Source organism: Panthera uncia (assembly GCF_023721935.1).
Source record: "Panthera uncia isolate 11264 chromosome A1 unlocalized genomic scaffold, Puncia_PCG_1.0 HiC_scaffold_17, whole genome shotgun sequence".
In the NCBI taxonomy this organism is placed as follows: Eukaryota; Metazoa; Chordata; class Mammalia; order Carnivora; family Felidae; genus Panthera; species Panthera uncia.
The window spans coordinates 61,945,242-62,017,330 of NW_026057577.1; the positions used below are offsets into that span (position 1 = coordinate 61,945,242).

Below are 72,089 nucleotides of genomic sequence, written 5' to 3' on the forward strand. Positions count from 1 at the left end.
TAATGTGACTTATTTTCATTTCCATTCCTTCTTTTCATATGAATCATTTCTTTTTGTTTGTGTTTTCAAATGTAGGTAACTCAGTGGAATTTTCAAATCAACTTTGTTCTTTATATGGGTCACAAGTGTTAATTATGGACAAAATGATCAAAACAGGATTTCCTAACCCAGACTCCCATCTCATCCCTCTGATACTCTTGGAACCCTAGTCTGAGGAGTAATTTCTGAATTTGTCAGTGCTATGCTGACTTTCTGTTAGGAATTGTATTTGGATAACTTTTCTTTTTTAGAAATTCTTGATGAGATATCTTGGAGAATGAAGTAGGAAAATAGACATTGGTGGAAAACAGCAAAATAAGAACATTAAAAAAACCCTTACTCAGGTAGAAGTCCAAAGGGATAAGAGGATTCTGATCCTTGGAGGGAAGTCAGAAGATAAAAATTCTGCCCAGCAGTATTCATTCTGTTAAGGTTTTTTTTTTCTTTCTTTTTTTTCTTTTTTTACAAGCATGGAAAAATGGTGTGCAATCAGTATAGATTTTATTTAGCTAACAGTCACTCCAGAGATTTTGATCAGCACCAATTCCAATACTAGTAAGTATTCAAAAGTTAAGAAACACTACTATGCTTAATATTATAAAGGTAGAGTTCTGCAGCAATAACTGAAAATAATATATCTGCCTCAACAGAAATTTGTTCCCACTTGGATTTCCAATAAAATTCTTGTAATGTGGGTCATAATCATTCAAGTATGGGCTTCCTCCAATAAGCTAACCCCCGTATTGGAGGTGTTAAAGTTGTTATTTTGGAGATACCCCTCTTTAAATAATATATTCATCTTTTCCTAGACCGTTCAGGTATTTTTAATTTTGAAGTTTGAGTTCTAGTTATATCAGCAGTGTGTTTGAGTTGAACTTCACAATCTCTTTGGATTTATATTTTTGTACAATTTGCATATCCAACCTAATGTAAAAAGTGCATGCATACATTGTCCTCTTTAAATATTAAAGCATCGGGAATTTCCCAGATCTACTTCGACAAAAGAAATGGCCTACTTTTATTTACAATATTTTGTCTAAATAATGTATGGATATAATTATGGTTTCATGGACTTCCGATTGTTCTATACCTTCCACATATGTAACTCTACATTTATATAGAGTGAATTTATTAGAATTATTACAGAGCTTTAAATGCAACCACAATCAATTCAGGAAACAGATTTATTTACTCATGTTCACGGGAGGAAAATCTACATAAAAACATTCATGAAAGCATACCAGCTATGTCATACTTGGATTATTATACTAAATCCCATTTATTAGAACTCATTGTGAAACAATGGGAAACCATGAAATGTAATTTGAATACAAATATTGGTCCCTGCGGGGTCTCAACAGTCATAAAAATATAGGAAAACAGAGCTTTATTTAATATTGGAGCTGCTAATGTCTAAAGTTGTTTTTCTGAAGCTGGTCTTACCCTTTCATTTACAGCCTTGAAGATTTTAGTGTAAACTCTTTCTTTGCTGAGAGCTTCCACATTTCATTTGAGCCTAATGACGACCAGCAAGGAAAGTGATATCATTGACCACATTTTCTATATGGAGGAAGGTTTAGAACCACTTGTTCACTTTTTTCCTCCCACACAGGCACCAGTTGGGCTTTCTAGTAAACATACAAATAAGAATAGTAAGAATTTTGAATGTCGGGTCCGTATTTGTTTAGGCAAGTGTATAGTTATACATTATTTTGGTGATTTAAATTGTATTCATGTAAGGTAAATAAGGAAATATTAAATAGTTTAAAGTTATTTTTATAGGACAATAATATTTCATAGGCTAACATAAAATCAAGCTGCTAAATTTTACAATTTTTCTGTCCAGCAGTTTATCTATATAACTGCCCTGAGTAGATGCTAATGCTGCTTAGCAAACGGCCCTTAGAATTTAAATATAATTCAGTAAAGCTACTCAAAAGATAGAACCATTCTTCTCAGGCATGTGTGATTTTAATTAAAAGAAGATAGGAGTCTTTCACTGGTTAAATATTATCTGCTTATTTACGTTTCGTACTTCATATAAATGGGGTTATTAAGGAGTTTTAACTGTGCTTGTTAATATGCATTGGAGTCCATATGAATTTTTTTAAATTTTTATTTCTTGGTCAAAAGGCAGGATTTTTAAGAGTAAAACATTGTGTCTATTGCAGACTTGAAATAATATCTTTTAGAAAAGTGTAGATTGTCCCATGTGTAACTGAGTTTTGTGCAATCTCTCAGAATCTCAGTTTATGTAAAGAAGCCTGTATTTCAAATCTGTTGCTCTAATTTGCTGATTGTAGTACATTTCAAAATTGTACAAATGTGTAAAATTTGTGCTTGTGGGAGCTGCTGCTCTGAGTAGCCGTGCTTCCCTTAATTTAATCCTAGCAATTCTCAAGCTATCGCGTGCCCCATTCATGAAAGGATACTTCGCTGGGATGATGTAGCCGAAACAGTTTGGCTCTAAAGCCTCCTTGTGTAGCGCTTCCCTTAAAATTGTATTAATTTATAATATATACTGAGTGATAGCTTTACAAAAAAAACAAATTGATGAATTGGTCTTTATGAAAATGACTCTTTACAGTAAGTAAAAAAGGGTTATCACAGTTTTGGTAAAACTTGCATGAGTTCGTATTGAAAAAAAAAAAACACCTTTCACATGTTCTCAATGACCTTGACACTGGCGTGCTCTAGGGGCACCCTCAGTTGTATGCTCTGAAGCAGTAGACGCCATACAGCTTATGCTTTTTGTCTGGGAAACCCACAAAGCGCACGGCAGCCTCAGTAGGACTGCAGCGCCTTCTTGGCCTAGAGATGGGGTAGCGGACACTGCCATCCGCCAACCAGCCCGCATCACAGCGGTCGTATCCCAGAAGTTTCCAGGCAGCGAAGATCTGGCCCACTTTGGCAATCTGAGCACCATCGTTGAGACAAGCCTGCACCGCTTCATCATAGGTCAGCTTGGTGGGGTGGATCAGGTAGTAAAAACGGCCTGTGGAGGAGGAGAGAGAGAGCGCGCGTCAAAGGCCTGTCTGCGACTGCGCCGTACAGAGACGGAAGGAGCCCAAACGGAAGCGTTTCTCGAGGGAGGGGGATAGAGAGCAATGTCTATAAAGCTCTGGGAACATAGGATTGTCACTTTAATGTAGTGCCCCTCAGTCATTTGCTGTTAAATTAACTTATTCCTTGCCCCTTAGTATGTGTTCAGACATGCCCTTTTATAGCTTGAAAGCAGAAAAGGGAAATGACAGTTGCAGTTTCTGTTAGCTAATTAGTGACTCAAAGGGCCCTTCTGTAGCACTAGAGCGAGAATTCCATGTTAAAAGCAAGAGCTATTTAAATTCTAGCTGTAGCAAGACGGAGCCCCAGCACAAGTTTCTGGAGAGGCAAAATTTGAATGTGAAAAGATCAAAACACATTCCTGACATAAAAGTCCATTTAAAAAAACTCAAAAGCCCTCAAGTCCTTTTCATTACAGGTATCAATAAGACATTATTCTTATTCAGAGACTACAGTATGAAAATGCAAAAAATACAGGAAGTCACTTGCCATAAATAATACGGACTCAGAATGCGAATCCAGTCTGTTCACCTACTAGCAAAGAGAATGAATTTTTTTTTTCAACTTCTCTCCGTGGGAGCCCTGACACCTAACCATATCTTGATTTCACAAGAAAGAGCAAGTTAGTCTCCACCACTTACTGAGTAAAGTTCATTACTGAGATGCCTTCAATGTGTATTAAATATGCATACAATGTGTGAAGTATGACACCGACTGCGGTGAAACAATGAAGATTATCTTAGACTTTTAGTTTCAGGTAGCATACAGTCACACTCTTTTATCTGATTACCCTTTGCAATGTGATGTCTTCTTGCCCTCCATTACCTACAGATTATTGAAGAATAAATTAATGCTTGCCAATTCTTCCGTGACTAAAACAACGCGATTTGGAGGGAAGGTAGAGGCCACCGCAACATTAGCTACAAGGTTCGTTCTGTCATCCACACCAGAGGTCCCCAAACTGGAGCACAAGAGTCCACTGGAGTTTTGTTAGAACACAGCCACACCCATCCGTGTAGAATTGTCTATGGCTGTTCTGTGTTACAGTGTACAAAACCACATTGAGTGGTTGCAACAGAGACCCTGTGGCCCACAAAACCAAAAATATTTATTATCTGGCCCTTCACAGAAAGTTTGTTGATCCCTGATCCCTTGCTATTTTTCCTAAACCATGTCATCAGGGAACAAAAATATAAAATGATGGGGCCAGTGTTGGCTTTATGGATGTGTGACCTGTACAGTTACACAGGGCCTCATGCTTGCTTTAACCTACTGCTGTCACCATCTTAAAATTCTTAAATTTTTTTTTAACGTTTATTTTTGAGACAGAGAGAGACAGAGCATGGATGGGGGAGGGTCAGAGAGAGAGGGGGACACAGAACCGGAAGCAGGCTCCAGGCTCTGAGCCATCAGCCCAGAGCCCAACGTGGGGCTCGAACTCATGGACCGCGAGATCGTGACCTGAGCTGAAGTCGGACGCTTAACCGACTGAGCCACCCAGGTGCCCCAGATTCTTAATTTTTGTATGAGGAGCCCTCATTTTCATTTTGCACTGGGCCCCACAAATTACGTAGCTGGCTCTGGATGGAGCAAGACAGGGCTGGGGGTTACATGGAAGGCAATCAGCAACACCGAGGCAACCTGATCTCTCTTCTTCTGCTTTCACATCCAGTGTTACTGCTACTTAATTTTTCTTGCCAAGTTCTCTTTACTCTGAGCTCTCTCCTGATGGTGCGCTTTGCTGACCAACCCTGAACATAACTGGCTTTGTAATTTAGAGAAGGAGAGTATGACTCGGAAGCTACCTTCACTTCATTAAGAGCTCTGTATCCCAGGGCACGCATCTGTATTGCGCACAGGGGCAGCAGCATCTTTGTCAATAAGAAAGAGAACCCTTACAGTTTAAACTATTTTATGATAATCTGATGCAATAAAACCTAAGAATAGTGGCAATAAGCATTTTTGCTTGCCCTGGGTGGATATTTTAAAAAATTATGACAGTGAAGAACTTTACATGTTCAAACGGGAACAGTGTATCAAAACCATGTTCTTTTCTAATTGGTAAGATTAAAAGTTGAGCGTGGCGTTAGAGTATGCATTGGTCCCCAGGATAGGAAAGAAGGCAGTACAGTTAATAGCTTACCATTGAAGTTAGATGTAAAACAGAAAACATCGTATCTGCTTTTATCTTTGTCCCAAAACCCGTAGTTCCTGACACCGGGCACCGTGTTCTGGCCTCCACAGGGTTCCCTGGGCTTTGTGATGGGATATTGCACAGACCCGTCACTGAGCCAGCCGGCATTGCACCAATCCAGCCCGCCCCGCCAGGCGTCGTACAGCTGGTCAAAGGAGGCAATCACAGCATCCTGGTCCAGACAAGCCTGCTGTGCCTCGTGAAAATTGAGATTGTAGCGCCCCAGTCGTGGGAAGTAAGGGAACACCACACCTGTCCAAAGGAGAGGCCAAGGGATTAGTGGTACAAAAAGGAACAACTCTGAGCAAATGCCACTTGATTGGTGAAAACCTAACAGAATCTCCATCCAATGAAGTTGCAGTTTTTGGTCAACTTGAAATGGTTTCTCACGGTCCCTTTTCCTCATCAACAGTGTCTCAGCTCTGAGCATGTCATAGTCAGCTTTGCTTTTTCATAACTTCGGTGATTTTACCCTTTTGCTAAGAGCTCAATCCAAGCCTTAAAATTCTCTTTGCTGGAATGATTCATCCACAGGTTATGTTTTTCAAATAGCCTCCCTTGAGAATTTACCTTCTGCTACTAGTCACTAATCTTAAAAGGGATTTCTACTGAGTCCTTTTCAGCTGGGAAAAAGTCAATATTGAATACTAATAGTGGTAGAGGGTATAGAAACAGTGCTCAGAGAGAAGGTATTTTGTTTTTTCCATGTTTTTCTTAGTAATCTTTCTTATATAATTATTAATTTGTTTAATATAGCCTTTTAAATGTATGAACAAACACGGTAACAAATGATTCAAATGTAGGTATATACTTGCTTTTACATATGTTTCTAAAAACTTACAGAGAAGAAATTTTCATTTAGGAGGTTTCTTATTTGGAGAAACTCTAAAGTGAGTTTACATGTCTAGCAAAAACCTAATTAAGCACCCATACTTCATATTAATAAGATAATTCTTTCCAGTGTAGCACAACCTCCATAGAGAGTATCCTGACTTTATCCTTTTTTTTCTGTTTATTTATTTATTTATTTATTTTTTATTTAAAAAAAAAAAATTTTTAACGTTTATTTATTTTTGAGACAGAGAGAGACAGAGCATGAATGGGGGAGGGTCAGAGAGAGGGAGACACAGAATCGGAAACAGGCTCCAGGCTCTGAGCTGTCAGCACAGAGCCCGACGCGGGGCTCGAACTCACGGACTGCGAGATCATGACCTGAGCCGAAGTCGGCCGCTTAACCGACTGAGCCACCCAGGCGCCCCTTATTTATTTTTGAGAGAGAGAGAGAGAGAGAGAGAGAGAGCGTGGGGGAGGGGCAGAGATAGAGAGAGAGGCAGAATCTGAAGCAGGCTTCAGATTGTGAGTTGTCAGCACAGAGCCCGAACTGGGGCTCGAACTCTTGAACGGCGAAATCAGGACCTGAGCTGAAGTCAGACGCTCAACTATCTGAGCCACCCAGGCTTCCTGTGACTCTTATCCATTTCAACTTTTAGTGTAGCCCTTAATCTTATTTTAATTTTTCTGTCCTTGAATGGTGCAGCTAAAATGAAAGGTTTCATTTAAAAATATTTCTATTACTATTTTTCAGCTTTCATATTCGTATATTGAAATTTGAAACTAGCTTTTAAAAACATTCTTTATTGCAAATTGAAAAATAGAAAAACCTTCCCAAAACTTGTCCTATACAAGGTAGATACAGAATAAACATCTTTTGAGTTAATGCCAAAGAATTAAGTAAAATATTTGAGAATGCAAAAGCACTTAACAAATGTGAACAGTGTGACTTCGGCACTTGACTTTGCCTGGGAAGATGCAATTACTTTCCAAAAGCATTCTTTTTGGTCAGATCATCACTAGCGGTCATTGAACCCTCTCATAACTTTCTGTACAATTTCCTTAAAGGATAATAATTACATCACAAGGAAGCAAAGTTGTATCATTTGCCGGACTTTAAGAAAGACCACTGCATCAAAATGTCTCCCCATAAAAGACTGTTAATTTACAAACATTAAAAAAAGGGGGTACACCTGGGTGGCTCAGTCAGTCGAGCATTGGACTTTGGCTCAGGTCATGATCTCATGGTTCATGAGTTCAAGCCCCACATCAAGCTCATTGCTGTAAGCACAGAGCCCTCTGTCCCCCTCTCTCTGCCCCTTCCCCACTCATTCTCTCTCTCTTTCAAAAATAAACATTATAAATAAATAAATAAATAAATAAATAAATAAATGACTATTAATTTAGAGTGGTTATTCAAGGCCTTGCCTTGGATTTTTTACTATAATTAGAAATGATTAATACTTGAGCATGTGGAATATGAAAAATTGTCCCACTGACACAGTAATTGGTAGGTTATATCACAAGTGCTATTTTATGAGACCGCAGACCCTATTCAAGATGAATGTACAATTGACTAATAGTGTAACCAGGACACAGGAAATGTTTTCTTTTATAAGTTGTCCTGGAAGACTCTACAAGAAGAAATTTCAATAGCCTAAATCAAGTCCTGTCCACCCAGGGCCTCTGCAGGACACGTTTGTCCCTCTAGGGCAGTCCAGCTGGCACTCTTCACTGGAGGCAGAGATCCAGGAAGGCTTCCTGATCTCATCCTGCCTTCTCAGGTTCTTGGCTGAGGGATCTGTAAGCTGAATCAGAGCCAAAAGGAAGGAGGAAAAGACTCTGTCAGTTACCACTGCCCCCTGCAGTGATGGGGGTGGAGGGGAGCCTGAGATGGTTCTATCTAAGAAGACCTATTTCCAGGCATCCAGCTAAGAACCCCAGTTAGTGCTGGAAGGATCTGCTGTAGCCCTGCCTGTCCCCTCATGCCTTTCGTCCTCTTTGCTCAGAACTCCAGCAATGCCAATGAAAAGAGAAACAATTAATTTATCCAGTAGAGATTTCCTTGGCAGCTAGACCCCAAGTGAAAGGAAAATGTCAAAGTGTTTCAATCTGGAGAAAGAAACCATTTGGGTTGGATTTTGTTTCCCAGATGTCTCGAGATGGAAATAGTGGAGAATGTAGGATATTTTAATTTGTAATAATTTTAAAGACCTAGACAACCTTTCTGGTTTAAACTCACTGTGGTATATTTGGTGGACTATCATGGACATTAGGAAAAAATTTTCTTTAGTGGTTATTCTTGATGAACAATTGAACGTTACTGAAACACGATTGATTCAGTTCCAAATTTAGTGTACTGTATTTTTATTTAAGTTCTTTTCAAATTTAACATAACTTCATGCAACCCCTTCTTAAAATCAAAGTGAAACCCTATATGACAACTTTATTATTTTTTAATTGTAGGAATAAATGGTCAACTTATTGTTATACCAACTCAAAAGATTTACTTGAATTTTAATGTTTGATGATTATGGAAATAATACATTCCAGGCAAATCAGGGTCATTTTCTATGTCTTAGCCAAAGTTGTAGAAGTTTCACTGTATTGAGCACATTGGGTGGACACATTTCAATAATCTTGATTCTTACAAGCAGGGGCATTTCTGAAACTACATGTTTGTTAGCATTTTATTTATTTACTTGTTTTGCTTCCATAGAGTTAATATTTTAATATCTAAGACTATAATTGCAGAAACCTTGGCTCTGTGGAAAAATGTGTAATTCCTACAGCTGAATTATGGAGCAAATGGTTATTGCTTTCATCCAGCATTACAAAAATAAGAAAGGTTACACTTACACAGGTGACACCAAGGGTGTGTGATTATTTTCCACGTATGATTATTTTATAGTTATATGTCAAAATGTTATCAAAAACCATATCTTTTCCCATGAAGGGCTGGTATGTATCACGACAAAGGAGATTAATAAGAATGATATATTGTATGGAAAAGAATAATATCAAATGATGTGAGAAGTTCAGTTAGTTGAAGTATGTTTTGAAAACACATTCCTTAATATTTATAATTTCGCAGTCCAATTCACCCTAGTTGTTGGCAAATAACAATTTGTTAGACACATAAGATGTTCATACCATGGCCCATATGAAAGCTAATGTAAATTTCAGTAACTTTATAAAGTAAATATATTCAATAGCAAAAAGACAGAAATCATGGAGTATAATTTTACTGTCTTCAGTGCCTATCAGTTCTGTACACATCCTGTACACATATATATCTGAAATTATTTTTCTATTTGTAAAAGTTCTCATACTATATTTTTGTATATTTGGAGCTGTTGTCACCAGTGGAAAACCAATACGGTGGAATGTCGGAAGCACAAACATCAATGTCTTTTTCGTATCTTTATTTATATATGTGTTGATTGCTGAGATGATTTCTGCAGACCCAGTTATTCATTAATTTCTGGTGACATGAATTTCTTCATTATATTGACATGAGGCTATTCTCTTGTTGGGTGCTGTTTTGGGCACGGTGGGTAATCGGGAGTAATCAGAGGGCGTTACCCTACCCAAGATTCTATATGAAGAAATTGTTTGCACGGCTAACTCCAATTTACATGTAGTTCAGTCTCTCAAAAAAATGTATAATTTTTTTTTGTCAGTGTGATTCAAAAAGTTCCTAAGTCACAACTAAGAGCAAGGCACTGTACTCGGTTCTCTAGGATACAGGTTTGGGGTGTGCCTGTTACTGAAGACAGCTCATGATTTGATATGCAATTTGAATCCAAGACAGAATAAAATCTTGGAACATAAATACAAAGCATATAATTTGGACATCTTGAAGAAGAATGATTTTTTCCTAATTAGAAAAATTCTTTGGAGAACATAGCATTTAGTCTCTAATAAAGGCCCAATATAATTTAAGACATTGTTACAATTACAGTTGAAAAGGCAGCATAGTCATGACATTTAAAATGATATTAGTTTTTCGTGCTCTTATTTATGCACATGAGAACATTGACAAGGAGCTTGAGTGAAAGCTGCCTGATTGGTAGATGGTGACATTAAGAATGTAAATGATGAAAAAAAGTAAAAAACTGGGGTGGAGCTAGTAAGTGGTAACTGCAAGCTTGCTTTTGCACATGCAGTTTATTTGAGCCTTTAAAACACACCTTGCTCCTCTATCCCAGACTATGTGGAAACTATCAAGTCACTTTCAGGCAGCAAGCAAGCTCCTGAAATTTTATCCTCCAAGGGTTAGCTTAAATTTTTTGTGTGCAATTGCATTTTAAAATATGTGTCCTTATCTCTTCTTGCAGCGGGTGTAGATAAAATAATATGCTTTCTGAGTTTTTCTTGAAAAATATTCAGTAGAAATAGGGTTATATAAAGCAAAATAAAATGAGATGCCATCATCATAATTTCGGAAGCTGGACAATAGTATATGGGGGGTCAGTGTTTCTACTTTTCCAAATATTTGAAATTGGCTATAATAAAAATTTGTATCCCACCCTATTGCTGAGCTTAGAGCCCTAACCCAGTCCAGGTGGATGCTGACTGTCTATGGCATCTGGTGTTCACATGTTTACCTTTCAGGAGTTTCTCTCTCATGCCCACAATGCCCTCTCCCTTGCTTTTTCACACTCTCTACCCTTTGGAAGGACTCTTTCATCTTTCATGGTCCAAATCAAGTGTTGCTTCCTACTTTTCATGGCCCCTGCATGGCAGGCATATTTTGTTTTCTGTATTTAAAAGTTTAAACCCCTTTTATCTAACATTCAATCACTTGTAAACTATTTACTGAGCACTAATTTTATTCTTGGCACTTGACTGCCCTCAAGTAGATTGTAGTTAGCAAGTGGAGACAAGCAAGTTTACAAATATTTACAAGACAAAATGTGATGAGAGCTAAATGGAAAGCTGTGTAAGGTGCTGTGAAAACATCACAGCTTAGGAGAGGAGGCAGAAGGTACGAGATAGAACTCTGATCTTATTCTTTGAAGATTTGTATTTTCTTCACTTGTTTAGAAATGGATTCATGTATATGAGGCTAAATGTTAAAATGTTAGCTTTTTCAAGGCAGGTCCACTGGTTACTGATGGCTTCTACCCTTTCTGTAGCACACAAGAAAGATGGAAAAACACTACCTGCAGTGAGGGGAATTTTAACAGCTACCATGAGTACACCAATTAATGCAGTATGACCGAAAGATAGTTTGTCGGTTATCCCCCAAATAACTCTGGGACCTTTAGGAATCCTCTCAAGCGGGGAGCTGCCAAAGACTGCTGTCTTTTTGAAGCCTCTGGTCTTCTCTCCAACAGAGAATTTCTCCTTCCCGTGAATCCCTGGATCATAGTGGATAAAGGCATAGGCTTCTTCCAATGCCTTGGTATCAAATTCTAATTCTAGCTCTTACCACTGGCCATGTTACCTTAGAAAAGGAGTTTTCCCTAAGTCTCATCTGTCAAGTGGGATTACTGCAAGTGGGCAAAATACATAGTGAGCACAATTATAGCAACTGGTTTGTACCCACTTACTTTACCAAATTCTACCTGATTTCATTTATTTATTTTAATTGAAGTGTAGTTGACCTACGAAATTATAACTTCTGCCTTATTTTAAAATACTTACTTTGTAAAGTATATTAGGATCTTTAATGGCCTGTAAGACTTTTGAATTAAAAGAACCAAGGCTTGGAAATCTTTATATCTCCTGGCACCAAAACAGTCCTTGGAAAAATATTTATCAGTTAAATTGGTTTCTTGGACACATTTGCTTGGCTCGTATGCTTATGGGTTATATGGTATGGAAGTGTTCCAATAGGGCGGAAAGCATGATGATTTGGGATGGTGCAGGGCCTAGGCAGGAAAAAATTATTCTTCTTATAGTTCCTTTTCAGCACCTCTAATTATGTCTTGAGTACAGTCTCAGCTTGACCTTAGAGTGCCTCATCCTCTAACACATGAATCTCCTTTTCAAACAAAGGTAGAGCAGGTTTCATGCTCAAAGCTATTAGCATGCAGGTATCCAGGTGGAAGATAGAAGTATCTTATATTAGTTGTATTTATTTTTATGGTGTCCTTCTATTTCTGGTGAGTTATATGGGTTTCTATTCACTTAAAATTTCATTTTAAAATAAATGTGGAGAGACAGTAAATATGGTATGTGAATTACTTGGGTTTAGGAAATACATGGTATAGAAATAGAATTTTAGAAGAAAAAGTAACTCGATGGGTAGTAACAGTTCAACCTATTATTCGTAGAAAAGGAAGCCAGGTACAGTAAGTATAAATAACTTTCCCCAGTTATAAAACTCATACTGGCAGAGCTAGGACTAACCTAAGAGTCTTGGGACTACTAGCTCAAGGCTCCGTCCACTGTCTGATGCCCCTTTGATAAAGGAAATTGGCTGTCAATTCATATTTGATGGTTAACAGTCTTCTCTAAGCCAATCACTTCTTTTATCTTGAATAATGCTAATGTTTATGGATATTAATGTAAATCAATAAAAACTGAAAGTACAAGGTGACATATAATCAGGAGCCAAGAAGTACAACTAAAACACAAGAGAAGGTCACAAAGATGTACTTTATGATACTGTGCAATTTATTAGATACATAAAGCTAATAAATCTCCATACGTGTGATGGGATTCTATAGGATTCAGAAGGTCACATCTTCAGTGATGTGTTAATGAACCAACACACGTGTGGAAAAGGCACAAGTCTGTCCTAGATGTGAAAGGAGCTTCTAACAAACATATACCTATAGTTTATGTGCCTAAGGACGGAAAGTATTCCAACAATATAGCCATTAGTCATCCTTCAGTGTAAAGAAACACTGAAATTCGTGAATATGAGATATTTTGAGATATGAGAAACAGAGAGGAGTTTCCCTGTTAGTGGGGCATATAGACGATGGGCTTTGGGCAGAGGGGAGGTGGGATGGCGAGGGCACTTTTTATTGTTTAGCATTCTTCACATTTTGGTTTTTAAAACTACTGAAAAGATTGCCTATTTAAGAAATAAAATTCCTCCAGAATGCCTTGAATACGTGGTATTCGGTGTCTAAAAGAGTCTGGACCATTAAAAATGTTTACTTCTTTACTTATTTATTTAAGTAAATCTGGAGGGCACTTTTTTGTTAAATTAAGTTTTCAGTTAGTTGATAGAATACGATTACATGTATTTTAGCTAGCAGATGTCCTTCACAAAAGTTGGCATTATTTGAAACTGAGATAATTTTAGAAGCATAATAAAAATGCATTCAATCTGAATTTCTCAATAACTATGTAATGAGATTTAAATTTTGAATAGCATAAGGCAGTTTCCAAGTATTGTTAATTCAGTTCCACTGCACGTTTCTCCTACTTGCAAATAGCTTCACTTTTACGTATAACCATTGTGTGTACATTTCAAATATGAAAGCTGGAATCAGTGACAGACTGCAAAACACAAAAGAGCAGAAGCATTCCATTCATGGACTTTTGAGTTCTCACATTATCACTGTGGTAACCACTAGACATTACTCATCATGAAAAATGATTAATTATCATTTCCAAGCTTAATATGATTTATAGGTACCTACCTTGCAAATCTAATGATACCACAGCAGTATCATCTTCTAATCCTTCAATCACCTCACACTTATATCTCCCATAATCCTCCAGGGTGAGGTCTGCGATCACCAGAGAAGCATCATTATCACTGCCTCCCTTCAGAAACACTCTGCCCTGGTAGCCTGCATAGGCTTTCTTGTGATATCCCATGGAAACAAAAACGTCCACTTCCTTGAGGTAATCTGAAGTTAGCTTGGTCCACTTGATTCGGATTTTGTGGGTTCCTGAGCCAAATGCTGTAGGGTCTCGATAAAATTTACATGGCAGTGTAACATTGCCACCTCTATGTGAGAACACCTTGGTTTGTTCTGCTTCTACGAGTAGACGGGGGCCATTTTCTGCTATTAAAAAAAAAAAAAGAAAGAAAGAAAGAAAAGAAAAGAACCATTAAGATGCTTGTAGACTTTTTTAAAAAAATAAAATGAAATATGCTATCTATATATCTATACAGGGTATCTGACAAAGCTTCTCTGCATTCTTGAACACAATCTTTTTTGAAGCACATAGAAAGTTACCTCTAATACCTAGAGGGCATCTATAAGGGAGTCATGCATTTGAAACCACTGAAAAAAAGAAGCGTGTTAATTATATTAATTGAGAAGTATTGAGTAGAAAACTCCACAGTCATCAAAATTTGATAATTTAATAGCAAATTCCATTTACTTTTTTCTACATTTCAATATCGAAAATGTAGAAACAAGACCAAGAGAAATGGCATAGTTCCATGACTAATTTCATCAATATAAACCAAAACATCTCAAGATTTCAAACAAAACACCTAAGATTTCTAATATAATAAATCTCTATTTTATTTATGGGAAGAATATAAAACTACATGATCAGTTTTCATTGCACTGTTCTGGGCAAAGAACTTAGAATATCCTCACATATGGGGCTTTTATTCAAATATACACTTGTAATATGACATTCTGGAGCATTTCAAGCAGTATGTATATATTTTATTTTCATATGAAGACTAGACATCGGAAAGGTACTTTCAGCCAATGCTTTAAAGAGATTCAGGTTTTGAAATATATCCCTTAAAACTTGAATGTTGGGGCGCCTGGGTGGCGCAGTCGGTTAAGCGTCCGACTTCAGCCAGGTCACGATCTCACGGTCCGTGAGTTCGAGCCCCGCGTCAGGCTCTGGGCTGATGGCTCGGAGCCTGGAGCCTGTTTCCGATTCTGTGTCTCCCTCTCTCTCTGCCCCTCACCCGTTCATGCTCTGTCTCTCTCTGTCCCAAAAATAAAAATAAAAAACGTTGAAAACAAAACAAAACAAAAAAAAAAACAAAAAAACTTGAATGTTAAAAGTATATCCAAAGTTACATGTTATTTTCTGATTAACCAAAAAATTACTGGTTCTTTTGTACCCTTAAAATCTCCTTCTACTTCTTGTCTTTGCTTTCTGCTACATTTTGTTTTATAGTTTATCTTATCGCTCCCACCTTTCTTCTTCTTGCCCTTTGGTTTCCCTCCTCCCTCCCCCAAGAACAAGAGAGCCTTCCAGAGAGCACCGCAAGAGTCCAAGCCTGCCAAACCAGCAAGGCTCCTGTTCTCTAGGGAGCCAGCTGTTATTTTCACATCTTGGCTTTCTCTGGGGTTTCCCCTGGTTAGCTCATTGTGCTTTTGACCTTGACAAGGTCTCTTGAGGACGTGCAACATTTGAAAATGAGAAAGCAATTGAAAACCTCTAGGACACACACGCCTTCTCATCTCCACACAGCTTTCGAAGCTTGCCAAAAGCTACCTTTCACGAAGTTCTGCAACTCTTCCTGCCTGCGGCAGGCATGTAGTGAATAAACCTTGGCCATCAGTCATTTAACATATACAGGTCAGGAAGAGTACCCACTCACCTCTGGACAGATCCATGCCTTACTTATTTAATGGCATACATAGGATTCAGATTTTAAAATAAAAAGCATGAGGAATAGAGATGGTAGTTTTATTTTTATCATACAGCAATGAGTATTTTAAAATGAATATATTTCATTTAGGAGTCAGCCCAATGCTCAGAAACTGAAAAGTTTAAGCCATTAATGCCTCCACTTGGAATAGATAATAAAATAAGGATAATGGCTTAATTAAAATGAATCATAAATCCAGCTCATTAAGCATTTCCTTTAGATTTTATTCTTTATCTTTTTATTTAGGATCATAGAATCATAAGGGATGAATGGTAAATCTACCCAACTCTACCCTACGTATAATTTTTTTCCCCTACAACATTGAGTGCATCCAAGTATCTTCTTTCTGGGAGGAGGAAAGTGCTGCCGATTGCTCAGTAGAGCCTGAAGGGTGTAGGGAACATCTCCTACCTGGTTCCTGGAAGGACACCTGCTTCAGGAGGTTGCAGTCTCATGATTCTTTGAAGGCCTTCACTTTGAAGTTAAAACCAATGTCCAAATACACAGGGATAGGGGATATTATTAAGTATTCTTATACTTAGAATTATGTCTGACCAAAAGTAAGCGTGCACTCACTGCTGACTCTTCCTACTGCATAGATTTTGCACAGTATTTCTCAAATATGGTATTGCCTGATATTGAGCCTAATTTTGGCATATATTAACCTTCCACAGTTCTACTTATAAAGTTATGAACCATGTGGGGTGACAAATACATAAAATGCCACTTGTGTCATAAAGGAGATGTAGAAATTATTGTGTGGTTTTACATAATCATAAGGTGTTCCAGAATGAATACAAGGTCTGAGTGTTTCATAAATTAAAGAGTTCAAGCAAAGATCAAAACCCTTGTACAAGGGACTGAGACTTCTAATTTTTTTTTCCTGTGGTTACCTGCACATCATCTCGTAGTATTTTAGAATTACAGTATTTAGAATTACAGGTTTCTGATTTTTTTTTTTTAGGTACTATTTGCTTATAATCCAACATTGTGAGTAGGTGATGATTTATGTGGTAAAATATTGAGAATTGAACAGATACCAAAAATCCACTGATTTCCCACAAAATAATTTTTCTAACAAGGCTGTCAGAATGTATAAAATTCTACCATTCTTGTTTTTTGGGAAGGGAGGTTGGGGTGTTGTGGTAATCAATGCCACAAGTCTGTGGCTGAAATTCAAAGAACTCTAAGAAAGATGTGCAATATGTAACACATTGGGTGACTGAGGGCCATCAATGTTCATTAGCCTACACCCCCAGCCTGGCATTGAGAACAATGGTTTTTTGTTTGTTTGCTTGTTTTTAGAAGATTGACACTGCACATGATACAGCACTGAGGATCGTTGGTGAGAGTGATCTGTTGCAGAACAAGTGAAATGTAGGAAGGAGCACTGGCCAGTGAGTCAGGAGCTCGGGGTGTTTGACTGACTGGTCTGCCTCATGAGAACATTCAGTTTAAGATTCTTGCCAGGCTCCTCATGACAGGCAATCATGTTAGGGGTCAGCCAGGAAACATCAGCTAGAGAGGGGAGAAGGCAGATACAAAGAACAGAAAAGGGAATCAAGTGTGCGCATGACAAACTTTGCACCCATCTTGTCTAGGGTAAGTCTTGAATCTCATCATTGGATGCAAACACCTAAGTGCCTTGAAATTAATGTTTAAATCAGCCTGTTTGATAAGTAGGCAGTTGCAAAGCAAATAAAAAACAAGGGATAAAAATCAACTTTGATCATCAGAATGAGAATTGCTTGGTTTCCTTTTTTTTTTAAATAAAAAGTATGAAAGAATAAAACTAGGCAACATACATATGCTCATTTAGGAAGGACTGGATTTTTTTTTAAAGTTTAATTTGTAAGTAACAGAAATTTCCTATTTCTATTAGTGTCCAAGACAGTGACTTGACAGATTTGATGCCCTTCAAAGACCACAGTTGTCTCCAGGGGAAACAGCAGGCCCTCATTATTATTTTACAGATTCTGCTGTGAAATCTAGAGGACATCATTCAGTTTCACCAAATTATTAAAGCATCGGCATGACCAAACAACAGATCTTTGCATTGCTGTGTAATTTATATGAAGTCTTTTAAACAATAGGACAAAAGCAATTAGTTGCAGAGAAACAATTTAGAAATATGGTATTGGACTATTACCCATTGTTTTTCATTCCTTTAAAAGTGTCATTATTATTATTATTATTATTACTTAGCAGTTCATTGCCAAAGAAATGTATGTAACAGAAAAAAAGAGAAGGTGTTACAAATCGAAGTTTGCCTTGTAAAAAATTTTTTTTCATGTTGATTCATTTTTCAGAGACAGAGAGAACACAGCATGAGCTGGGGAGGGGCAGAGAGAGAGGGAGACACAGAATCCGAAGCAGGTTCCAGGCTCTGAGCTGTCAGCACAAAACCCGACGTGGGGCTCGAACTCACCCTGAGATCATGACCTAGGCCCAAGTTGCCTGCTTAATCTACTGAGCCCAGGCACCCCTTAAAGTTTGTCTTTTAAAAGTGAATTGCAGATTCTGCAAAATAACCAATGTTAGTATTGGTCACTTTCTCGATAGGGTACACAGGTGAAGTAGCCTCAAGACTTGATGATTTCTTAGATTAATAAAATGTAAAAAAAAAAATAAAACAATAAAACTGGGGAACATATTTAAGATGGCTAAACAAGGACATTAAAAATACTCTTCTCCCAAGAAAAAACTCCACCAACATCATTTGAATTCTTTTTATTGTGGTAAAATGTACATGAAATTTGCCACTTCAACCATTTTTAAGTATACATTTCATTGGCATCAATTACTTTCACAATGTTGTGTAACCACCACCACCACCAGTATTCCTAAAAATTTTTATCACTTCAAAGAAAAAGCTAATTCCTCCCTGGCATTCCAAACTGGGAGGCAAAAATTCAATTGTCAGCTCCACGCTGAGTCATTTGAGAAAATTGCACAGGTTTTAAAAATGGTTCCTTATTTTTGTGACATTTGTTACCACTTGGCTGGTTTGGATCTGTGAGACTAACACTGTGGAAGGTGTTAGTTTCCTTAGGGCACACAGACTGGTTCTAGGTAGTTTCACCATAAGCATCCTTGCTGCAAGTATTTTTGCTACAAATATTCAGCTGCATGAATAAATGGTAAAGGCAATTTTGCCATAAAAGATTAAAAAAAACACAACTGGTTGCACTTTTGGTTTGGTAATTTGTTGGTTTCATCAACTGGTTGACAGTTTGGTTTTATTTCTTCATTGATGCAGTATTCCCATTTTATGTTACATAAATTTTAGCCTTCGTACAGTGACACAGAGTTTGAACCCATGTTTCCCATAGAACTTTGGAATGTCTCAAAGGGACAGGTGACAATATGCCAAGGACAAACAACAACATAACAGGCTTTTCTATTGCGACACAAAGCTCAGTTACAGATGTGAATCCTCATATTTGGAAACTGTTAAGTCTCTTAATGAAGGAAAAGATTGTAGAGAAGAAAGAAGAAGCGAGCTGAACAACGAGTTGAATCAACAGGGAAAAAAAAAGTCCTATTACTATGAATGAAAGACTTTGAAGACAAGTGCTTAGGAACCATCCACAAAACAAAATCAATTCTTTGCTTGTATTGCCATGACTGTGCACACATTTTAAATGTATTCAAGTATTTTGTATTTCATAATAAAGTCTTTTTAATTTTGCTATTCCTATTTCATATTTAATTATGCCCCTTTTTTAAAGTTTATTTTTTTTTATTTTGAGAGAGAGAGAGAGAGAGAGAGCGAGCACACGCAGGGTAGGAACAGAGAGAATCCCAAGCAGACTCCACACTGGCAGCTCAGAACCTGATGTGGGGCTCGAACTCACCAACCATGAGATCATGACCTGACCTGAAATCAAGAGTTGGATGCTTAACCACCTGAGCTACCCAGGCACCCCTCATTATGCCCTTTTAAATGAATGTGCCTTTTAAAAAAAAATTTGTAGTTTTTTATGGCACAGTGGTCTTACTGCCAGTTAGTTAGGCCATGAAAATATCTGCAGCAAAAATGCTTGTGGTGAAGAGGCTTATGGTGAAAATACCATATATAAGCCAAACCTGTTGGAGAATGAGCACCTGAGATGGGTTTCTGTCTTCATGGCTGTGCTTAGCATAATCTGCTGCAAATGACCACTCTGTCTCTCTAGGCCATGCCTTGTTAACATTGTTCCTCCAGCATCAGGTAGGGCCTGGCGGCAACAAGGGTCTAGGACTGCCACGGTCTGGTGCTGCCTAGCGCCTCAGCCGGCTATGGCAGTGAGACGTGGGTATGACGGGGTTTGCCTTATATCCTGATGTAGTTCCAAGATAAACACATTTTATAGACACAATTAAAGATACCTGTTAAGAGCCCAATATTTAAGCAGAATATATAATTGAGATCTTGGTTTCTCACTGTACCTCACACATTACATTTGAGTAGGATGCATAATTTCGGAAAAAAGTAAGGAGCATCTTACTCATTTAGCTGAGAATATTTTGTTTCCTTCAAACTGGAATGACTCTAGTTTTTTCCTGAAGTTGCTCACCAGGAGTCAGAGCCTCCCATTGTTTGGCTATGATTCTGTTGTGTCTAGTCAGCTGTGCATCAAAAACTTTTATGAGGGCCCTTTCTGCTGTCTTGGCTGCCCCCCTCGGTCCCCAGACAGCCTTCAGTGTCCTTTCCGAGGGATGGTTGCTTTTAATTTGTCAGAGACAGAGCTTCAGTTTCTTCACTAGCTATTCCTAAATGCAAAGGGTGCTGAGCCTCTCCTCCGGGACTCAGCATTTCAGGAAAAGCCAACCTGAAAAGGCCAGAGGACAGGCTCTAATGATCCATTCTTGCCCTGTCCTCATCCAGCCGATCTGGGTTTGAGACCTTCTTGGATTTGTCTGTAGCCCATCTTTGCTTTCATCTGGAGTTTAAAGTCTGACCTGGGGCACCTGGCTGGCTCAGTTGGTTAAGTGTCTGACTTCAGCTCAGGTCATGATCTCATGGTTTGTGGGTTTGAGCCCCGCGACGGGTTCTGTGCTCACAGCTCAGGGCCTGGAGCCTGCTTTGTATTCTGTGTCTCCCTCTTTCTCTGTCCCTCCCCTGCTCTCTCTCTCTCTCTCTCTCAAAAATAAATAAGCATTAAAAAAAAATAAAGTCTGACCTGAAGATACATAAAGGTATGTGTGTTTCTTGCCATTTACTTAAATTCAAAAGAAATAGTTCTATTTGCTTAAACTGTATCTGAAAGGATTTATAAGAAACACAAGCAGCTAATAACTTTGGTAGCCTGTGGGAAGGTAAGGTGGATATTTGGGAGAGAAACCTTGAGAGATTTTCATTGTGTACACTTATATATATTTCAAAAATTTGGAACTGTGCAAATATATAACCTATGCCCACACTAAATAGAATGATACAAAAATAAACAAAACAGTCGGGGAAATTTAACTGACAAGTAAACGCCAAGCTTTGCCAAAATTATCTCTGGAGAGATGACCAAGAAGATGGTAGCCACAACTACAGTATATTGTGTGATTGCAGGAGTATATTTTTGTAGACCTATGCGTCTGTTAATAAAAATGTTATCTTTAAATATGTCTTCAAAGCATGAACGTTTTACTTCGTTTTCCCTATTCCCAAGCCATTGACAGAGGTCCTGATTGTTGTCTAGTTTTGACTATAAAGGGTAAGTCCAATGCGAGAAATCTGGGAAGTGAGGTCTACTCTTTGCTGTAAAGTGACTATAGCTGTTTGTGACCATCTGTGACCCTGCCATTTGGACTCACACACTATAAGAATACACTTCTCCCCACATTGGCCCTGACCTCCTGCCAGGGCCCACTTTGTTTCCAACTACTGTATAGTCGGTGCCCTGCTAGCTCCTATCAATCTGCAGCTGAACCAAATTACCTAGAACTGTGGCTTCCCTATGTTCTTAAACGGCACGTGTCCTTTCTGTCAAGACCTGCATTATCTGATGTGATGTGCTATGGAGCATTCTCTTAGATATTGACCATATCCATCTTCCTTCCTTGCCTTAGAGCTAAATGGATTCTGTAATGGGAAACTGCCCACACCAAAATATAGTATTGTTTTGAGTGATGTTTATCATGAATGTGCACTGTGTTATTGTCTTATCCAAGTTTCATAGTAAAAAATAAGGATAAATGTTATCATTGTTTTAGAGCCTAGAGGTTGATCTATGGCAATATTTGATTAAAAAAAAAAAAAAAACAACCTTTTTTTTTTCCCTTGGGACAGTGGAACTTTTTCTTCCCATAGGATATATTAGACAAACCTTTGCCACATATATCTGATAAAAGGTGAGCTTCTTTGCTTGAAATAGGTATTAGGAGCCTCCAAGTAGCTCTAAGGGATCCATCCATTGAACACAGTGTAAAAATCTTTGTTCTCAGAGGTAAACCTGAAACTGTGTTAATATCCTGAAAAATACTCTGTCTCTTCTCTGTTTTTCTAGCAGGAAGAAGTAAGTTGTGATGAGAGTGTTTAGCTCTGTCTGCTAAGTTCTTTGTGGGCTTTGTTTTTCCATGTTCATGATTTGTTCATGTATGTTTTTGGTAGTTATAATTCTTCGATTAAACATACGGGCTCTTGTATTGTGTTACTTAACATTTCCGTGATTCTGTTTCCTCCTGAGTAAAATGGAGTCAAGCCACCTTCTTCCTAGATTCTTGTGTGAGTGAGATGAGGTCATTCGCTTAGAACTTAGCCTTGTGCCTCGCACACCGTAAGTGCCCAGTGACTCTTACTAACCAACATTTGCTGAGATCCAAATTGTGCCAGGTATGCAAACCAGCTTCTCTCTTCCACATTGGCTTCTTTCCTGTGCTCTTTCAGAAGACAGTTCCTAGAAAGTATTGCTTCCTGAGAAATTGACATCTCATCAACTTTCTTTGATTCTTCTAATCTAGTAGTTCTTAGCAGGACAGGAGTACATCCGGGACCACCACCTTGAAGCCTTTTCAGAAAAACCCAAATCTATCTACATCTATAGAATCTAACTTCTTCCTGCCTCCTTGTCAATTTCCCTGGGGGTTCCAGACAGTCTTCACTTGGGGACAGGGATGGCATGTATTCATTGGCAGCTGTCCCCTGCTCCACCCCGCTCCTCTAACTCCTCTTAAGAATCACTATGGTAGCAGGATTTCTCCAAGAAATAGGAATAGTTCATAAGAATAGTTTCTTCAGGGTCCAAGACCAAATGTTTTTTTGTAGTGATTTGATTTCTTCTGAAACATCGTTGTATCGACGGAATACAATAAAATGAGAGCCATTCTCACCTATTAATTCACTCAACAGTCTTCAAGAGTCGATTCCCCTTTGGGTTAGGAACATGAGGATTAACCTGCCTGAGTCTGAATCTCAGCTTCCCCCTTAATAACCATATGACCAGGGGCAAGCTTTGAACCTTTCTCAACTTCAGTGAGGATAACCACCTTCATTCAGTGCTGTGGTGAGTCCTAAACGAGATGACTGCGGTAGTGCATTTTCTGTTGCGGATCACACATAGTTAGTGGTTTTCAATGTTAATATTAGCTTATATTATTGCCATTGCTTCATCCAATATAACTGGCCCCAGGACTAGAGATAACCTTACTACCGTTGTCAACTCAGCGTTATCTACTCTGGTTAACAATTTTCAGATTTTAAATTTATGTTATCAAAGACTTTTATGCATAATGAACTAGTATTTAATTACTGTTATTTTAAACCAAATCATAGTGATAGAGAGATTAGGGAATACATTACAGGAAAATAAAATAAAAAATAAAATTTGAATATTTCACTAATAGGGTGAATGACATTCCTAATAAAAATATACTTTTCAGGGTTTTAAATGTCCTACAGGTTTCTTTCAAAGGGTATGGGGAAACCAGAACATTAGCATGAGTCATTTATCTTCATTAGGCTGTAATTAACCACACACTCTTTAATTAGTGGAAATGTGGCTTTATGTGGTAAAGGGGTAGAGATCAAATCTACTTGTCTCTGCTCAGACCACTTCCACTTTGTGGTGAAATGTAAGGTCAAATTATCCGTAATTTGAAGAAAAGACATTGTTGGTTTTATACACTAGTATGGTTAAAGTCTTCACTTAGTATGCAGGACATCAAGATAATACTGTCACAGAGTCAGCCCTGGAGGCACAAGGGATCTTTTGCTTCTTTAGTTAATAAACAATCATAAATTGATAGTCTAGAATGTGTCAAGTATTAAGTTGAGTGCTGAAACAAATGAAAGGTAAGTTGAACACAAATGCCCAGGTGGGCAAGGCTGAGGGAAGTGATGGGAACACCAAGGTGCTGAGAACAACAGGGAGTGGAACGGACCATGCCATTGCGGTGAGCGCATGCTCCATTCTGAAGGGGAGCAGGATACCGATTCCTGCTGATGTTGTCCAACGGGAATGCAGGTTGAAAAACAGCAGGTCTTTGGAATTTTCAGCAGATGCTAGAAATGAAGATTTTCATGCAAATATCTCCAATTTTAAAATGTTTGCAATTAATTTAGATTTTTAAAAAAGTTACATGAAAAAAAAATACCGCATTTCAGTGAGCAGGATTCAGACTCTGGGAAGCAAATATGTGGTATCTGCATCCTCCTTCCCCCTACCTGTTGGTATTGAGCACCTCTGAAGCTCAGACCGGAGCTGTCTCCTTATCTCTACCTGCATTTCCTCCTTCTCTAGGTGTTCTCAGCTGATCCATGGCTATAAATAGCACTGTGTGCTGATGATTCCAAAACTTTCTAGCAGTGTAATTTTCCCTGAGCACCAAATGAATAAATCCAACTCTCTGCTGGGCATGTACTGGATGCCGAATAGACAACTATTCGGGGAATAGAGGGAAGAGCTTCCCCTGCCCAAACCTGTTCTTCCCCCAATTTTCCTCCATTTATTTATGCCTCTACCATCCGTCCATTTGTTCGAGGCAAAATCTCGAAGTTGAGCTTGATGTGCCTCTTTCCCTTCATCTCTATATCTATCTCTACTCCTTTTGTTTTCTAATTGGTTCATCTCCACCACCATAGTTTCTCATCTAAAGTACAAGACCTTCTTAAATATCTTACCTTTCCACTTGGCACGTCATAATTCAGTATTAATGTGGACTTTTGTATTTGTAAACCATTTGACATTACTCTCTTGCTCAAAACCTTGTAACCACTTTCAAATGCTTTTAGAATAAAGTCTGAACTCTAGACCAAATACAAAGCAATGTGGTCTCACTCCTGCCTACTCTTCCAACTCATCTTAAGTCACACCCTCTTCACTGTGAGGCTGCAGTGCCTCCAGCTTCTTTCCAGCCTAAAGACACCATGTTAGTCCTATCACAGAGAATTTTATGATTTCTCACTCTTTCTACCTGGAGTGCTCTGTCCCTGGCTTTTGATGTGACTGGTTCCTGCTTACTATTCAGATCTCAGCTCACAGAACCCTGCTTGACTCTCCTCTACAGCAATTCATCCCATGCCCGCCTGGAGGCCCCCCTCACAATCTTAGTACACTGTAGGCAGTTTACAAAAACCCATTACTTTATTCATCTTTTAAAATAAGGTATTCTGTTTCCTTGAAAACATTTCAGGGAAGTACAGTATTAAGCATCTAATCAGCTTTTCATTATTTTACGCTACAAGACTCCTTGTTAATGATTGTGTGATAAAAGAAAAAGCAAAGTGAGAATTAAAAATAATTATATGCAGATTTTGGAGATTTAAAACCTATCAGTATAACTTATGATACTTTTCAAAAGAAAGTAATAATTATTCATAACCCACATTACACTAGGGAAGAAAACTTTAAAATTTACCCATCTATTCTTAAAAAAACAAAACAGGAAAAATAAACTTGTGTGAAGATGTTAATTATTTTTTCTTACCAACATAATTAGCCACAGATAATCAAAAATCCATAGTGAAAAAATAGAGTCCTGTAACTAAGAACATAAGAAATTTACATAATGCCTATCGTGACTTATAAGGAAACCTACCTATCTTCAACCTCCACATCTCTTGTTCACCTGTGCTTTCACTATAATTCAGTGAATAACTCTGTAACTCTGAGCCAAATACACAGACATCATTTCCAATGCTTTCCAGGAATAAGGCAAAAGCAAGCATGATTACAAATAGAATCATCTAGAAGTGGGAATCTCCATACTTCAAGGATAGATTTTCAGTGGTGTTCTTATTTAAAGTTTATGATCCCTCTTTAGAAACAAGGTAGGATACTCCTTTTTTTCCTTCTTCACCTAACTGACCCACTTGACTATAGTGAATGCTCCCTGTTCTAACATTCCTTGTTAATTTCATATGTGATGGACTGTAGACTTTATGTGTTTTTATCTTTAATGTCCCTGACCCTTCTGAGTGGGCAGGGTTGGAAAAGGTAGTTCTGGAGAATTCTTGTTTAACTTCAGTTGTTCAATATACTTCACAGAATAATCCATAAGTGTGTGAGAACATACTACTCAGAGCTCATACATGTGGTAACTAGTCACTGAGTAAGCATAAAAGTCAAGTAACCAACATATGTAATTTAAATAAGATTAAAACACCTACTCTTTGTATTGACTACATTTTTGAGGGCACATATGTTTAGTGCTACTACAATATACACAAAATATTTCTGAAGATTTATAGAAATTTTACATTTCTTGTTCTTTCATTGTCTTCATTTTGAAATAAAAATATTTCCATAACGAAGATTTATCCCCACTGGATATTATCAGTTTGATAACCCCTAATTGAATATTTTAACTTTTTACCATTTTGGTAGATTTTTCTATTCCAAAAGACTCTCCTAAAACAGTAATTTTCTACTTCACATTTAAAATAAAGCGCCAAATCAACAAAGAAATCTAAATCTATTTTTTCTTGATATCTAGTAAAGTCAAAGAAACATAGCATGTTGAAATTACTTTAACATTAAGCCATTAAGCTATAGGTCAGTGCTTTAGCTGAGTCAACATTGGTTCTTGCAAAACTGCAACCAGAGGGAAAGGTTTCTGTATTAAATGGATTTTCTCACTATTTGGGAAAGTTTCCAAATAATTATTGGTTTCCTGCATGATTTGCGCATATCAGCACCCAGAATGGAACAGAGAAAGCAATGGCTGTTGGTGTGAACTTGTTGCTACCTGAAGAGATTTAAAAACATTTTTTTATGTTTATTTATTTTTGAGACAGAGAGAACTGGGGAGGGGCAGAGTGAGAGGGAGACACTGAATCTGAAGCAGGCTCCAGGCTCTGAGCTGTCAGCCCAAAGCCTGGACATGGGGCTCAAACCCACGAACTGTGAGATCACATCCTGAGCCAAAGTCAGGCACTTAACCGACTGAGCCATCCAGGCGGGCCCAAGAGATTTTTAAATGTAGGTTTTTATACCTGGAAATATTATAAAATGTGTTGCTTTAATGTGCTTTATAGAATAACATAGAATCAGCATTCTAGGTTACTCAGTAACAAGTTTAGAAATATTCTTAAGATGTATTTTATGAGTTTAAATCTACTAAGTGATAAAAACTTTAGTGAGTATGGATACAAAGTTCTAAACAATAAGAGTTTTTTGTTTAGTAGCTGTTTACTCTTTTCTCCATGTTTCCACCTCTGTTTAACACTTACTTTGTTCTTTTTTTGTTACTTTTTGTTGCCATAATTTTGTTGGTAATCTCACTGAGGACATGGTCTGTCCTTCCTCAGAGAATAACCCAGTGCTTTGCTTGAAAGAGGCCAATGTTCATCAAGTGCCTGACTGCAGATTTTCTCAAAAGGACACACAAATGCAGGGAACGCTTGGGCACGGGCTAGCAGATGCAAAGTTGGTATGAAAATATACATATTTCTGAATCAAGATTAAGGAATTTATAGAAATTATATTTATATATATGTTTATAGAAATTAATCTATAATCTATAATCTATAATCTATAATTATAATCTATAATCTATAATCACTTAATCCCTTGCCTTTTCTATTCATGACCATTGAGTATGTATGTATATACGTATAATTATACAATGTGTGTGTATCCAGGACTATATAGTTGAAGAAAGGTGTTGCCATGTTTGACTTTTATTTCTAATTTAAAGAAACTGCTTTTTTGAATGCTTCTGTTTAAATAAAAGAAATAGTAGGTAATGGTGTTCTCTCTGTAGCATTCCATAATTTTTCGATCAGTTATCATAGTCCTTAGTTCTATATTCATAGTAATGTCTGTTTCATCCTCTTACTGGATGAAAAGCTGCATGAAGACAAAGACTGTGTGTTCTGTTCATCATTGTGTCCCCAATGCCTGTAAGAGTAGGTGCTTGCCACAGACAGAATGTCTGTATGCTCTCAAAATTCCTATGTTAAGGAGAGCTGGGTGCCTCAGTCAGTAAGCATCTGACTCTTGATTTTGGCTCAGGTCATGATCTCACAGTTTATGAGTTCGAGCTCTGCATCAAGCTCCACACTGATAGTGTGGAGCCTGCTTGGGATTCTCTCTCTTTCCCCCTCTCTCTGCCCCTCCCCACTCATACTTTCTCTCTCTCAAAATAAATAAACTTAAAAATTTTTTTTTCATATGTTGAACACTGATCCCCAAGTAATGATTTGTAGAGGTAGAACCTTTAGTATGTGATTAGGTCATGAGTATGAGTCCTCATGAATGGGATTAGTGCCCTTATAGAAAAGAGCCAGGAGGGCTACCTTGTTCTTTTCTACCTTGTTCTATGAATCCTGAAGCTAGCTCTCATCAGACACCAAATATTCCAGTGCTATGATTTTGGACTTCTCAGCCTCCAGAACTGTGAGAAATAAGTTTCTGTTATTTATAAGCCACCCGATTTATGATATTCCCTTATAGCAGCCCCACTAAGTGCATGTACGTTTGTGTGCAGTACATGATTATTTTCCTTCTTTTGATGGCTCATTTATTATATTCATATTCTTAGTTTGACCAAATGATAGGCCTGTGTTTAATGTAGTTGGTTCTTATTATCGTATTTGGCTTTATGTCCTATCGTAAACTAATAGATTTTAGAAAGTTCGTTCAATACTCATGATGTTGCTAAGTTTTATAATTTTATGGTTAACTTTGTTGATATTTTATAGCTAGTAGTTTCTAGATAGAATTATCAATAGTATATATATTTCTGTAAGTGCGACTTGGAAAATACACTTAATCTTTGTGGATTTTAAATTTGTGCCAAATAGCATTATTCTGCCTCAAAACTACAAAAATGAATTAATTTAACTTTTCAAGACAGACTCAGAGTCCAAATGAGTTTTAAGTGGAAGAGAGAAAATTAAGCTGGAATAACACTTATCTCGTTCTCACATTAAACTTTGGCTCTGCAGACGGTTTGTGATCATACATTACTAAATTCATTCCACCCACTGTGATCCACTCTGCACCACCAGATCCCAACTCTGCAGATATTACATAAGGAACAGGATAGCACTGCAGTGACCAAACATAAATCGAACACTCTTCAAAGCTGCCTACACACATCAGGAAGATTGCTGCCTCCTGCCTCTGGTGGACTCTCATGGAGCGTAACATGCTGTGTGCAGTATGGGAGCCATGCATACGAGCAAACAAAATTTGCTACCACACTCCCAATCCTCCTCCTCCTCGACTGCCTGTCATTCCACGAACTAGAAAGACACCTCATGGCTTTGGTAACACTGAATAGGGCTGGATTAGAAAAAGTACCTGGATGCTGGTCTTGCATTTATTCAACAAACATGTATTGATCACCTACTATGTGCCAGGTAGTGGTTTAGGTGACTGGATATATCAGACGAAGATCCCTGTCTACCCTTGTGGAGTGGATGGACACATGAAGCAGAGATGGATACAATTACATAAAAATAAGTAGAGTGAGGGGTGCCTGCATGGCTCAGTCATTTAAGCACCTGACTTCGACTCAGGGCATCATGTCCTGCTTCATGGTTCGAGCTCCGCACTGGGCTCTGTGCTGACAGCTCAGAGCCTGGAGCCTTCTTCAGATTCTCTGTCTCTCTCTCTCACTCTGCCCCTCCCCTGCTCATGTTGTGTGTATCAAAAATAAATGAATAAACGTTAAAAACAATAAGTAGGGTAGATAATCAGCGCTACAGAGAAAAGGAAGAGAAGGTGTGAGAGAGATCGGGGTGTCCGAGGAGGGGCAGAATGCTGCTGAGAGAGAAATTTCATTAAGAAAGTGAGAAATGAGCCCAGATTTGAAGAAAGGGAGGGCATTAGCTGAGAGTCAATTCCCTCATCAGCCATGCAACCTGGGACAAGCAACTAAAGGCTGTGAGTCTTGATTTCCTCATTTGTACAATGGACTATTGATCTAGATGATCTACACTAGTTCTTTTGAATTCTCAAATTCTATAAACTATGATTTAACTTATGCCAACATTACAGAATGGAAGCAATCCTCTAGTGTAAAGTGTCACATATGCTAAATGCTGTGAATGACACAGGACTTAAATGTTCATTGTGATAGCAATAATTTGGAAGTATCTCATTACACTCGCTCGTTTTTCAACAAACGTATGTTAAGCACCTACTAGGTGCCAAGCACTACTATACAGTTGGGGTATTACAAAGCTCACGGTCTGATGAGGCAAGGGAGGCACGTTAGTTAGCAAAAAGGAACGCACATTAAACTGGAACAGAGGAGTCATTTGGGACACACAGCGAATGGAAGGACCAACCGCAATGAGTGGGAATGTCCATTTCTGTCAGGGGTTCCTGGTACACATTATCTTTTCCTTTTAATATTCTTTCAAAAAATTTAAAGTAGTTTATCTGTGTTTACCTAGTAAGTATGTTAAGGGAAATACTACTTATGTTTGGAAAGCTTCAGTTTCCATAGGAAAGTAAAAATTATAAGATGATGTTTAACAATGTTGAACAAATCTTAAATTGTGAAATTAAGGAGGACAAAGAGGCAACTTATAAAATGTTTACTCCCTTAGACCTAAGGTAATGATATGGTTCTGTTAACAAATGAATTTGAAAAGATAACCACTGGTTTTCCACTGGTATTTGTGCTCCTTTTTCTATCTATCTATCTATCTATCTATTTATTTATTTAATTTTTTTTTTAACGCTTATTCATTTTTGAGAGACAGAGCATGAGCGGGGAAGAGAGAGGGAGACACAGAATCTGAAGCAGTCTCCAGGCTCCAAGCCGTCAGCACAGAGCCTGACGTGGGGCTCGATGACCCAAGCCGAAGTCGGATGCTCAACCAACTGAGCCACCCAGGCGCCCCTCCTTTTTCTATTTATTTTTTTTTTTAATTTTTTTTTTTCAACGTTTTTAATTTATTTTTGGGACAGAGAAAGAGCATGAACGGGGGAGGGGCAGAGAGAGAGGGAGACACAGAATCGGAAACAGGCTCCAGGCTCCGAGCCATCAGCCCAGAGCCTGACGCGGGGCTCGAACTCATGAGCCATCAGCCCAGAGCCTGACGCGGGGCTCGAACTCACAGACCGCGAGATCGTGACCTGGCTGAAGTCGGACGCTTAACCGACTGCGCCACCCAGGCGCCCCTCCTTTTTCTATTTAAAAGTCAGGGTTTTGTTGTTGTTGTTGCTGCTGCTGTTATTATTTTTATTATTTTTTTCACAACTATTTATTTATTTATTTTAAATGTTTGTTTATTTTTGAGAGACAGTGAGAGACAAAGCACAAGCTGGGGAAGGACAGATACAGGGAGACACAGAATTCAAAGCAGGCTCCAGGCTCTGAGCTGTCAGCATAGAGCCTGATGCGGGGCTCACACTCACGAACTGCAAGATCATGGCATGAGCTGAAGTCAGGCGCTTAACTGAGTGAGCGCCATCCAGGCGGCCCTCAACTTTTTATTTAAATTCCAGCTAATTATCATACATTGCAATATTAGTTTCAGGTATAGAATTTAATGATTCAACACTTCCATACAACACCTTATGTTCATCACAAGTGCCTTCCTTAATCCCCATCACCCATTTAGCCCATCCCCTCCACCCATAAAAACCAGTTTTCCATGATGGTTAGGAAGTAATAACCACAACGACAACAACTATTATCTAGCGGGAGCTTATTGTGTGCCAGGTTCAGTACTAAGCACTTTTCCATGTATTACCTAATTTAATTCTCACAAAACTTTTTGGAATCAGTGATCATGCCCAGTTTCCTAGATGTGATAACTGAGACTTGAAGAGATCAATTGTCCAAGTGCTAAAGCCAGTAAGTGGCATAATGGGTAAAACTCTTGAACTTGCCATCAGACCTTCTCTTGAACACCAGAGGCAGGAAGTGCTGGCTCTCTGACCTGGATAAGGTCAAACAGTTACATGTTCAGGATAACTGTACCTGCTTTGCTTTTCACATTGGTCAATGGGAAAAGGACCACAACATTTCTCTTTTGTCTTAAGACTTGTACTTTAAAAAGCATATTCATCATCTCTGAACTTCTACTAGTAATTGAAAGCCTACACAAAGAGTTTTTGGGCCTGACCCAAATATTTAAAAAATTGTACTTCTGTGTAATTTGGATTTCCATACAAAATCCTTCCCAAAGATCTCAAGTTTCAAAGGATTTGGAAGTTGTTTGACTAGGCACATTATGAAATGAGGAATATAATCCATTAGTTGAGAGGGTTATGGAGAAGGCATTAACGAGAACTGTCTCTTCCTGTACAAGTACTTGAGAAAATGGCCCTCTCCTATATTGAGAGCAGTGTATGACAGCCAATGTAATATCTTGACTGCTCATTTTTAGCAGACTTTATGGACAAGTGACATTTGCTTTCTTGTGTAACCAAATTGATTCAAGAAAAAAAAAAGAATAAATTAGTATGCGTGCAATTTTATTTAAAGCTGTGTTTCCCCCCATGGGAATCTGGGAGACTTTTCATCACCAGAAAATTCTTTTCACTAGAAACACTTTGGACAGGGACCTACCCTTGCTGTTTTTTTTTTTTCCTGGTAATCTGACTTTTTTTTTTTTTAAACCCAGATTAAGTTTTTTTGTGCCTATATCTCCAAAGAACCTTCTAAAACAAAATTGGCAGGAAGCCTTCAGAAAATTAATTAGGTAACTCTTATGCATGAGATTCAAGGATGTATTAAAGTGTTGAACATCTTTACCATTGCAGCCAAGGAGAATTTGAGGGTGATGAGCATTATTCCTCTGGGTGTTATTTAGGCCTGGAGAACTTAGAATACAAAAATCGATATATAATGAAAAATGGGAGATAGAAGAAGTATTTTTGCAGTAACATGAATCTTGAGCAATTTTCTATCCCTGAGAGAAGCATATACTGCTCTTCAGTCCAGTTCAGGAATCTGAGATTTAGATTCCTAATTTAATCATCTGACTGCAAAATTCATAGAAAATTCACAAGGATTTCAGCTCCCTTGAATCCTTTCTGGGCCAAGTTTGATTAATAACAGTTCCAAATGTGAAAAAATAATGTAGTATTTCAGCAAATAATGAAGGTTGCCTACTTCAGTGATTATCTACTTTGCTGTCTGCTTTACTTTTGTATTGTAAAAGACAACGGAAATTGTGGCAGACCACTGGAAGTGTTTCTCTGAAGGATTGAAGAATATGAAAGTTCCATCTGAGTACAATCATAAAGGAAAAAGAAAACTTTTTATTAAACAAAAGTAACGATGATGAATATTTAGAGCAATTTTAAAATAAATTCTGACTTATGGACCTAGCATCCCAATACTGTCCCAAATCACCTTTCAGTAACAACTTCCATAAGCAAAGTATAGGCCTATGAGTGTTATTACTTGAAAGCTGTGAGTAACTTTCTAAGAATAGGAATTTACAATTAAAATGAGGTGGACTACCAGGTCACTTAAAAAAGTTGGGTAGTGTATGCAAATGATCTGGATAATTCTGATCCCTGTGTAAGAAATTCCTTTGCACTAAATTTCAGCAGAATATATGGGTTGGAAAGGCAGGAGCCAACGAAGTTTTCCTTGCTGAGATAACTTGAGTCTTAGAGACTCCCCAGAGTAATTTTTAACATGTTAACACGTTTTAAAAACAATATTTGCATACTCTGGGTGCACTTTAGACTAAATGGTTTGTACATAGTTCATAATGTCACAGGAATTTAATAATTACTTGAAACCACAGCTAGAATTTATTTTATAGAGCGCTTCAAACTGCTATTGTTAATGACTAGGTATTCCTATTTTGGCTGCATTTAATTCTGTGATTAGATGTTAAAGGATGTTATCCCTCATTAGAAAATCTCTATGTGTAAACACCGTATAGTCTTTGGGAGACAGCCTGGATTCTACTATACACATTCAAGGAAACAGCTGAGTCAGCAGCTTGCATAGTAAAATTTATGATTATATAATTCCTTTTCATGGTCCAACATTGGAAAACTTAAAGCTGCGGGAAGCAAAGAGAACTGAAAGAGAGATGTCTAAAATAGCTAGACGTCATCAAATTCAGAATTCGATTTGTGTGGTCATAATATACATACAGGAAAATACTTCTAGCCAGACTAGCATTTGACCTTCGCCAACCATACTTTCCAACAGTGGATGCGGTTTTTGGAGGCTACGCTTTCGACCTTGAAGATGTAACTTAATGTTTTATGTCTCTTAGCAAACTTACAATACCTCTGGTCCTCAAACCGAGCTCATCTAAAATTAATATCTTGGAAAAAAAAATAAAAAAAAATAAAATTAATATCTTGGTGTGTTTGAACTGTTAAAGTCTATAATTCTTATTTTAATTATTCAGCCTACAAGGGCAAAGAGAGAAGCTGCAAACTATCTTTTTCTTATTGCATAAGTCTGTCGGCTTTCTTAGTGCAGGATGTCCCTTGTCTGAAGCTGGGACTGAGGAAACAGCTGCATTCTACTGCAGCCTTAAATCCTGCTACAGCTCTCAAGCTTAGGATTCAGCTGAGCTGCAAAATATGCAGGGGCAACACATTGGTCTATGGGAACTAAAGCTTTGCCAGAGGAGATTGTCGTAAAGTGAGTTACTCTTTCCTGAACCTTAGCTTGTCCCACTTTCATTTTCACACGGTTTTTCTTAATGATTACTCGAACAGAATGACCTTCCATCATGAGTTTTACTTCCTATTTCTCCCTCCTTTCGCTTACATTTAAATAAACTTTATGCCCTTCATTCTACTTGGAAGACACCAACTGTAGTAAAAAGCCCTGAACAAATTGCATCAGCCCCTTGCGGTTGGACATTCCTAAGCCATTCTGCTTTAATTGTCCTCAATTCTTTACTATAATGCAATAGCATTCAAAAACCAGAAAAGCATGTTCACCAGTTAACAGAAAGGAAAAGAAAAAGCCAATGCAGCAGAGCTAAAATTAAGAAACACCAACCAAGCACCCCAACTCCAAGTAACTTGAAATTAATTTGACTTTCATATGAGAACCTGCGTTTTCTTACCTTGGATGTGAATAACTCTGTCATGATCTAGAGTATAGTTGTCTGAATGATGATCAGCCCAGCAGATTGAAATCAGCACCAGGAGAAGTAGACTCTTCATCATCTTTATAACCCAAAGAATCTTCTTCACTGTGAGAGCATCACATACAAAGAGGCTTGTGAGATTTGGAACCCTTTGGAGTGTTGCACTGCACAACTTATTACCGCCTTATCATCATAGAATGGGTCTGTAAAAATATTTAACCCAATCTGTTCAGAAAGTTACTGTAGCTGTCTTTGGGAGCTGAAGACTGCAGCTTTGAACAATTCCAGTTTCCCTTATGCAGCCAGAGTCCAAATAGTGTTTAACTCTATCTTTGCAGAATTGTAAATCTAGAGATGTAAATCAGTATTGTTTTGATATAGAGAGTTACAGTTAGTTACAAAAAGATATGGCAAGGATATAAAAAGACTTAAAAAATTATTTTGATCTCTGAATTTGAAGTATTACTTAACAAAACCACCATCTGACATAGCTGCCCTGCACGTGAGTATCACCGGGTCTAATTAGAAACTGAATCTTAAACCGGAGCGAATGAAAAATATTTGCATGAAACTTGACATCGTCATTCATTTTACATGTGGATTCCTAAGCAAGTTGGATTTGCTTGTTCTAAAGAAGAAGAAGAAGAAGAAGAAGAAGAAGAAGAAGAAGAAGAAGAAACAAACAAACAAAAATCCCTGATTAAGTAAAAGCAGCACATTTATTACAGATTCACTTACCATCTTAAACACTGCTTGGGTCGATGGTGAAGAGTTGAAGATTATGGACAAACTAGGTTAGAGTTGTGCATGGTACCACTGCAGTCATCCTGATTGATTTTTCATTCATTCCTCCCTAAAATGCTGACGCACCAACTTAGAGTGCCAGGTGGGGTCTCTGCAGTCAGCAGAGGCACGGCTGCAGGGAGCGTCCCTGCTAGCCTCCCAGGGCAATTATGCAAATGAAGGGCTGAGACGACAGCTAAGCACAGCCCTGGTCCTAAGTGAAAGAGGCAGAGCCCTCACTTGGCTGTTCTTTACTGCGAGACCAATTTGATCAAAGGGGACACAATGCCCCCAAACGTTGTCATTGGAAGGGCCAAAAAGTGACTCCAAGTGATACAAACCTTATGACCTTGGCAATAGCTGCCAGGGAAGAATTTGAGTGTAGCTCCTCTGTTTCCATGTGAAAGCCGAGGCAGATATTAACAAGGGCTTCCTTTTTTTTCCCATGCACATCGCAGCCTTAACAACACTTGGCTATTTTTAAAACTGAAATTGCACAGCACTGGCTTCTCACACTAATTTGTTTCTTCCAGGAAAGCCTGATTCCCTGGAATACTCATTACAGAGCGCTGAGTCTGTTCCTGGAGGTCCTTGCAGGCCTGCCTTGACTCCAGAGCCTGAAGACACACGAGACACAGGCATCCCCGTCTCTCCTGGGACAGAAATCCCTCTGCGTTCTCCTAACACTGGGCATTGCTGTGGTGCCTGTGGCTTCAGTCTTTCATGTTAGCTTGAACCCTTTTCTTTCTCTTCCTTATGACACAGAAAGAAGACAGTGGATGAGCAAATGAAGAAACTTACTTTTCCAGGACACTGAGGGTATCACTTTTAAAATGTTATTTGATTTGCTCATCTTATTTTCTGAAGTTCACTTGACTGTGTCTCTGAGGGTTTTTTGGAAATGCTTGTTGTTTTTTTTAATTTTAAAAATATTAATTTTTGAGAGAGCGAGACACACACAGAGCATGCGTGGGGCAGGGGTAGAGACAGAGGGAGACTGAATCTGAAGCAGGCTCCAGGCTCTGAGCTGTCGGCACAGAGCCCGATGTGGGGCACGAACCCATTAACTGTGAGATCATGACCTGAGCCAAAGTCGGACACTTAACCAACTGAGCCACCCAGATGCCCCAGAAATGATTACGTTTTTGAAGATACTGACTTTTGTCCATAGGAATATTATTAATAAATATTACCTCTTTTCAGCCCACACTGTACTTTGGGTGAATACACATAATAAAAGTGATCTTTTCGAATTTGGAATATAATGGGGACAATTCCATACTCAAGCATAAGACAGTGGGGAAACCAACACAAGAGGTATCATGGGCTCTCTGCCTGCTACAGGAATCAAAGGAGAGGGAAATGTGGGGCCACCTGGGTGGCTCAGGTGGTTAAGCATCAACTTTGGTTCAGGTCATGATCTCAAGGTTCGAGAGTTCGAGCCCCGCGTTAGGCTCCGTGCTGACAGCTCAGAGCCTGGAGCCTGCTTCACATGCTGTGTCTCCCTCTCTCTCTGCCCCTCCCCCTCACTCACACTCTGTCTCTCTCCTTCAAAAATAAACAAACATTTAAAAAGTTTTTTTTTTTTAAAGGAGAGGGAAATGTTGAAGAGGGAGTGGGAGGAAAGCATATATAATTTCATCACTTAAAGAGCGGAAAAATTCTGAGGGATCAGATGAGCAGAAGCAGAGAATTTGCTATGTTAATTTCCACATTTGCGTGGTCATTTACAGCAGAATTTATGCACACACACACACACACACACACACACACATACACATGCACACTCTTACAGTTGTACATCCTAGACCTACAGTCATCCTCATTTCTATTCACTTCTACTTAAAGCATATTCCACACAAATTTGTGCATCTCCTTTAATTCCATACCAGAGAATTAGAAATTGTATCACTGGAGGTTCTTTCCATTGAATTAACATATTCATTGTCCAACAGCTCAATTTTAAAATGCAAACATCCCAGGTGGGGTGAGGGGTATAAATAATAATAACAATAATAATAATAACAACAGCAGTTCCTTTTACTTGAATGTCTACTATTTGCCAAGTGCTATGCTAAGCACGGTACCTACAATGCCTTGAGACTGTGAGACCAAAATTTCCATTTTTCCTGACACGGACAGTTACCTTGCTGAAGGTCACACATCTAGTAAGTTGTATTTGCTTTCAAGCAAAAGCAACCCCTACCCTGAGCTACGCTTGTTGCTCTGAAAGTGAAACTTGTTATTTGTTTTATTGCCTTTTTTATTTAGCCTCTTTAACTTGAACCTACCAAGCTCTTAAAACCTTAATCTGTGTTATATGTGAATATAAACTTTTTTTTCACAGCTTATAGATGAGAAGTCAGATGGCAGTTTTTGTAATATGACTGTGCCCTGCCTCACTTGTGATACCAACCTAGGGCCACAAACACTGCCTTGGTGCTCACGTGTGTACATACACACACACACACACACACACACACACTGACACACACACCATCTTCATTTTAACAAGGATATGGCACATCATCAGTGATTTGTGATTCAAATAGAAGTGTGGGTCGGTGCACACTTTCAAGCACCCTCACTGGCGTTAACGCACTCCAGGCAGGATAGCGTGGGACTATGACATGCTAAGCTCCCCTAGAACAAACTTTAGGGCCACAGTGTTCAGGTGTCGAAGCCAACTGCACTGCGACGTGAGGTCCTAGGGTGCGGTCCTAGAGCACAAGGGCTGTGCCAGAGGCCTGCGTGCTGGTGCTCAGTGGAGAAGGATGCCTCGGAGGTAGCAGGCGGTCATGTGAGGGAATGAATTGAATCCTGCTTATTTGCATTTTGTAACAACATTTTCTCTGAATATCCAGGTGTGTTAGGTAAAAAGTTTCAGTTTTTGATATGAGTAAAATTTAGGAAATCTAGGGAACCTTTATACCACCACCTATTTACCAACCTTGAATTAGCACTCAGTTCACCTGCAGCGCACACCATTGACGTCTCTTTTTATAGCCGACCAAGCCTGGCTGCCTGATGCTGCAGCCATCTTCAAGATGTGTTCAAACAGAAATGCCTGTGTTCTTCGTCAAAGACATAGGATAGGGCTGTAATTTTCCAGTGCTGCTTTGGTGATAATTAAACCGCTATTCGGAAGCAAGATAGTGTGGTCAACATAGAAGTCTAGTAGTTTGATACAAGTATAGATATACCAATACCAGTAGTCTAATAGCGAAGTGGCCAATTGCTATTTCTTTTTTTAATTTTTTTGTTTTTGAGACAGAGAGAGACAGAGCATGAACGGGGGAGGGTCAGAGAGAGAGGGAGACACAGAATCGGAAGCAGGCTCCGGGCTCTGAGCTGTCAGCAGAGAGCCCGACGCGGGGCTCGAACTCACGGAGCGTGAGATCATGACCTGAGCCGAAGTCGGATGCCCAACCGACTGAGCCACCCAGGCGCCCCGCCAATTGCTATTTCTTAAACACTGCTAAAATTTGTGTTACGATGGTGGCTACACTGTGACACAAGGTAACATATAGGCTTGTCAAATCACTCTGGTACACCTGAAGCTAATGTAACACTGTGTGTCAACTTTACTTCAGTTTAAGAAAATAACAAAAAATAAAATTACTGTATGAGGTAGTAGGTTAATAAAACTCAATGGAAGGCGTGGGTGCTGTTTTCTGTGCCTAGAGGCCTATGCCACACATTTCCTGAACCCATTTAATTATTACTTCTCAAAACAATGCAATTGAAGAATTGTGTTATTATACACATTTTACAGTTACAGAACCAGAGTCGGAGTGGTGGAGTCCCAAGCACATAAAACGAGAAACTGGGGATCTGGGCAGTCTGACCCAACCCCCCCCCCCCCCCCCAGCTCTGGCTTGCACTCTCCAGCACCACTCACGGCGTCTGTCCTTTGTGCCTTGAGAAAGACCTTCAACTCTCCCAGTCAGGTCTCCCAGATCTCTTACAGTTCACACAGGTTGGAATGCTGTCTTTCATCCCTTTCTCACTGGGTTATAGGAGCACTTAATCACAGCCCTGTTTGCACAAGACATGTTTGAGTGCACAGTATGAATGCTTTTCTCACTGCACACCCAGCACCCAGAACCTCCCTGTGCCAAGAGGAAGAATGAATGGAAAATTGAATCTGGGAGAAACAGCTATGAGGACTAAAGCAGCTGAGACTGAGGAGAGTTTAATACTGTGTAAAGAGTTACACTTATTATTATATGAAGAATGGTAAAAGTTACTTCTTCTCCACTGAGAACTTAATGAAGTAAACCAGGTTTCAGGTTAGTACTTGAAACTTAGTTTAGAAATTACAAGAATCAATACAAAGGTTGCTAAAGATTGACTAAGAATCTCCTTTGACAGAATTACTTCGAAATAGACGGAATCTTTTCCTCTTTGGTATCTTTTAAGTCTGATCTAGTTACAGGCAGAAGAGGGTTTATGATCAGTGTTTCTTCAAACTTGGTCAGTGGTAAAACTTGGGCAATGAAAAAAAAAAAAAGAAAGAAAAACAAAAGAGAAGGGACTCCAAAAGTGTAATTTTTCATTAGGTAACGTTAATCCATTAAAAAATTAGTTCTTTTTTGAAGTAACCTTTTTTTTTTTCTTTTACCCTTTTGCTATTAGAATGGCCTTTATTTCATGGAATTAAGAGTTGTAGACTTCTCAAATTGTATATTTTTTGTGTGTTGAGCAATTTTTTTTTTAAATAAACTTATGTCAGTTTCTCTGTTGTTTTACTGTTGTTGGTTGGCCTTGTTTTCTGCTTTTTAAAAATTTTTTTAATGTTTATTTATTTTTGACAGACAGAGAGACACAGAGTATGAGTGGGAGAGGGGCAGAGAGAGAGAGAGAGAGAGAGAGAGAGTGTGTGAAACAGGCCCCAGGCTCTGAGCTGTCAGCACAGAGCCTGACACAGGGCTCAAACTCACAAAACCATGAGATCATGACCTGAGCCGAAGTCAGATGCCTAACCGACTGAGCCACCCAGGCGCCCTTGTTTTCTGTTTTGACTCTACACATAGGTGCAATCCAGTAGTCAGACCTTTGACCCAGATGATGGCTAATGAATTGACCCTAATGATGCGTTCGATTTGTTCAGTGTGCAGAGGGACACTTGGATTTTTACCTAAGCCCTGAGATTCATTGCACACATGGGGGTAGTAGAATGCAGAACTGCTTGGAATATACCCATTGCTCAAGAGAAAAGCCATAATTGAAAAAAAAAAAAGAAATCTTTGTTCAATGATACAACTCCCCTCAGGGAGTGAGTCTATATAAACTTCAAGTGAACGTGGCATTTTCGCCTGTCATCTTGCATTGTTATATGAAAGCACAAGCTGTTGCAGAAGCTAAAGAGCATTTATGATGCCCTGAATTAGACGGCCAGCCATGGTCACTTTCTAATCTGGTGGTGGTCGGTCTGTTGCTTCCTAGGATCCTCATGACTCTCAGAATAACTTGCGTCTTAAAATGTATTAGTTACTTCTTTTTCTTCCTCTGTAGTTTGAAATCACCTACTTTATTTCCAATTTTTCTCTACATTTTCCATCATTGTTTTATCTCTTCTTGTTTTTCCTCTCTACTTCTATTTCTCTATTCATTGAATATAAATCTTACCCTACCTCTCCACTCTTCTCTTCTTCCTATATTTTATTATATTTATCATATTATTCAATATTTGACACAATCATCTGATTTATCATACAAACCAGGGCATAGAATGTACAGGAAAACTATAATTACATGGAAAAACAGTAGCGTGTAAATTGGAGCTCTTCTAGGCAGATGGGGAGATAGGGTAGAAGGGTAAAAAAGGGAAGGCAGAATTTAGTTTCATTCCTTGCTTTGCCACTATCTAGTTATGTGACCCTGAGAGAAGTCATGCTTTGAAGGGGTCAAGTTTTTTACCCATCAATTGGAACAGCTGATGACAAATGTCAATGCTCTATGCACATTTTTATTATTGTTTTTATGTAATTTTTTTCCTACTGGAGAGATCAGGCCCTCCTCCAATCTACTTATATTGCATTTTAGGACTGTCCTCCTCAGCAAACAAATTCATGGATTTTTAAAGGGATGATATCAATAATACTTGTTTAAATAGCCAATTCAATTCACTTACTGCTTTTGGCTGGTTATTCTTTGCCAGCTCTCTCTGAGAGAATATTGATGGAGTTTGGGACAAACTCAGCATCCCTTCACTTAATCAAAGTGCATTTGCTCAAGCTGTTCATTGACCCACCTGAAACTGCTTTAAATAATTCTTGAGGTAAGAGTTAGACTTCCCCCAAACCATTTTTATGAAAGAGTTCTACAGTGGTTTTGTTTGCTGATAGGTTTTCCCAAATAAATTGAAACAAGGCGTGCATGAATAAAAGTAGGAACTGTATTTGATGTTTATAGTGTTCAATTCTGCAAGCTTTTGTTGAATATCTAGGGGGTGTGGAGGAAGCAGTGCATACACATATTAATAAGTTTAAGAACTTGTTTCTGAGTAACAGTCTGGCATTGCTGGATGAATAAATGAATGAAGCACATGTAGCAGGATTCTGATATGTCTAGGTCATAAACTATGTAAAACCCTAAACTGAAAGTAATACTTAAAAGTTGCAAACATGTCATTCAAAGTTTATTGGCATGCAATACCTTCCTTTGGAATTGTGTTATCTATCCCAGCTCATATTGAGGTTGGAGATGGATTTATAGATATAATATAGTATATTATATTTATTTTACATCTTATTTGACTCATTTTTCTTCTATGAAAAGAGTAAGCAGAGTAAACTATGGGTCTCCAATGTTGTAGTGTGTCCTCTTCACCCAAGAATCTCTCGAAGTGGGTTAATACCACAGGACAGGTAGTTGTCAAAGTTCACTCACGTGACAGGAAGGAAAGAATGTACATTGTAACTATAGTAAAAGATGACTTTCTCGTGATCGTATGTTCTTAGTGACTTTTGCATGTGTAGCCACATCATATGGGTGGGATGGCATGTGGACACAGACACACCTATTCATTCTGAAATTACATACTTAAAAATGTGTTTCTCTGCACATTTATATGGACAGTCAGTAAGACCCTCCTTTCTGGTCATTCAAAGGAAATCACAGACATGCTGTCAATATATTCCAATATTCTGGTTCTACTGTTAGCATATAATTCACAGTTTGTTGGAGAAAAATAGGTGGACAAGAAGACTTATGGTTTCAAAGCCCTACAGTGTAGAAGAAATTGCACAGTAGCTTTAGTGTATTTTTGCCAGCTCTGGCTACATACTATCTGCAGGTGTTCTCACTGTCTACTCAAAAGCTTTCCTTTACATGAGGTTTCTAAGTTTTCAGGTTCAGGCAGGAACATGTCTTCTATAATTAATAGTTTGTTTCTTAACCAGACAGTTCTTAGTAGAGGAAGTCAATAAGTACATTGTTAACATATTAACAAAAATACATTTTGATGATGGCGATGCTAAAAGAAAATCTCTTATCTTCCCTTCTATTTATCTTTGGCGAATGGATCCTACTTTTGCTGCCCTGAAAACCATAATTTTACCATAGAACATTAAAAATCAGAGTATATTTGATATGAATATTATATTGCTTGTTCTTAAAAGTGCATCCTTCATGGAATACAGAGGAAAATATTCATTTCCTATCATTACACATAAAGAAAATGGTCAAAAATCAAATCACATCATGAAGAATTCTTAAAAGATAATTCAATTTGTTAGAATATAAATTAATGTTGCTGCCACTTCTCAGGCCATCTTATAGTTTCTTTATTGTTTACTAGGCTAAATGCTGCATTATATTGACATTATAGTAATGATTATATTACAGAAATAGTAAGTCCACATGCTAAATTTTGACTAAAATAAAAATTTCACTAAAATTTTCTTCATTTCTAGCCTAGAGTAATTTCTTCAAAAACCAAACAATAAAGCATGTACCTATGTTAGCATCGTTCTGGGGGAAAGAAAAAAAAAAAGCTTTCTCTGTAGAGTGAATAAGCATGCTCTAAAGAGTATTCTTGCTAGGCACACTTGTGCAAGAAAGACTTCATTTTATAATTCATTCCTCTTTGATTCCATGATCAAAAATCTCAGTAGCATCAACAACTTACGTTGAGTAATAGAAAATTAGACTTCAAAAATATTTTTTTCTTAATGTGTAAAATCAAATGACTTATTGTCATTATCAGTAACAGTAAATGATTTTTGAACATGGAACTAGGAATTTGGCACTAAATTAAGAACTCTACAAAGGTAGACATATTCCCTAGTGAACGGCAATTCAAATAGAACTTAATTAAACACAGCATTTAAAAGAGATTGAAACGAGCCCTTTAACCAACAATGTAGACATATAAACACTATTAAACATTATAAAAGAATCAATATATATATAAGATTAAGAATTTAGATTGCTACCTCATTTTGTCCTAACAAATAACAAATCCAAAAACAGACAATAGCAAATAAAATAAAACCACTTCCATTTTTTATTACCCATTTACATCATTTTAAAACCATGGAAAGTAACTCCCTTTTTAATATTTTAATGTGCAAATATGAATAAAATTGAGAAATGCTAGAACTGCTTTTAAGTGTAGGTTACATAAAAATGAGTTTAGAATCTAGCTCATATGAATACTAGTAATTGGATGCAAACGTCCACAGGCCTTAGAATTTGAAAGAAAAATTTTTAAATAAAATATTTAGAAGCAGAGTTTATATGGGTAAAAAACTCATCATAACATCACTTTCAATTAAACTATCTTTGAAAGTATGTCTAATTGAGCTAGCAAAACAATATTTTAGGACTCCGTTTCATTTAAAATCTTAGCATTTCTTTAAAAGCTCAAAAATTTCAACATCTCTCAGTTAAACATTATATTAACACTGGATCTAAAAATACAACTGCACATCATCTACAAGACAGCTTTGGTGTTATCACAGATGTAACAGTCACAAGTTTTCTACACAATGCAAAACCCAACTCTTAACTCACCACGGCATCCCACATCTAATTCTAAAATAGTTGACAAACAACAAGAATGAGGCAACTCACATATATTTTTTACGGTGATCAGACTCTGAGAAGGTGTAGAAAGATTTTAAATGTATGTCAATTCTGATTTTTTACTAAATACAAGGAAGAACTTTATGATCGATGATTTACTGAGGTATCTGATTGTACTAAGTCATGATAAAAACAAAAAAATCCATTAACGATCGTTTGCAGCAGAAACTTCTGTCTCCTTCTTGCTTGGTGCAGTCCCCACCTCTTTTGGCTGCCACTTTTAAGGTCTCTTCCAAGACCCTGAGGCAGGTTTAGTATTGGTTCACATCCTACGTCAAAGCACAATTCTCATCAGAATTCAGTTCATTGGCTTATGAGTAACAAAGCTTGTTCCAGCCCAAAAGGCTGTGTCTACACTGCACAAAAAGGGAGAATACGATATTCTTGAATTAACTTGGCAAATATCGACAGTTAAGCTCATTAAATTAAGTTTCCAAATTGATTTTATGATGCAAAATACAGCCCAAGAATTCACCTTGATAGGTTTTTAAGTTATAGTAATCTTTGAAAGTATTTTTTAAGCTTTTAAAACAAAATTATCCTCATTTACATCTTCTTTAGCTGAGGAATTTGTTCATTCTGAAAGCAGCTAAAATCATTTAAATAATCTTCTTTATAGGCACTGAAGCACTGACTTAGTCACTTAGAACTGACTACTCTAGACTCTAAAGATATCTACATAATTTATAACTTTCTTTTATAAATAACAATATCAGTTAAAACTTTTGTAGTATGTATTAGGCTTGCCTTTGACTTAGAACCAAATAATCATCTATGAGTATAAAACATAAAAGTGAGTTGTATTCTCGCAAGAAGTAAGGAAAACATGTACACCTGAATCTCAAAGGTTTTCAGTGTCCTTGAACACCATAAAATTACCACCCCCACCCCTTCCACAGACTCTTCCTTTCAACCTGGCTCCAAATTCCCACCACTAGAGTTACCAATGCTAAGTTTCTCAGGGTCTTTTCCATTTCAAATGTGACCGTGGCTTTGTAAATGTTAATAGAGGGTCTCAAGTCCCTGCAAGTGAGAGCCTAGGAGAGGTGCCTTTGTTCCTGGGTGGGTTTTGCCAAAGTTCAGAGGAAAGGAACAACTATAAAAACTATGTTTTTTACTCTTCCATAATTTTCATAGAAAGCAGCATTCATTCCACAAACATAAAAGTCCCAAATTCTCATCAATGTTGAGCAAATGACAGTTGAGAATTATTTGTGTACTAAGGACCTATGAGTAATCTCTTTTACCTTGTTAATTTTAGCAGGTATGCAGATGTATTTATACCTAGGTGATGAAATGTGATCCTGAGAATACACAGTACCTAGAAAGCAAGAGAAATGGTAACATTTGCACAACTCTTCAAAAAAGAAACTGCTGTCCAAAAATAGCACATACACACCTCACATACACAGCTCTCAGTCACTGTGCTCAGATGTTGGTAATAACTGCACACCTGAAAATAATCTGTAGTGCATGCTACAGAGCAAATACCGAGAGGACCACTAAAGCTACAAATGTCATGGGCAATAAAATGTCCATGGCTGATTCAGAGATTGGGTTCTAGAAAAGTGTGCTTTTGTAAGCAGTCGTTTAAAGTGCCAAAGCCCCTATCAATGAGAAGCCTACGAAAAGAACAGGAGAAGAGAAGAGAACAGAAGAGAAGAGAAGCAAGAGGGGAATGGGGAACTGGGGAGATGAGAGAGAGAAGAAGGAGAAGAGGAGGAAGAGAAAGAGGAGGGGGGAGGAGGAGGAGAAGGAGAGGAAAAACCCAGCCGCTGGAAGAGAAGGAGCAGTGCTCCTTAGTGCTAATGGACACCTGAAAAAGGCGGCCGGCAGCAACAGCCCCTGGAAATGGGAGAATGACTTGAAGTACAGAAATCACAACCAAGAAAAACCCACCAGATAGGCTAAGTCAACAATCTGAGCAGATCCAGAGAGGGAAAACCCAGCTTTACATAGCTTAAGGGCCCCTAAATTATGTACTGTGCCATACGAAGCCACAATTCACGTAATTATCCACTAAGCACCACTTTATGCCAGGCAAGTAGAAATAAGGCTTCAGATCCCAAAGTCACCCTTCAGGGAGGCTGCAAAGAAGTAGCACGGAGCAGAATGCTAAGTGCATAGAGACGACTCGGGATGCTGTTGGAGAAAGAGGAAGGGCTCCCCAGAATGCAATGGGATGGGCACCCTCTGGAGTTGTAGGATGCAGCAGCCTTGGCAGGCACCTAAGCCAGCCTGGGAGGGGACAGGGGTGGTTTCACAAAGAGGATGATGGCACAGCTGGATCTGCAAGACAAGGAGATAGAGAAGGGGGCAGAGGATGTTGCTGTCTGTCAGAATAGCACGCACAAAGGAAATGAGCTGGGAGAGGCCTTGGGGCGCTGAACGGTTGCACGAGGCCCCGCGTGACTGCAGAGTAGGATAATCAGAATAGCGATGTGGATAAGCTGGAGCGTGGTTGGACAGGCATCCAGGGCACGGGCAAGAAGGCCTTGCACGGCACGCTAATTTGCATTTTTCTTGATGCCAGCCGGTTTTCTAACCAAATCTTCACCACCACTGCAAGTGGCTTAGTTTATCTTTACATACCTCAAATTAATACCCTAAACATATAACTGCTAGAGCGCATCACAAACAGGGATTTTCTTACACGTGTCGTGTTCTATTGACTAAGGAAGATGCATCCGTAACACACTTTCCAAAGATTTCTAGTGTTTTACAAAAGTATGATGTAAACATTTCAAAGCCTATTAGGCTAACTTTTAGTATTGGGTTTCACTTACTGTTCCGAAATGCCAGATTCACACAGATGTTACTGTACGTTCAACATCAGTGTAGTCACAGAGCACACCACAAATTTTATACATTTTCATACTGGGTTATATCAAAAGAGTGTCAAGCCACATACTTGAAAGTAGTTCTCTGAATATTGTGTGGGATTCAAGAGCAGAATATACGCCATTGCATGGGTGCGTAACTACTGGAATGAAAGCTCCAGAAGGGTAGAAACTATCTACCATGATATTCCCTGGGACCCACTGGGAGTTCAGGGGCATTGGTGTTGCACTGTGCACTGCAGAATGGATGGCAACCCCCAGTGTTGTACAGTACACAACCTACACAACCATATGTTTTAGCCTTCTTGATATGAGACATAACACACACGCACACATACCCACAACTAACCTGTTGAAACAATCATCACATCTTCTACAAATGAAACAATCATAAAATTTTCAAATGATTAATGAACCACCTCAAAGTGATTCCACGTTAATGTTACAGAAGTTTAAGCCCCACTGAGGACAAAAACTGGATTTCAGAACTTTATGATATTTTATAAAGATACTCCTAGCATCGTGTGAGTTTCCTCTGAGTGTACATGAATAATAATGAATGAATTATTCAGTACTTATAGCTGATGTAAGGGTGATCCAGAGTTAACTAGTTACCAGAGTAACTCAGTTACTCCATTGCTTCTGTGGATTGCTATGATCCTTTCTCGCTTACCTCAATCTCAACCTGCCATGGGCATATCTTGCATGTTTGCTGCTCATTTGAAGCACATAATCTAACCTAAAAGACCACTTTTGGCCCAGGGCCTACGTCTTCCCATGCCTTTTCTCAAGTATGTCCACACAAGTTTTTGTAGTCCGTTTGTGGAAGAACATAGAGCATAAAAGTTACTGAAGCATTTACACAGGCTCTCGTTGCTAACTGCCCACCTCCTCTACCTCTGTCACCAATCCCTCAGCCATCTTCTTGATAGAGTATTCTCACACTGGTGGAAAATAAACATAGCATAAGCCTCTGAAAGCTTAGTGTGAGTGAGCCAATATTTCGTCAGTACTTCCCATTTTATTTCTTCACACTGGTACTTTGGAGATTGTCTGAAGTTGTACCTCCAGTGAAGGCAGAGTCAGACAAAAATTAGGGATGTAAAATGCAGTCAAATAGGGGGAAGAACAGGAAAGGAAAGAACAGGACTTGAGGCCAAATTTTCTATCTCATTTTCTCCTACCTGCTCATTTAAATTTACTTAAGAATCATGCCCTCTGGCCAACTCCTTGAATGATTATCTGACCTCTGTGTTAAAAAGGGAAAGACATGACCAGGAAAACAAAGAAGCAGCGGTTATGAGTGGTGAAAAGGTAGCATAGGGAACAAGACCAGTCTGTCCAATATAATCACCTTAGTGAGGGGTTCTGAACTCTGCTGGTCTCTTCCTGCACAGCTTGTAGAACCTTCCCTTGGCTTATATGAGAGGCAAAGATAGTGAAAGCCACGTACTTTAATTCTCATCTGAGTTGGTAATAGCAAGAGCAGCAAAGAAATAAAAAGGCTCAGTGTGGTTGGACTTCAGGTGGTAATTTCTAGCAATGAATTCTGAAGCAACCATGTCACCTCTTCATTCTGCTGATGCTGACTAAAAAATCCAGTGCCAACACAGGCACAGGCCCCACGCCTCACGCCATCCCAGCCATTTCAGAGACTCAGCATGTGAACTCAGGAAAGTCCTTGAATCTACACTGCCAAGCCAAAGGGTGGGAGAGGAGAGTAAAACAGGTGGGGTGCAAAGTGACACAAAACAAAAGAAGGTCAATTAAATTTCAGGAAGTTCAAAGCAGGATAAGGTTTATTTTCTCCACATCTGGGAGGGTGTGTTGTTGTTTTTGTTTTTTCATTCCTGATTTTCAAGGAGAGAATTTCATTCTGTAAAAATTCCATTAGAGAAAAAAAAAGCTAATAGGTTAAGTTGGCTGTTTGTAAGTTAAGATAGTTAATGTGACAGGTATTTTAAAATATATGCAAAAGAGGAAATGTACTTGAAAATACTGAAAGGACTTCAACATAACAGGTATAACAAGGGCAACTAGTTATTAAAAAGCAAAACACACCCACACCCACATACACACACACAGAGGAAAAGAGGGAAAGTCAATGATCTCACTGAATCATTAACCTCAATGATCTAGTCCAGTCAAAATCAATTTTTTAAAAACTGCACAATTGGCAAATATTCTCTCAGTATGTAGTGAATGGCCTAAGGATGCATCTGCTGTTTCTCCCATTGAGAGGAAGGGCTTGCCCCTCATTTAAGGAACCCTTGCCCAAAATTTGCATTTTTAGTGATACTGTAGGCACATCTTTGCAAAATACCCTGTTCAGCAAAAGCATAAATTTCTGTTTAGTCTCCTGCAGAATGACAGAATAAATATCTACTCCTTGGCATAGTATTCAAAGCATTTATTCAACAATGTTTTAGAAGTAAGCATATAAAATGCAATCCATAGCCCCAAATATCTTACCATTATGGAATCCAAACCAGCAATGACCTCTTGAAATCCCATTGGATTGCATTGGATGTGACACTAATGTGATTAGATGCTCAGTTTCCCCAACTAGAATGTAACTCCATTGCCCTTATTGTATTATCAGCCCTTGAATCTCCAGCATGCAGGCTGGAAGAATGTCTTCAGACTATTGTGTAAGTTATCTGTCAATTTTAATATTTTAGGACATCCTACTCTTTAATATGGATAATGAAAAAAAAAGAAAGTATCAGGAGAATTGATTAACTTTGTATTTTTGTTCTTTGGTGTTACAATGTCTAAATTATGGAAGTGCATTTATAAGAACATTCCCCGTTACTGCTCTTCAACTGACACATCAAAAAGCTGTTTTTACCCCCTTGGTTTCATTAAGAAACAAATACTGGATAGACAAGAATTTCTAGTCACAAAATAAGCCAAATGGGATGAAGAAAATGTGTTCTCATATCCCTCAATTCCTTCCTTTGTTTCTTTTCTTTCTTCTTCCTCTTTCTAGAATACCCTGATGTCTGAGACATTTTACCTATTCATGGATTTACATTTCAAGGCTCTCTCCTCAGACCTGCCATCCCTGACCCAAGTAATAGCTATTTTCTGACCCTCTCTACCCTTAAATCCAGTATTTCCTTTGCCTTTAGTCTTCTGTTGGTCTCTTGCTTCTTGAACAATGCCTTTGATTTTTATCTTCCATAGTGAACATTTTGGGCAGTGGGAGAAATATTTTGCTCAGGAAGTCATCCCAATGACCACTGAATCACACCATCCACCTTGGCTGCCTTTTCTGAGGCACAGGCTATGTTTATTTCTATATAGCAGAATAGTTCCTGCCATTCTTTATTTGGTTCTCTTCACCAGTTAAACTTTTCAATATCCACAATGGATCTGGCATGAAATCACTGGCATAGTCTCCACTTTAAGAAGTCTTCATTCTTAATTGTAAAATGAAGTTGCTTTAAAATACTACCATAATTGGCAAATCAAATTCTCTCCAATAATTAAATGCACATGAAAAGCAAATGGTTGTTGACCTCTTTTGTGGGCGCCCACGATTGTGGATAATTTCCTGGGGTAGTATTTGCCAAATGCGGGCAGGTTTGAATCTTTTTTTTTTTTTTTTTTTTTACTTTGGAAAATGGATATTTGAGGAAATGTTATTTAAATGGGAGACATTAGTATAGACTGAGGAGACAATAACGCTGTAAGATGATGCATTCAGGGCAATAGTGGACAGAGGCAGAAAACTTCTATCACTTTCTGCTTATGTACAATGAGAAATAGCTACTAATAATTCTACAAATAAAGCCTTAAACTAAGAAAACTAAGCTGAAGACCAGACAATATTCATTTGCTCACTGGTGCCCATTTGGCCAATAGAAGATGAAGCCTATCAGCACCATGGGGGAACTTATTCACGCTTATGTACAATTCTTAGTACAGACATTGTGTTGGTACAGAAAAAAATGCCATTTAATATGAGCTTGCCTGGAGGACTTGCAAAGTCTACAACAGGTACAGATAAAGTCTACTTTATTGGAGTTTTCTCAGTCCATTAACCAATCATTCTAATTATTAGGCCCCCATTTATATAAGATTTTCTTTTTTCATGACAAAATTAATTTGGCCATCTTTTCTGTTTGGGGTGGATGGTGGGGAGGGTTTGGAGTCACTGGATTTAGCCAAGTCTCTAACTGAATATTCTGAGCCTAAATGATGACTCTTTTCATTGTCAAACTGTTAGGTAGACAAAGCCAGTGTAGTAATGAAAACCACAGTTATGGGTATTTGAGTAGTGACGATTACTAATATTGTCAGCCTGTCTTATGTTTCTCTGGAGGGAACAGCTGCCCAAATGGTTATTTTTTGGGCAATAAACGTCCTCAAAACGGAAATACAATTTTTTTTTCACTGACCAGCCAAGAAGTGTAAAAAGGAAAAAGGAGACTTTGGAAGAATGAAGTGCTGACAAAAACCTACTTCAACTACTTTAGTGTTTTGCATAGGGCAGGCTGTAATCGGGGGGGACAGAGGGTGGATGGTATCTGTAGAACACATGGGGTGACTTCAGACTTGAAAGTAGAATCAAATATGCAAACTAAGGCCAAGTAATGGACAATTTTTCTCAGAAATGGAGGAAGTTATTTATTTGCCAAATATCCTTAGATATTCTAAATTTATTGTATGCTGATTTTAATATAGAATGTAGTATGCATGTAGGCATCTATTTCCACATAAAAATAATAAAACCAAGTAGTTTACACACACACACACACACACACACACACACACACAATTACACTCAGTTAATTCTAAGTCCAAATATATATGCATCTTTAAACTTTTTTTCTTCCACTGGATTTACATAGTTTTCCCTCTTAAAAGTCAGAGATAGGAAATTCTATATTAATAAACACAAAACATTAAAATTCATCCTTCCTTAGTTTCAAAGTTAAATAACTAATATTATTTTACATTTGCAGTTTTATTTGTTCACTATTTTCTTCAAAGAACTATTTGTTAAGAGACCACCCAGAAGTTTGAACTAATTGAGGAAGCAATCTTCAGCTTACTTGAGAAGAAAGACTGCATGGAACACATTCCTGGCACTAGTCCTTGGTCATATCTACTTGGATATAATGCAAAGGACAATCATTTTGAAAATACCTTGGTCTTTTCTTTTTGCCCTTAAAAGCCCAAGACATTCATAGTTAAGAATCTCTGATACTTTTTTTTTCAGAAAAATTCCTTCATAATTTGAGGTTTAGAAATGCCAGGAATAAACGAGCCACCCAAGGAGATCATAAAAGCCAAAGTCACAGATGTAGAAACAGGTTTTTAGTAGTGTGATGAATCTGAGTTTGGGAAAAGTGAAAGATGTAATTCAAAGTAGAGCATTTAGGTCTTGGAATTCTCATTAACTATTTGGTCATGAGAGAAACATCTGCAAATGGGGACTAAAAGGTTTATGAAAAAATATTGAGGGAACACATTGGAACCTAGAATAAGAAAAATGTTGGGCAACTTCTATTTAGAGCCAAGTTAATGGTATTTTCATCAGTACAATTGTAGCATTTTAGGGTTATTAATATGAGTTTGATATTGTGACAAGAGCCACAAGTCCATTTTTTAAAGATTTTGCCCCATTTTCCTCTCTCAAATTATGATATTTGTTTGCCTTTTCTCCACTCAGGGAAAAGTACCTGATATAATTTGAAAACCATTTATGTAACTATTTGTTAGATATTCAAGCATGTTAGTATGATTAATAACTAAGTAAATCCTTTAGTACTGTCCTGTCTACTTTATTAAAATAAGTCATATATTTTTATTATCATGAGTTTCTATTTATGCATATGTGTATTACTTTAGAAAAACTACAAAAATAAAGAAAAGCAAAAGATGAAAATAAAACCATGTAGAACTTCTGCTTCTGATAAAGATGGAGTAAGAGGGGCAGGATATATAACCTCTTGTCTAAAATAACTAAAAGGAAAATGGACAAAATATAGAAAAAAACAGCACTCAAAATGTGCTTTGTGTGTGATTGTCCGAGGTTATTGCCAAAAGAAAGTTTCCATGCTACAGTGCAGGATGATGGAGTCTACATCGATGCCACTGGAAAACTTGAGTTGAGGGGATAGAGCCCAGAGTTCTGGAAATCCAATGAAGTCAGACATCGCAGGGCAGAATGTTGGAGAGGAGAGAAAAGAGAAGAAGAGAGGAGACGAGAGGAGAGGTGTGAGGATAGGGGAAGAGAGGGAAGGGGTGTGGGGAGGAGAGAGTGGCTCAAAGAAAGAACTTAAGCAATCTATACACCCAATGTGGGGTTGGAATTCACAACTCTGAGATCAAGAGTCATGCTCTACTGACTGAGCCAGCCAGATGCCCTGAAAAATTTTTAATGTTAAATTAATCCAAAAAAGAAAAAGGAGGGGGGCAGGGAATGAAGAATAGAAGAAGCGAGTAGAAAAATTACCAAGATGATAGATTCAAAACCAACAATATCAATATTTATGTTAAATGAAAGTGATCCAAATAAAACAATTAAAATTCAGAGATTGTCAGGTTTAGTTGAAAAGAAAGACTTAACTGTATATTTCCTAAAAGATAGTCACTTTAAATGAAAAAGACAAAAATATATTAAAAGTAAGAGGATGGAGAAGTATATAACATGCTAATACTAATAAAAAAAAAGATGGGGAGACTATATTAAAATCAGAAAGTAGATTTCAGAACCAAAAAATATCAGAAAGGAGAAGAGGATAATTTCATAATGATAAGTTGATAAAATCATTAGTAAAACATTAGAATCTTAAAAAAAAAAGGAAGCCCCTAATAACAGAGTTTTAAAATACATGAAGGTTTTAACCTGATACAACTGTAAGGAGAGAATATCTCTTTATCAGTAATTTATAGAATAACTAGTCAAAAAAACAGCAAACACAAAGAAGACTTGGACACTATAAATCAGCCTGATCTCATTTATATTTTTACAACATTCTATTCAATAACAGTAGAATATACATTCCTTTCATGTGTATACCAGGCATCTACCAGGATTCTACAAGATACTACATTCTGGGCCATAAAATAATTCTTATAAATGTAGAAGGATCCAAGTCATGCACAATATACTCTCTGACCATAGTAGAATTATGTTAGAAATCAATTGCAAAAAGACAGGTGGATACATGGATCAGTGGAACAGGATAGAGATGCAAGAAATAAACCCAAACTTCTGTGGTTAATTAAGCTATGCAAATGAAGCAAGAATATATAATGGGGAGACGACAGTCTTTTTTAATAAAGGGTGTTTGGAAAACTGGACAGCTACATGCAAAAAAAGAAAAGAAAGAAACTGGATCACTTTCTTATAGCATACACAAATATAAACTCAAAATGAATTAAAGACCTAAATCTGAGACCCGAAACCTAAATCTCCTAAAAGAAAATATAGACAATAATCTCTTGGACATTCCCCTTCATAACATATTTGTGGATATGTCTCCTCAGTCAAGGAAAACACTAGCAAAAATAAACTATTGGGACTACATCAAAAATAAAAGCTTTTGCACAGCAAAAGGAACTATCAACAAAATGAAAGGTAACCTACTGAATGGGAGAAGATATTTGCAAATGATATCTCTGATAAGGGTTAGTAGCCAAAATATATAAAGAACTTCTACAATGCAACACCATAAAACAACAAATAATCTGATTAAACATAGGCAGATGATCTGAATAGACATTTTTCCAAAGAGGACATACAGATGTTCAACATCACTAATCATCAAGGAAATGCAAACCAAAACAACAATAAGCTATCACTTCAAAATAGTCAGAATGGCTAGTATCAAAAAGACCAGAAATAAGTTTTGGTGAAGATGTAGAGAAAAGGGAACTCTTGTGCACTTTTGGTGGGAATGTAAATTGATGCATCCACTGTGGGAAACAATATAGAGTCTCCTTGAAAAACTAAAAATAGAACCACCGTACGATCCAGTAATTCCACCAGTGGGTATTTACCCAAAGAAAACAAAAATACAAATTCAAAATGATATATGTACCACTATGTTTATTGCAGCCTTATTTTTATAATAGCAAGATATTTATTGCATACATATCTGAACATTTTAGCCAATAACAAGTGCTATTTTTATTTTCACCGAAATAAAACCAAATTATACAGTGTCTTTAAAAGTGATTTTTAAAAATTGAATATATGATCGGCATCTTTCCATTTCATCAAATCTTCTTTTACATGGATATGGATGTTTATGTGTGTATAAAATATACATGCCAAAAATATTTTAAACAATCATGCATTTTGTATATTTAAGTATGTTTTTATTGTTTTTCTAATAAAACATTGTCATCACATAGCTATAGGTAAATTTTTAGCAATCTAAATTTATTTTCTTAGGCTCAATTCTACAAAGTGAGATTAGTAAGTTAAAGATACATATTCACAAAGTTGTGCAACCATTACCATTATCTAATTCTGGAACACTTCATTACTCCTAAAAGAAACCTTATACCTGTGATAGTCACTCTCCATTCTCTGACAACCACAAATCCACTTTCTGTATGTTTCAATTTATCATATTCTGGACATTTCATATAAATGGAATGATACACTATGTGTTTTTTTTTTTTTTATGACTGGCTTCTTTCATTTGGCATCATGTTTTCAATCTGTAGCATATATAAGTACTTCATTCTTTTTAATAATTCTTTGCATGAATATATCACATTTTGCTTATCCATTTAGAAGTTGATGGCTATTAGGCTTACATTTTCACTTTTTGCCTCTGATGAACAATGCTGCTATGAACATCCATGTACAAGTTTTTGTGTGGACTAGTAATGGGATTGCACTTCACTATTTTACATTCCTACAAACAATGCATGAGGGTTCCAATTTCTCTACGTCCTTACCAGGATAGTTTTAATTAAACAAATTATTGTCTGTCTTTTTAATTATAGCCATCCTAGTGGGTGTGAAGTGGCATCTCATTTTTTTAATGCTTATTTATTTACTTTAAGAGAGAGAGAGAGAGAGAGAGAGAGAAGCAGAGAGAGAGGGAGAGAGAATCCCAGGCAGGTTCCACATCAGTGCAGAGCCCAATGTGGGGTTCGATCACACAAACCGTAATATCAAGACCTGAGGCAAAATCAAGAGTTGGATACTTAACCGGCTGAACCACCCGGGCAGCCCTCATTTTGGTTTTTGTGTTTCCCCAGTGACTAATGATGTTGAGCAACTTTTCATGTGTCTGTTGCTCATTTGTATATCTTCTTGGGAAAAATGTCTATTCAAATTCTTTGCCCATTTTTAAATTGAGTTGTTTTTTTGTCATTGAGTTGTAAGTGTTCTTTATATATTCTAGATATGAGACACTTAATAGATGTATGATTTGCAAATATTTCTCCCAATCTGTGTATTGTTCTTTCATTTTCTTGATATTGACATTTGGAGCACAAAGCTTTTTAATTTTGATGAAGCCCAGTTTATCCATTTGTTCTTTGGTTGCTTGTGCTTTTAATGTCATCTCTAAGAGACCACTGCCTAATTCGCGGTCATGAATATATACTCCTCTGTTTTCTTCTAAGAATTTTATAGTTTTAGCTCTTATGTTTAGGCCTTTGATCTATGTTCAATGAATATTGTGTATAGTATGAGGTAGAGGTCCAGACTGATTCTTCTGTATGTGGCTGTTTACTTTTTCCAGCATCATTTGTTGAAAAGACTATAGTTTCTCCATTGAATTGTCTTGGCACTCCTGTTGAAACTATGCTATTGATTTTTAAGAACTTTTTGCATATTAGGGATACTGCTCTTTTTGTTTTCGGTGCATAATGATGATAAGGTACATCACACTGAATATTTTATATCTGTTTGGTTACTTCAGCTATGGGCTGTGTAGAGAGAACCTTGAAGTAATCAAACAAATGTAAAATATCCAGTGTGATGAGCTTACCTTCAATAAACTACTGAAGGAAGATTTTTGTTTGTTTGCTTTTTGGGATTTGGGTTTTTTTGGTAGAACTTATTCTTTCTGTCCTCTCTCTCCTTCCATACTGTCCCTTGAAGTAAGCTTCCAATCCCTATTACACTTTGTATCTCAGCCAACAAGCGTGCTTTCCAGCATCTAAACGTAAAGATCTGGCTTTATAAATAAAGATACAGTTTGTTTTTATCTCCATTCACCACTTTTCAATTTGCTATTTAACCAGTTAATAATCCTCCAAGAGCGGAGAATCTTAAAGGAGATTATTATTTTTTTCATCAGGTGTGTCCAAAATATTTTTGGTGACTTCATATGATTACTATCAGGGTAACTTACATAGAGCCTACTCATGCTGAATAACACTCCTTTGGTTGTCCTTAAGGAGCAAAATAGTTCAAATTGTAAATTATCAAGGCCCAGAATGCCTTTGTTTTACTTCAAGAGAAATCCCATGGGCTATATAGAAAGTTGCTCTGCTCTGGAACAATCTTCTTTAATCGAAGGATCCTAAGCATTACACAGAGCACGAATGCAATTATATCAAAATCTCAACTTCACAGGCAGTCAATACACTGCAAGACATTTTGTGTACGCTTAGATAATTTTCAATTGTATAGCAGGGCACAGATGAGGGGAAATGTTTTTATATAGTCCATTCAAACTTGAATTTCCTGTAGTGCTCACCCATGCACCAAAAATTTGGATTTGCAATTCATGAGAACATTCTGATACATAAATGAAATACATAAACAAAGAAAGAACTGATTCCTGATAAATTTCATAGTAAACCAGTCCTGTTCCATAATTTAGGATAATAGGCTTAATTAACAACCAATTTAAAATGTTGATAATAACAGGAGCATAATTTCTATACTTCTACTTTAACATTAGGAGAATGGAACAACTGGAATCCCTTCTGTTGGTTGGTTAAAACACATGCTTTATTTAAAATTACACTTATCTACTACTATGCTGCATAGAAACCAGGATTTTTAAAAAGAGGGCACCCTGGCATTCTAGGTATTGTAGGTATGTCATATCTGAATGGCTTTCTCCCCTTCTGAGGTGGCAGCTACTGGCCTATAGCAAAGCCATGGAATAATTATTATCCAGGAGTCATAGATTGTTTACTTCTGATCCTTAGCACGGACATTTTCATGCTGGTGCAGACAAAGAGGGATGAGGGGAGGCAGTGCATTTTTTTTTCACAGAATGCATAGTAACACACATTAAGATCACGTTTTGCTCTATACTGATTTTTTTTTTTTTTTAATTTGAGAGAGAGTGTGAGTGTGAGTGTGGGAGGAGCAGAGAGAGAGGGAAAAGAATCCCAAGCAAGTTCTATGCTGTCAGTGCAGAGCCCTTAACCGGGACTCGGCTTGAACTAAGGAACCGTGAGGTCGTCACCCGAGCCAAAGTCAGGAGTTGGATGCTTAATCAACTGAGCTACCCAGGTGGCCCTGCTCTATATCAATTATAGTAAATTGGTATTTTCCTTCACTGTTTAGATCTCAAACTCTTCGAACTATTTTGTTTTATGTTTGGGCAATTAATGCATTACCATGAATGATTTCACTATGAGACCAAGCTAGGTTTCAATTTTTGACATAACCTAACCTTTTATGGGATGCAGATGTTTAAATGATGATGCACTGTTCTTCTCATTCTGCCATCTGAAGATTAATTTGAAATAGTAATAATACGTAATGAGATAGTCACAATAAAGGAGTACAGAAGATCAATGCCTTCCATTTTGAAAATAAAGGTTTTCAACTCTGCATTGACATTTATTTTCCATTTTTCTGGTGCACCAGCTATTTGTTTAATAAAAGGAGACCTTTCCAGTGACAAGGACATTATCTTACTCATTTCTATAATTCTGTGAGCACTATCAATCAGGAGGTTTGCTTTCAAGTCATGGTAATACAAATTGGGTTTTTCCTTTCAGTCATAGACTTCCAAGGCTCAAAGCCTGTACGTGGGCTATAAAGCTAATACTAAGAGTGATTGCAATGTGGCTTAGAAGCTAGAAGAAATAAAAGGATCTGCAGAGTTTGGAATGATGTGTCCCAAATAATAAACTTTTATAGAACAAAACGTACTGTTTTGCATTTAGAAATAAATTGCCCAAATACGAACTAGGAAGATAATAAATTTATTCAAGGTAGCTTCACAGGACAAAACTAGAACAAATGGATGACAGTGAGGAAAGTTGATTTCGCACAATGTCAGCAAGAACTTTTTGGTAAGTCCTCTCAAAGTGAAACGAATTGCCCTGCAAAATACATAGTGCTTTCTGAGGCTGCAGGTGTTGAAGTAGATCAACAAATTATATCACACAAGGGATTCCTGTGGTGGGTGGAACACTGGAACAGATCAGGTTCTTTGAACTCTGATTCAAACCTTTCAGGTTTGAATCTGATCTAACCTTTCAGGTCAAAAGTCTTAAGAATATCAGGTGGATAAAACAGTCCATTAACAAGGAGGCTATAAATGAGTGACAGACATGTCAATAATTAATTACAGCATAAATACATAGAAAACTGTGCTACGTAGAGTAATGGTGATGCAAATAAAATACTAAGAGGGAACTGAGACAAAGTGACTAATTTCAGCGGGCAGGCGGTACAATGTAAGGTTGCCTGGAGGAAGTGTTCTGTTAATGATCCTATTGGGAGCCATAGTTCAGGAGGGAGGGATCAAGGGTAAGCAATTCCTGCCTGAGAGAAGTGAAGGAGCAAAGGGTGAAAGAACTGCATGAATGTTTGGGAAGAAAGATCTGGAGAATGAAGTCTGGAGACTGTCATTGTCATCATCTTTGTGATAAGTTTACATTTACTTTAGCTACCAAGATCTGCCTCTTGGTGCCTTAAATAGTTACAATATTGTAAACTATCCTATATAAATCATAAACTTTACGATCATTCTATTGATTTCCTCTTTGTAATGTAAAATAACATTGGAGAGTGATAAAGTTACAAAGTTAGGAAGCTTCTTCCCTCAGAAGGAAAAAAAAAAGTAAATAATGTTTTAAATCATAGACCTAGTCTGATCTGCTTACAAGATCCATCGGGTCCCAATTTCGGGTCAAATAGCTGTAAAATTCATGTGGCAGTTTATTTTTAGCCATACTGTATTTATTGAGTTCCATCTTTTAATTGTTCTCTTTAGAATGTTTTTCTGAGCATCTGATGTTTGCACTTTCTACTTTTTTGACAACAAAGTATCCCAGATAACCAAAATAAATACATAAATAACATTAGATCATATTACAGATGGATATGAACCTCCCAAACGTGTCCATAATTTTTCCTAAACAGCAATACGACTGGACGACATCTGAAAACAGACTGCAGGAACTGAGTCACCACTAAGTCTCAGTATCTCAGTTTAGCTCCTTCAGGGAACTGATATCTCTCTGATACCCTTCAAGCCCTCTGGGCTCAAAGACTTTGCTCTCTCAGAGAAAGTAGGCTCAGCAGATAAGAGCCACCCAGTCAAGCCAACCTGCTGACTTTGGGCATTTTCTAATGTGGAAAAAAAAAAAAAGGCAAAATTTCCAGCTGGCTAATTTTGCTATTTGTTAGTCTACCTGAAGCCTTTTATTGCCAGAACATATTAACAGTCTTTGTTGTTGTCAGCAGTTTTTTATGTCCTGTGCCTGGGTGTGGGTTGTTGGTTTTTTGTTTTTGTTTTGTTTTGTTTTTTGTATTTATTCTGTTGTGGCTTTGTAGTATTTCTTGAATTTGTGACATGGACAGTCACAAGCTATTTTTTCAAATGTTTACTTTTTTATTTTTAAGAGAGAGAGAGAGACAGACAGAGTGTGAGGGAGGGAGGGGCAGAGAAAGAGGGAGACACAGAGTCCGAAGCAGACTCCAGACTCTGAGCTGTCAGCACAGAGCCCAATGTGGGGCTCAAACCCACCAACTGAGAGATCATGACCTGAGCTTAATAGACTGAGCCACCCAGGCGCCTCACAAGCATTTATTTCTAAAACATTGTTTCTGCCCCACTTGCTGTTTCTCCTTCTGGGATGGATGGCAATGTCCACAATGCCCAGAGATGTTTTACTCTCCTTTCCCCACACACCTAGCTTCCCAAGCCCCAGTACTTTTTCCCCTTCTTCTCTTAGGTTTCAGTCTGCTTCTTATTGTCATTGTTGCTTTTCAGAACTATTTTCCATTTACTAATTATCTCTTCAATGTGTCTCAACTTTTCAGAAACTCCTGGATTGAGTTTTTAATTTTAGTTATTAGTATTTAATTATTAATTGTTCTCCCAGTTTTAGAATTTCCATTTGAATGCTCTTTTTTTGTTGTTGTAGTTTCCAGTTCTTTGGCAAAATTCTCTCAGAGTCTAATTTCTTAAACATATTACTCACATAAAATCTGTATCTGATAATTTTAATATTTAGATCTCTTATTGACCTGTTTCTATTTTCTGTTTTATTACCTGGATTTTTTTGATTGTTTCTTTTTTTTAATGTTTTTATTTTTGAGAGAGAGAGAGGGAGAGAGAGAGAGAGAGGGAGAGAGAGAGAAGGAGACAGCAACAGTGTGAGTGGAGCAGGAGCAGAGAGAGACACACACACACACACACAGAATCTCTAGCAGGCTCCAGGCTCTGAGCTGTCAGCACAGACCCCAATGTGGGGTCGAACCCACAGACCACGAGATCACAACCTGAGCCAAAGTCCTATGTTCAACCCACTGAGCCACCCAGGTGCCCCTTTGCTTGTTTGTTTTGGTCCTTTGGGCCTGCCATCTGGTATGCTGCGTAACTGTAGATGAGAAGAGGTGAAGCTAGAAAGGTAAGCTAGCACTGGTCCCTGAGAACCTTGCAAATGATATTAAATAATTTGAACTTAATGTTCACAGTAATAGAAAGGTGTTGAAGGGGTTAAGCGGGCAACTTTTTTCAGATTCACACTTGAGAAACACTAGCTTCTGTGTGGGAGAGTGCATTAGAAAGTAACAAGACTGAAGAGGCAGACACCAATGGGTAAGGTTTGCAGGAATTTAGACAAGAGGGGATGGTCATGGAAGGTAGGGTTTATGCTAATTGAGATAGAAAAGGAGATATTTATGGGATAGAATCAACATGGTGACTCTGTTTTTGTAAATAGAATGGAGAGAAAACAGTATAATTTACTACACTAGATAAAACTGGGAGCAGTTCAAATTTCAGAGAAAGAAAATGTATCAAAAGAAATCATTAGTGACTCTGATGAGGAGCGTTCCACTGGAGTAGTTGAGGGAAAAAGCACATTGTTGTGAGTTGAAAAGTGGATGCGGTGAAAGGGTAGAGAGTGACCACATGTAATTAATTCATGAAGCTTGGCTCTGATGGGAAGAAGAGAGATTGGTAGATAGAATGTATGTGAGATTATGGAGAGTTATATATTTTTAAGACAAAAAGTTATGACCATGGTTAAATGCCAATAAATAGGAAGAAATAACCAGAGTGGAGAGGTTGAAGATACAAGAGAGAAAAACCTTAATTAATCGGGACTGTTTCTGAGAAGAGGATATGGGATCTTGAGCTCAGGGTGCAATGTCTGCCTTAGACTCTTAGAGGTAAAGCATACCTTTTTTTTTTTTCTTCTTTCCCTAATAGAAAGGAAAAGAGAATCTATGGAGGTGCTGGTAGTCAAAAACAAGTTTTGGTGGCAGAACAGTGACAAAATTCTTTCCAGATGGCTTCTATTTTTAGTATGAATTAGGGAGGCTTAGATATCTGCTACAGGGCGTTCAAGAAACAGAAAACCTTTAAGAAATCTGATAGAACTGCCACATAGCATTAAAGATCCATCTGAGGTCAGATATGATGATCTGTGGTCCAGATATGATGACCCATTATGCAAGGTGTTAAGGAGGTTTTCCTAGCAGTCCCCAGCAATTTGGAGCAAGTATAGAAGAGGTAGGCTGTTAGATTTTCCTGAAAAAGTATTTCTGGCTGGTGGGTCCCTCTGTAGACAACAGGTCAAAGACACTGAGAATGTTGGCAAGCTGATGGACAACAGAAGAGAAAGCAAAGGGTGAGGGAGCAAACAGGTAGAAGAAAGACAGGAAGTCTGGGATGGAAGTTTCAGGTCAGTTTGATGGACCGGTTGTCCAAAAGTCCAGACATTCTTGTTAGGATGACTGGGATGATGACAATTTTTGACTTATGTATAAGAAAACCAGTTTGCTTGAGGCAGTCTTGATTTATATTACTTTGCTGGAATAATTAATAAGTCACCTTACTAATTTCACCTTCAAAGTGTTCCCGGTTGGCTAATAAATTATATGGCCTTGGTATCTATGTAGAATTGGAATGGACCAGGCTTGGTAGAAGGAAGATAATGAGTTCAAGTATGGACATGTTGAGTTCAACTAGTTTAAGGGAAATTCAGGGTGAAAGGTCAAGTAAACTTTACATGCACATACAACCAAAATTCTATCATAAAACATAAAAGTACTAAATGACTTCTAATTTATTATCTTAAGAATGATATACTAATTTGCAGACAATAAACTTCTAGAAAATATTTGCATTAAAAATTTGAAAGCCCTTTCGAGGTATAAAAATAAATGACATTTTTTGGTAAAATGAAAAACATTAATCACCTGAGGAATAATTTTAACATTGACCAAATGGTAAATGGACTGAGTTAAGTTGAATCATACCTCAAAACATCACAAGGTGGCAGCACAACTACAAAATGACATAGTTAAGAAGAGAAAAGATCCCTTTCATCTATTTCTGCAGTTAGAATATTTGGGAGTTTATACCCATTGTACATGCTTGTATGAACGTATGCTTTTTCATTTAAAAATAATTGCTTGTTTTATCATTATTGCTGACTTGCAAAAGTGAAAATTAAAAAGTTTGTTTTTAACATGTACATTATTTTATAACATTTTACATAGACCAAAACACATTACTAATATACATTATGTCATTTTTATAACTGTTGGTGTATAGGCTATATATACGAAACACCATAGTTATAAATGTTTTATAAATTTGCATCAATTGGTATATTGTAGTTAGACAATTTTATTTCGATGATCTTTTTAAAACATTTAACTAGTGAAAATAAATTCAGTAACTTCATTTGGTGACTTTTAGAGGGAAAGTGTTCAGAAGTCTCATGGAGAAACTCTTGTTTGCCATATTCTAGTAGTAAGAACTTCAAGTGTAGGGTAGGGTTATCCAATTTAGTCAATGAAAAATACAGGACACCCAGATAAATTTGAACTTCAGATAAACAACAAATAATCTCATTAGCATAAGTATGTACCATGAGATCTTTGAGACATACTTCTACTAAACATTATTCAGTTATCCTTTGGTTTTTATATGGCAGCCCTAGTGGGGAGGACAATGGGAGGGAGAAGAACTGGGGCGTGGGGGGGGGGAGCAAATTGCTGGAAAAACCAGAGAAATCCAGGATTCTGGGCTCCAAATCTGATCTAAGATTTGGAAGTCTTCAAGATCAAGGAACTAGGAAAATAATTATAAATGGACCTGAACTAGGCTGCATTCTGTGGCGAACTCATTTGTATGTTAAGCTAAACAACATGGGCTAAGGTTAATCAAGTACTCTGGTGAATTACCATCTACACCACACATTGATTACTGATCTTTAAACAACAAAATGCAACAACATATATTTAAAGCTAGCTCAGTATCAGACAAAATTGAATAAATAACTACAATTCAGACATTTTGGGGTCTTACCCATGTTCAGAGTTATCATTATGAAAATCTGTCATTAGAGTATCAAGGCTCGGAAATACCATTTTAATTTCATTTAATTTAAAACATGTCTGGCACCTTCTATACGCAGAGGACTGACTAAGACTCTGAGACATAAGGATTAATAACACACTGATGTTATCCAACTCAGTGGACATTTATAATTAATAAAGTAAGAGTTAAAATCACACACGATGGCAAAACTCATTCTTACCAATTTTTTCCTGGGTTTCAGTTCATGGTCAGCTGTTTTCCCCTTTGTTCTTCCCTGGGATGATGTCCTTCCCTCTTCTGTATGATTTTCAACTACCATTTTAATACTAAAGACTTCCAAATCTATTTTCAGCCATGAGTTCTCTCCTGTGCTTAAAATATATACATTCAACTCACATGGGTTCTCCACTGTCCTGTCAGTCTTTCCTAAATTAGATTCACAATATTCTTCAAGAAACCTTTATTCTTCCTTTATTCTCAATCTTAGTCTATTGCATTTCTCTTCATGTTATCGTCTGCCCTTGAAAAAGTCACACTATCCTTGACTTCTTTCTTTCATCCAATAAATGCATCCTTTTTAGACCATGCCTACACTGTTCCAAAGCCTCTCTAAACTCATTTCCAGGCTTTAGTCTTGCTTTTCTTAAATTTAGAGATTTTTTGAAATTATCAATTATTTCTACTTACATTATTCATTTTATACCGATTATTATTATTTAAATCTGAGAAGATTTTATGCACTTAACAACACTGAAAGATGGGAAGAAGACTAAAAAGGAAACAAAGAGTCAGGGAATGGCCTGAGGTTGGGAAGTGTTCAGACATCTGGAACATAGGCATTTGAGATAAAAGGCCAGGAGATGAAGAAAGCCCCGTGTTCTACACTGTACTGTGCATTGACAACAACAGTAAGCATTTATAGGGCACCTACTGAATGTGAGCATCTATATCTTCTAGCTGGGTGAATAATGCAGATAAATGTTCCTTTTCCTCTAGGCTGCCGGGAAGAAAGGGAAGGAAACGGGACTTTCTAAATCTGGGTTATCTGACCTGGCAATTTAAAAAGTGGTGAGCATATCTTTATATAAGAACAGATAGTATCTAACAGGACTAGCAAACTATGGTAGCATAATCCAAGGAATGTAATCAATGAGAACATAAATCTGAAACAACCAATAAAATAGGGCTATTGTTATACTGTATGTTAATTAAACATAAAACGGGAAAGAATTTACACAAATGACTATGATTAGTGCTTCTTATATAAAGCCAAAGCAAATGTTCAATTTTTTTCCTGTAGTTAGTTTTCCAGAATCTAGAATCAGCATCAATGTCAAAATTTCTCTGTAGCTAATCATAGTTAGGTACCTGAGCATAATTTAAAAGATATTGACTTTGACCCATCTTTTCAACATGAGGGCTCATTCCTATGCTTGCCCTACACATATTTCATCTTCTTCCCTCAGCCCCTTCACTTAGAGGAGTCCTTGGACCAAGTATGTGGATTCCTGTTGCTCTTTCCCTCTATACCTGGACATTCAGGGTGACCTGAATGGCTCAAAGAGTAGAACATAAGAAGCTCTAGGTGCCCTCTTTGTCCAGGGGCAGCGACCCAAGTGCTGCAGAGGACGTGAGGGCAGGTTTTGGCAAAGTAAAGGGATGGGCTTTGGAAGCCCCTCCAGGTAGGAGAGGGGAAACTTGGTCTGGGCAAAGCTCTGGGAAGAGGATGAAAGGACAGATTGATCCGGCTCAGCTGAAAGGAGCCAATCATTAACAGAATCCAACATCCTTCAAGTTTCTAGAAATGGGCCTTGAGGGAGTCCCTCTAGCCTCACACACAGAATGGGGTAACTGAGAGATTGAAGACCATGGAGGACTAAATCAGCTTAATTACACCCTTTGGTGTAAGGATAGGAAGGCCCCCAAATGTTTGAAATTCTTTTTACAGAAAACAAAACATTTGCTTTAGGGACATAAAAGGCTTGAAATGTAAATGCATGAGTGAAACTCATTCACACTGAAGTGTAATCAGTCAGTCAAGAAATCAATAAACCAGAGAAGTATCAGATCTTCCGGAGTGGGGGTAGAGAGCAGGAGTCTCACTTTATGAGGTAGAGGCGAGGTGGAAAGTTTGGATAAAGGCAAAGAAAAGAGACCCAGGAGACTATGAAGCCAAACTTCACCTACGTGGCAAATTTTACTAGTGATTCATGATGTGCGTCCATCTGTCTTCTCCACTAGCTTGTGAACTCCTTGAGCCAATTACTGTGCAACCCCTAGTATGGTGCCTGGTGCAAATGGTAAGCACTACATCATCCTGTGCTCAATCTGAATTTAGCTGCAAACTGGCAGACAGCAACTGTGTGCAAATGAGTTTTTGCTTTTCCTGTCCATCCAAGCAGACGGATTATTGGAACCCTAGCCCTCCTGGAGTTCTGGAGTGTCAGAGCTGCCCTCCCAGGCCCATCTGTGCCCACACAACCGAATAAAACAAAGCTCTTATCCACTCAGCTAGATAGCAAATAAGGAAAATGATTTTGAAGATGTATGCCCCAAATTCTCTTAATATAAAAACTATGAGGCTAGAATTTTTTAGTTGTTTCTGTTTCTCAGTATACCTTAGGATCCTGTGCATTTTAGATTCATTATCATTAATTTTGACTTTCTGATTTTTTTAGAATGAATTTTCATGGAAGGGTCCCAGCACATATTGCTAGCATAGTACCGGGCAAATAGCAAGTATTTGATAACTTTTCATTGAATGAACAAAATGAATGCAAGAATGATCAAATGAAGTGATCCCCAATTCAAAATAAGAGAGTCAAAATAAGAAAAAATCAGACAGTGTAGGTGGAGACTGATCCAAGATATCCATGAAACTTTAAAAGTTTAGGAAAATCCAAATTCACCATAAAAATAATTTGAATTTTATTTAACTTAATTGGATTATATTCAATACAGTAAATGTAACTGGAGTATAGTAATTGGAATTTAGTAACAAATCAAGTGATTTGTGTTCCCTGTAGGGAAATTTCTATGGCTTCCAAGACTGAGAACCAACCCCTGAACTGTATAGTCAGTTTTCTGTCACTTTTATTTTGTGAGTTTGTTTTGTTTGTTTTTGTCTTGCCTTGTTTTGCAAATGGCCTCCTGGCCTTCTAGCAACCCCTGCCACCCCTATATCAGGTGTCACTCTCCCACCCCCCCGTTAGACTATAAAATAGAATAGAAGCTCAAAATAGTCCAGCACCATTTGATATTTTAAACAAATCCTGGCTTTATCTGAACATGACTAGGAAGCCTTCAATCCCAGGAGCCTTCTCATCTCCATCACCAGGAGAAGCCATTCTGTGGACCTACTACTTATGATATAGCTGAGAATGCAGTAGCAACAGAGCATTTCAGAGAGCTTGACTGGGTCTTTCTCATAAACTCTAGTATCCTTAAGTCATCTGAAATCATTAATGACAATTTTGTAATCCATGTTTGAATTTCTTCTCTCATGGCCTCTGACTTTTAGGTGCTTAAACTACAAGTATGGGATTCATTCTAAATCACAAGGATGGTCAGAGGAAATTGTTAACAGAATGGTTTGTTTCTGGTGGATAACAGCTTATTGGAAATAAGAATTAAGATAATATGCCTTATTTTACATGATTGATAGTGTTTTCAGCCACCACTTCTGATCAACTCAGGCTATAATTTTGTGGAATTAATGAAAAAGGACTTAATGAGAGGCTGTCCTTCTTTCACCGTGTAGGTCTCACTGCCATACCCAAAACCGAAGTCCCCTGAATAGGGAACTTCCATTCCACACCAGCATGCCCTAACTCGATATGTGGATGACACCTCTAGAGCTCAGCAAGTAACAAATTAATCATTTTTTTCTTACTGAGGCATTTTACCTTCTAATGTGAATTTCAGAACTTGTCTTGATTAATGTCAGTGTGCTGAACACTGTTGCCATTAAGTCATAGATCTTGCAAAAAGCCAATTGGAATAATAATTCATGTATCTCCTGGAGAAAAGGTTTTCCAAATTCTCAATGCAGTATTCTGATGGATTAATCTATGCCTTCCTGATGCTCCTTTCAAACACTGGCTTTCCTGGCAATAGTTCTTTTTTTAGGATTTTTTCTATTATGTCAATTTAATGAAAACAATGTTCCTACTTCAAAACTGCATATGAGCAACAGGTATCGAAGACGTTGTTCTACATGAATTATTAGTGTTTGAGGGCAATATTCTGTACAATATTCCTCCAGGACCCCCAAACAAATTTTACTACTATCCTTTTACATTTAATGAAAAAATGTCTAGAGAATATGTAATAATATATGCTAGTATATGTGTGCTAGTCTTTTAATCTAGTATTTATTTACCCATTTAAACTCAGTAACACTGAACTTTACAGAAATATATTTCCATGTGAGAAACAGTGATTCCAGACAGAAATATATTTTCATTTGAGAAAGAGTGATTCAAGATTCCAACTCTCCAGTCCTCTCTTGAGCTAGGTAGGTCATGACATCCTTCTACAAAACACATCCTGTGTTGGAAGTGAGTTACAGTTATTAAACTATATCCTCATGGAGGCAGAAAGTTGATGGTAAATTACCCAGTAAAGATTAAGCTGATTTTAAATGCAACCACTGGGAATTTAATCAACTGTTAAGTGGTGCCTTGATTTTTAAATTATATGAAAGTCACTTACTGTATTTTCTACTCTGAGCTCCTACCCCAACATCTGGCTTACAGTTAGTGTTCAGTGTCAACCCAATGGAAGTCTCAGATTTTTTTTAGGGAGAGAGGCTGGTGAAAAAAAACCCTTCTTTGACTCATCCACTAGGTGGCACACAGGGACCGTACTTCACACACAACCATCACAGAGTCTACCTTTCATGGTGTAAATAAAGAGCTGCATTATTAATTTATGCTATCACGGCCACTCTACACCTAATATTTGCTTAACCAGCTGTTTCCTCTAATTCTCCTTAAACACTATTGATTAAAATCCTAAGCATATTCAGGGTTCCATCCCTCCCCATTTTCCTCCAACAATATTTTGTTACCTTTAAATAACAAACTAAGTACATTTAAATAGCACAAACCAAGTACCATGGTTACTAATAATGAATCCAGGATGTTGGAAAATCAACTAAAGGCAACAGAAGACTCTGATGTAAAAGTTATTTTCAAATTTGCTTTGCATTTTGTTGGAATTTTAATTGGTGGAATACCATTACCTTAAAAATGTAATCTGGAAAATAAAACATGCATGGGAAACACGCAAAAGGAGATGAAAAGAAAGCTGGCACTAGCATTTTCTGGAAATGAGAGTTATTTTCTGAACATGATTCGCGTTCATTTTTCCTGAAACAAAGTACAGTGTTACCTTAAGATTCAAAGACTTCTTCAACTCTTCAGAAAATACCAGCATTCCACAACCAAGATGTTAAAAAGGCAGGACCGTTCCGTAAACCATCTACACATAAAGTATCTTTCTGCATATTCCGCCAAATGTATTTATCCTGGATGTGTTACTTGCTCCCAAAGGAAGGAAGAGGAAGTGAAACTACTAGGGATATAATGAATTGATTCTTCTCTGTGAAAGTCTCTTCAGTACTTCTAAATTACAGTGTCCGTCATTCCTCTGAAAGACAGGGCCTGCTGACAATAAATAAATGGCTCACTTTATAAGAACATGATGCGCTCCTCTTTCTTCTTTTCTCATGGAAAGCCCAGGCCCACTGGACACTTCTGTTTGGAATACTGGCTTCTGGGCATGTTCTCCCAGGGGGCCAGTGATCTTTTAAGTTTGTTGGTTTTCTCTTGCTCATTTAATTAAGCTTAAAGAAAATTACTTCTACTTATCTATTTTCTCCCATTTTTAAGCTGTTTACAATTTTGTGAAGAGGTTACCAAAAATGTAACGTCAGCTCTTAGCTTAAACAATTAAATTATTAAGAACAGATAGCCCCCAAATGACTAAAGACTAATAAATGTTCAGTAGACCTCTGGCATACATTGTATTTTACTGAATGGAATTGAAAACTTTTTTATTAGTAGAAATAAATGCAAATGAGGATAAAAACTAATGTAAGAATCAAGAACTATCACACTAAAAGTTATCCAAAAAGAACTTGTATGATATATTTGTGGTACAACAATATTCCTATTTTATGATTCCATTAAAATATTGAAGTCACTGGAGTATGTATAAAATTACTGCAAAATTTAGTACACTGAAATAATCAAATAGAATGATTACCAGAAACTACATTTGTAATGAATAAATATTACATTTCACTTAGAAATTAATTCACAGGCTTTATTTCTTAAGAACCGTTAGCTTCCAAGAAGCCAGCCAGTATGTTTGATTTTATGACATCACGCTGGAACATGTACAGGAACACTTTCCACCCTAAAAATTCCCAAATGTACTAGCCACTTTGTGTATTTTTCCAGTGATAAATGAAAATAAAATAACTTATTTTCAA

The 72,089-nt window shown here is 37.6% G+C and overlaps 1 protein-coding gene across 1 annotated transcript; it reads right to left on the minus strand.

Annotated features, from left to right (window-relative positions):
• Nucleotides 1-1,251: 1,251 nt before the first annotated feature.
• Nucleotides 1,252-35,316, minus strand: HAPLN1 (hyaluronan and proteoglycan link protein 1). The gene is made up of 4 exons (XM_049649771.1): nucleotides 35,107-35,316; nucleotides 13,735-14,106; nucleotides 5,246-5,548; nucleotides 1,252-3,034 (listed from the first exon to the last, which is right to left on the minus strand). The coding sequence occupies exons 1-4, from the start codon at nucleotides 35,207-35,209 to the stop codon at nucleotides 2,745-2,747; spliced, it is 1,068 nt and encodes a 355-aa protein (XP_049505728.1). The 5' UTR covers nucleotides 35,210-35,316; the 3' UTR covers nucleotides 1,252-2,744.
• Between the last annotated feature and the right edge of the window lie 36,773 nt (nucleotides 35,317-72,089).

Bases quoted from the DNA above. Each gene is read 5' to 3' on its own strand.
- HAPLN1 (XM_049649771.1), bottom strand. From the start codon at position 35,209: ATGATGAAGAGTCTACTTCTCCTGGTGCTGATTTCAATCTGCTGGGCT. The intron at 14,107-35,106 runs GTAAGAAAACGC...TTTTTTTAATAG, and splicing joins CAGAGTTATTCACATCCAAG to CAGAAAATGGCCCCCGTCTA. The intron at 5,549-13,734 runs GTAGGTACCTAT...TCCTTTGGACAG, and splicing joins GGTATCATTAGATTTGCAAG to GTGTGGTGTTCCCTTACTTC.